The 67,914-nt window shown below is 32.7% G+C and overlaps 7 protein-coding genes and 1 long non-coding RNA gene across 18 annotated transcripts; 3 read left to right on the plus strand and 5 right to left on the minus strand.

Moving 5' to 3' along the window:
• Window positions 1-4,001: 4,001 nt before the first annotated feature.
• Window positions 4,002-7,485, plus strand: LOC118054663 (putative receptor-like protein kinase At1g80870). Of its 2 annotated transcripts, none has more exons than XM_035066315.2 (2): window positions 4,002-6,516; window positions 6,867-7,485. In XM_035066315.2, exon 1 carries the CDS (start codon window positions 4,264-4,266, stop codon window positions 6,415-6,417), a length of 2,154 nt encoding a protein of 717 aa, XP_034922206.1. In that variant the 5' UTR covers window positions 4,002-4,263; the 3' UTR covers window positions 6,418-6,516; window positions 6,867-7,485. The 2 variants fall into 2 exon arrangements, with proteins under 2 accessions (XP_034922206.1, XP_034922205.1); XM_035066314.2 differs by lacking the exon at window positions 6,867-7,485 and adding an exon at window positions 6,624-6,724.
• An 11,609-nt stretch (window positions 7,486-19,094) lies between these two features.
• LOC118054665 (pleiotropic drug resistance protein 1) lies at window positions 19,095-26,247 on the plus strand. Its single transcript, XM_035066318.2, has 24 exons — window positions 19,095-19,571; window positions 19,716-19,836; window positions 19,941-20,029; window positions 20,126-20,210; window positions 20,315-20,474; window positions 20,595-20,671; window positions 20,919-20,972; window positions 21,066-21,156; window positions 21,263-21,564; window positions 21,692-21,973; window positions 22,078-22,394; window positions 22,504-22,664; window positions 22,764-22,867; window positions 22,948-23,104; window positions 23,199-23,312; window positions 23,398-23,504; window positions 23,597-23,929; window positions 24,106-24,396; window positions 24,485-24,568; window positions 24,672-24,805; window positions 24,928-25,155; window positions 25,285-25,456; window positions 25,542-25,796; window positions 25,885-26,247. Exons 1-24 carry the CDS (start codon window positions 19,249-19,251, stop codon window positions 26,140-26,142), a joined length of 4,299 nt encoding a protein of 1,432 aa, XP_034922209.1. The 5' UTR covers window positions 19,095-19,248; the 3' UTR covers window positions 26,143-26,247.
• A 1,700-nt stretch (window positions 26,248-27,947) lies between these two features.
• On the minus strand, window positions 27,948-28,817 carry LOC118054666 (early nodulin-like protein 19). Its single transcript, XM_035066319.2, has 2 exons — window positions 28,554-28,817; window positions 27,948-28,413 (listed from the first exon to the last, which is right to left on the minus strand). Exons 1-2 carry the CDS (start codon window positions 28,720-28,722, stop codon window positions 28,067-28,069), a joined length of 516 nt encoding a protein of 171 aa, XP_034922210.1. The 5' UTR covers window positions 28,723-28,817; the 3' UTR covers window positions 27,948-28,066.
• A 1,811-nt stretch (window positions 28,818-30,628) lies between these two features.
• LOC118054667 (uncharacterized) lies at window positions 30,629-33,721 on the minus strand. Of its 3 annotated transcripts, XR_012169303.1 has the most exons (7): window positions 33,598-33,721; window positions 33,178-33,270; window positions 32,389-32,474; window positions 32,199-32,263; window positions 32,012-32,094; window positions 31,276-31,428; window positions 30,629-31,088 (listed from the first exon to the last, which is right to left on the minus strand). XR_012169303.1 is itself a non-coding variant. In XM_073407804.1 (6 exons), the coding sequence occupies exons 2-6, from the start codon at window positions 33,256-33,258 to the stop codon at window positions 30,996-30,998; spliced, it is 408 nt and encodes a 135-aa protein (XP_073263905.1). In that variant the 5' UTR covers window positions 33,259-33,270; window positions 33,598-33,721; the 3' UTR covers window positions 30,629-30,995. The 3 variants fall into 3 exon arrangements, 2 of the variants coding, with proteins under 2 accessions (XP_073263905.1, XP_073263906.1); XM_073407804.1 differs by lacking the exon at window positions 31,276-31,428; XM_073407805.1 differs by lacking the exon at window positions 31,276-31,428 and having other exon boundaries at window positions 33,607-33,657.
• An 80-nt stretch (window positions 33,722-33,801) lies between these two features.
• On the plus strand, window positions 33,802-36,642 carry LOC140955334 (uncharacterized). The gene is made up of 2 exons (XR_012169304.1): window positions 33,802-34,002; window positions 36,274-36,642. It is a non-coding gene; the product is annotated as an uncharacterized lncRNA (long non-coding RNA).
• Window positions 36,643-38,629: 1,987 nt separating this feature from the next.
• Window positions 38,630-47,189, minus strand: LOC118054668 (magnesium transporter MRS2-1). 8 transcript variants are annotated; one of them, XM_073408074.1, is made up of 9 exons: window positions 44,147-44,305; window positions 43,843-43,905; window positions 43,688-43,736; window positions 42,335-42,941; window positions 40,596-40,724; window positions 40,176-40,511; window positions 40,040-40,087; window positions 39,337-39,601; window positions 38,630-39,242 (listed from the first exon to the last, which is right to left on the minus strand). In XM_073408074.1, exons 4-8 carry the CDS (start codon window positions 42,920-42,922, stop codon window positions 39,371-39,373), a joined length of 1,332 nt encoding a protein of 443 aa, XP_073264175.1. In that variant the 5' UTR covers window positions 42,923-42,941; window positions 43,688-43,736; window positions 43,843-43,905; window positions 44,147-44,305; the 3' UTR covers window positions 38,630-39,242; window positions 39,337-39,370. The 8 variants fall into 8 exon arrangements, with proteins under 8 accessions (XP_073264175.1, XP_073264177.1, XP_034922223.1 ...); XM_073408076.1 differs by having other exon boundaries at window positions 42,335-43,550; XM_035066332.2 differs by adding an exon at window positions 43,462-43,550 and having other exon boundaries at window positions 43,843-44,303.
• On the minus strand, window positions 45,812-47,826 carry LOC118054669 (chaperone protein dnaJ 8, chloroplastic). The gene is made up of 3 exons (XM_035066339.2): window positions 47,322-47,826; window positions 47,121-47,189; window positions 45,812-46,229 (listed from the first exon to the last, which is right to left on the minus strand). Exons 1-3 carry the CDS (start codon window positions 47,571-47,573, stop codon window positions 46,035-46,037), a joined length of 516 nt encoding a protein of 171 aa, XP_034922230.1. The 5' UTR covers window positions 47,574-47,826; the 3' UTR covers window positions 45,812-46,034.
• Window positions 47,827-54,208: 6,382 nt separating this feature from the next.
• Window positions 54,209-62,534, minus strand: LOC118054670 (probable protein phosphatase 2C 60). Its single transcript, XM_035066340.2, has 11 exons — window positions 62,343-62,534; window positions 61,879-62,001; window positions 60,973-61,036; window positions 59,892-60,000; window positions 59,196-59,349; window positions 58,289-58,414; window positions 56,146-56,269; window positions 55,961-56,037; window positions 55,613-55,665; window positions 54,859-54,913; window positions 54,209-54,778 (listed from the first exon to the last, which is right to left on the minus strand). The coding sequence occupies exons 2-11, from the start codon at window positions 61,993-61,995 to the stop codon at window positions 54,578-54,580; spliced, it is 1,080 nt and encodes a 359-aa protein (XP_034922231.1). The 5' UTR covers window positions 61,996-62,001; window positions 62,343-62,534; the 3' UTR covers window positions 54,209-54,577.
• Window positions 62,535-67,914: the final 5,380 nt, after the last annotated feature.

Genomic DNA, 67,914 nt, shown 5'->3' on the forward strand with positions numbered 1-67,914 from the left:
ATAAATATTAAAAATAATTGATTCATGATTTTTCTTTGTTTTTTGTATTAAAACTTGCCTTTACTATCAAAATCAGTTTTTATTTGAAAAAGATGCTTCTAATAGAAAACATATTTTCGTCAAGAAAAATACACGAATAAGACAATGGAGTTTTTCTCTATTAAAAATATATATCCTTTTCCTCTTTAATTCAAGTTATTAGCATTTTTATGAATATCTTTGTTAATTAACATTAGCTTGTATTCAATAAATCATGCATATTGTTAATAAAAATAACGCATATTATTATCAAAACAAGAAAAATTACATGAAGGAAAAAACAACTTTCACTTAAAATTACATTTTTTCCACAAAATACTATCATAATTTTTTTAATTAATTTCTCTAAGATACCTGGAGACTCTCAATTATATAATTATGTACATTTTAGTTCTAAAGGCAAATGAATTAAACAATATTTTTTTGAAAAAATAGAATTGATAAGCATACAAGAGCTTACGAGCGTCGAAGTTTTAAACTCCCATCACAAGTAAAAAAAAAAGTCACATAATTATTATATAGAAATTTATATTAATTAGCATAGATTAACTTATATTGATCAATGACAAGGATTAACCTCTTATTTTGAAGATAGAGAAACAAAATGATAAGAAAAATCATAATGACAACAAAACTGGCAAACTTTTATTAGTTGCTGAAGAATATTAAACTAATTATATTCACATAAAAAACTTAAAAAAAATTATTAGCTCTTCAACTGTTTACGTGAACAGCATTGACTACGTAAAAACTCCAACTCTCTGGTCTCTGCAAGCTCTTACTACTGTTTCTTGGCATTTTCCTATGTATGTACACACGCACGCACGCACACGCAGGCAAGCACGCACGCACGCACATGCAGAGCAGGACATGCAAGAAGCAACAAGAACTTGAAAACAGAGAAAAATACAAAGACATCAATGGAGTTAAGGAAAGAAAAGAGCATCCAATGTGTCAACTTCCTGTTGGTGGACAGACCCCACAATCCACTACCTTGCATGTTCTCTTGCTCACTGCTGCTCAGACGCAAACTCTGTGTGCAGGAGAGCCATTATCACAACAGCAACATTCCACCCTCCATAACCTTGCCAATATCGTCTTCCTCATCTCCTCTTTCTTTTTCTTTTTCCTTGCTGAAACAAATATTCATAATCGCCAACAAAAATATCCTTGTTGCTTTTCTATAATTAATATAACTTTCTCTTGTTCGTATATAAACGCAATAAGCTATGATTTTTCTTTTTTTATATATATATATGTTTTATAAGCTATCATTTCAAGTTTTACAAACTTTAAAGACATTAAAAGCTTATCTTGTAATAAATTTCAGGATCCATAAAATTAATTAAAATATACTTTAACTAGTTCAAACATCCATTTTAATAAAAAAAAAAAAAATTCTTTTTATCCATGTTGGAGTCTTGCAAAAATATCCTTGTTGCCCGTAAGATTAATGATTTTCACGCTGAAAAAAAATATGATCAAGGTAGTGACATAGCACCACCCACCAATCTAATCCAAAAGCAAAACAAAGCTTGCCTAACTAGACAATGGAGACAATGGAGATGGAATAATAATGATGAGCAATATTTGGCCCCATGTTAACTTGCAAGGATGAACGAACGTAAGGTGATGTTTTTCATTCTGGTTCAGGATCATGGCTCCTCTGAAACCTTACTAAGCATACGTATAGCAAGGTATCCTCTCTGTGTGTGTATACATACGTATAGCAAGGTATCCTCTGTGTGTGTGTATACATACGTATAGTGTACACATACACACACACAGAGGATACCTTTCTATACGTATGTATATTCTGTTGTTGTTAATTTGCTGCTAGTTGAAGTAATTTGGATAATCTCAAACAGTTTAGGATAATTACCTTCCCACGACTTCAGTTTGGTGCAGCCGTTCAACTTCCTTACAAAGAGATCATAATTAAAGTTGACGGAGGCAATTTGCTGAGGAAACAAGCTATCGGGACATTTCATGGCCAAATGCACGTCAATTTATGCGAGGCAACGTGCATGAATCCTAACTTTAATTTGAACCTTGGTACTGTTATTTTAACATGTTTAGAATTTTAATTTTAATACTATTTATTGCTATTACTATTATTATTATTATTTACCAACCACATCGACTCGAAATTCAAAGATTGACCCCATGATTCCAAACTTTGTGCTTTGTTCGAGTATGATAGCTATGATAACACGTTCCTTTTCTTTTCTTTTCTTTCTTTTTTTTATATAGAAAAAGGAACGTTAAAAGAAGAACAAAAAAGGTTAATCATTTTCACTCACACGTAGTGAAATTAATCCGTTAATTGGAATTAATGGGAAAGTATCAGTTAAATGCGATAACGAGGTTAGTAAAACACAAAAGGTTGCTTTTTATATGGAATTTCAATCTTAAAAAAAAATACAATTATTTATTCCAATTTAGTTGAGCTTAATTATGCACTATCCAATGCAGACGGGCATCTATATAAAAAAAAATATTCTTGTAAGTTCTTAGATTTAAACGTAAAATAAAAACATATTTTCATCTCTATGTTTGTGTCTACAGGTCTTCTCATCCACTAGATTTCAAATTTTATTGATTGGGATCATTTGATTAATATTTTGTCAATTTTGATGCCTAAAACACCGAAAGTAAATCAAACTTATATTAAGAAATTGTTGGTTTGATGGTAAGTTGTTTTTTTTAAATTATTTTTAAAATTTTTTTGTGTTTTTTTATTATTAGAAAAAATTAATCAATGAAAAACACTTTCTAGTCAAAGAAAAATCTAACTTGGTTTTCAGAAAAGTGTTTTCTTTTATTTTGGGCAAAAAATATTTTCTGAAAGTTGTGAAAATTTTAAAAATATTATATTATTTAATGATTATATCAAATTTGATCCTCAAACTTTTGATTGTTATTTATATTTTAAAAAAAATATATTTTTTTTTAATTTCATCTCTTAAAATTTTATTTTTATATTAGTTATGGTCCTCATTTTTATAATTTTTATTTGCTTTTCTCTTATAATTTTTAATTAAATTTTTTTATCTGTTAAATTTAATTCTCATTCTTTTGATTATTACTTATTTTATTTGAAATAATTTATGAAATGGTTATTATTATTATTTTAATTTCTTCATCTTTCAATTTTTTTATTTGTTAGATTTGATATATATTATTTTAATTATTATTTATTTTATTTGAGATAATTATAAAATTATATATTTTTTTAATTTTTCTCATTCAACTTTTAAATTTGTAAGATTTGTTCCTTATTATTTTAATAAATTTTAAAAAAAATCATTAATAAGTTATTTTTCAGCTTATTTTCCATGACATAACCAAATATTAAAAAAATATTTTTTAATTTATTTTCTGTTATTTTATTAAATATCAAAAAATAATTCACTTTATAAAAATTTATTTTCATAAAATTTACTTTTCAAAAAAAAAAAAAACTTTTAGTAAATCAAAAGGTCCCAAAGAACTGTAAATGAAAGCTAAAAATGCAAAAAGTAAAATGGGCCTCCCGATCTTGAAAAAAAAAATAAAAAAACTAAAAAAATATTAGATAAAATTCGCTTTTCAAACCCATTCGAATACACGCTGAAACGCAATGTGAATTCAGTCTCTGAACTTGATATCTTAACTACCAAGGTCCAAGAGCATAGCACCACATCCACATGCCTAATGCACGCTCCTCCATGCAGCGCGTGGGAGAAGAATTGCTCATTCCTGTCACTGTAATCTAGGTGCCTCCATTTTCTTTATCTTTTCCCTCCTGCTCAGGGCTTTGTCTGCTCAAACTTCCTCTCTAGTCAAAAGCATCTTGGGGCCCTCCATGCACTATCTTTTTCCCAATGGTTAATTTCCTAATCACTTATTATTTAAAAAAGGAAAATGATCAGTCAATAACAGTATCACTAGGATTAACAATTAAGAATCTATTATCATTGTCAAGGACTCGAGTTCATCACTGTAAACAACATTATCATTTCACTTTGATTATCCAACTGTAAAGCAACTTAGAACATTGGATACAGTTTGCAACAAAAACTGCAAAAAAAAATAAAAATGAATCCAAGAATTCAACACCATCCCCACCCCAAGAAGAAAAGGAAAAGAATATCCCATCCAACACATTTTCTTTCCTCACCAAATCTTGAGATCAGACTAGCTTGCTAACACTTCAAACCCCGAATTCTAAACTACCGAACCATGCCTTCAAGACCCTTGTCTCCAAGTTTTGACCATCCTAGACCCAGTTTCTTAACCAAAACCAGGATCTTGTTCTTGACACTCACAATCTCAGCCTCTGTGGTTTTGATTCTTACCATTCTTTACTTTGTTTACCATCTTTGGTGCACCCTTGTCAATCGTTCAAGAACCATCCCTTTTGACTCTAGTGCTCCCTTAAAGCTTCAAAGATTTTCATACAAGGAGTTAAAGATTGCCACTAATGATTTTGATGATGCGAATATTATTGGCAAGGGTGGTTCTGCTACTGTCTTTAGAGGCATTGCAAGGGATGGCAAGTTATATGCTATTAAGAGACTCGATGCTCTTTCTTTACAATCAGAGAGAGAGTTTCAGAATGAGTTGCAGATTCTCGGTGGTTTAAGATCACCTTTCTTGGTTATTCTTTTGGGGTACTGTGTAGAAAAGAATAAGCGCTTACTTGTTTACGAGTATGTGCCAAATAAAAGTTTGCAAGAATTGCTGTTTGGAGATGGTCATTTGAGTCTCTGCTGGGAGAGAAGGTTTAATATCATTCTTGATGTTGCAAAAGCACTTGAGTTTTTGCACCTTGGATGTGACCCTCCAGTGATTCATGGGGATGTTAAGCCAAGCAATGTTTTGCTTGATTTTGATATGAGAGCAAAGATTTCAGATTTTGGGTTATCAAGGATTAAGGTGGAGGGGGAGTTTGGAGTGGATTTGTTTAGTCAAGATTTTGGAAAGAGTCAAGAGCTATGGAAGAGTCAAGAGCTTTCAGGGAATTTGACTCCAGAAACACCAGCAATTGGTACCCCTGTGGAGAGTTGTCACGAGGTAGACTTTGCTCTTGCTTTACAAGCTTCTTCTTCGTCAAAAAACAGTAGAACATGTTATAATGTTAAGGCTTTGAACTTGAATTCTTTGAATTATAACGCCAATATTGCGGGTGAGAGTGATGTCAAGGTAGGGAATGGGAAGGGGAAGGAGGTTTCAAGTGTTGATATTGGCGGGGATGATTGGAATTGTAGATTTGTGCCGTATGATGACGAGTTTTGTAGTAATGATCATAGTAAGGAGTTGAATTGTAATAGCTTCTCCGTTGTTGACGATTCAGCTAGTAGTAAACAATGGGGAAAGGATTGGTGGTGGAGACAGGATGGGAGTGGTGAATTGTGCAGTAAAGATTATGTTATGGAGTGGATAGGGAGCCAAATCTGCCCCTCAACAAATCCAGACTGGGAAGATGAAAAGAAAAGTACTCCTGAAAGAACAGAAATGCGTCGTTCTGTCGCATTAGATAAATTAGCTGATGCAAATGATCCTCCACGATTAAAAGATTTCAAGTTTGAAAATCTTGTTAGAGGATTCGAGAAGAAAGAATCTAGAGGCAGGAAAAACCGTCGGAAGAAAAATAGGAAGATGCAGGAGTGGTGGAAAGAAGAGCACCTGGATGAGATTAACAAGAAGGGTAGTAAGCTGAAGAATCTTGAAACAAAGTGGAGAAAAGGGTTTAAAATCCCACATTTTGATCTCGGTCGCAGGTTTCGTTTCCACAGGCGAAAGAAATTGGGAGAACAGAACCAAAATGAGACCGATCAAAATGGGGAGTTCAGTTTCAGAAGGGGATGGAAGAAAAATAACTTCCAATCTGCTGGAAGTGATATGTGGAGTGGGGATCTTTTCAGTCGTGAGTTAAGCAGCACAACAAGCATGAGAGGCACTCTCTGTTATGTTGCTCCAGAATATGGTGGGTGTGGATACTTGATGGAGAAGGCTGATATATACAGCCTAGGGGTTCTAATCCTCGTGATTGTCTCCGGTAGGAGGCCATTACATGTTCTTGCTTCACCAATGAAGCTTGAAAAGGCAAATTTAATAAGTTGGTGCAGGCAGTTAGCTCAAACTGGGAACATCTTAGAACTTGTAGATGAGAGAATGAAGGATGAACACAATAAGGAGCAGGCAAGCTTGTGTATAAACTTGGCTCTGACATGCTTGCAGAGGATGCCTGAATTGAGGCCAGATATTGGAGAGATAGTGAAGATTCTGAAAGGGGAGATGGATCTACCGCATCTTCCTTTCGAATTTTCTCCCTCCCCACCTTCCAAATTGTTCAGTAGGTCAAGGAGAAAACAAAAATCTAATGCAGAGTAGGTTCAGTACATATTCTTTGTTTTCTTCCATTGATCATGTTTTTACTGAGTGGTACATAGGATGGGAGCTGTAATCTGAGAACACATTATGGATGTGAAGGTATTTTCTTAATTCGAGTCTACAATGCTATATGTACATCAGAATCTCAGATGAGTGGATTTTGCTTTCCTTGTCTCTAATTGGATATGCAAATGTTTCTGGCTCAGGTTAATGTTTCTATCTTTCTTAGGCATCATATGTTCATCAGATCTGATAACACATTGTGTTCTTAGTAGCTGATCAATCTAGTTCGAGCATTTAACTACCATTTTTTTCTCTTCTTGTCTCCATGAGCCTATGAAAGCTGCATGTTTTGGCTGGTCAACTTGCGTGTAATAATTAATAGGTAAGAAATTATGCCTGAAACAAACAAATCTGACAGCCAAGTTGCTTACCTGTTTTTCACACAGGCGAAACTAAAGCAAGAACAAGAAGGGACCCTTTTCAAAACCCAGCTTGAATACGCTTGTGCATTAGTGGATATCATCTACCTTTGAAACACATAATTATGAGTGTTGGTCCACAACAAAATATGATTATAACCAAGGGAATTCAGGCTCACCATCCCTAGAACTCTGTGGCAGCTACTGGAGATGATTGCTCCTTTAATTTCGGTGGTCTTTGTTGACTCGTGAGGAGCCAGACATGTCATGATCATGGATTAATAAAGCTAAGAAATCATCAACTACTTTTGCTTGCTGTGTTATTGTTGTTTTGTTCCTTTTAAGAGGGAAAGAGCTCGGTTCCATGACAAGGGCATATCACATGGCCTGCAGGCTGCTGCTATATGAGGCAGAGGAATACAAGGCCACTAAAGTAGTTCATGTAATAAAAGAACAAGGCCGGTGAAGCAGTTCATGCAATAAAAGAAAACAGAAGCAGATCTCCAATACGATATCGTATTGTTCCGTCTCATCCCTTCTTATAACAACAGTTTGTTCACCATGTTGCTCTCCATTTGGAATCCAACGCAACGAATAACATGGTTAAGGTTTTTTAATCCTTAAAATTTCAGAGCTCTCAAATGTGAAAAAAAGAAAAAAGAAAGAAAAGAGAGAGAAATTAGGATTTGTTCTAAATTAATAATCAAAATTGAAAGCCCATTTGTTGTTAAGTGAGTTTGCTTCAGCTCAGCCCATTATAACATGTGCTTTTATCCTCCTTCCTTTCCTTAGGCTTCAAGATATTCAAATTAAAAAAAATGGCAAAACCCTATAAAATCTAGTAATATTTTTAATTTATTTTTTTTCTAAATAAAGTTTTTTTTAAAAAAGCTAAATTTTAATTTTTCAATTTTTATTATGATGTATTGCTTTTTTTTTTTAAGAATATTTTTTTTATATTCTAAGTTTAAATAATTCATTTGGCATCATTTCCTTATATAAATTGAATTTGAGAATTTGATTTTATCTAATTTTTAAAATTTAAGTACCTCAAACTTTATTTTAGAAGATTGTTTAAGGAAGGCGGAGGATGTTGGAAGCAGAGGTGAGTAAAAAAATAAAAATATTGATTAAATTGAGAAAATTAAAAAAATAATAATTAAAAAAATCAAACCATAAAAAAAAATGATTAAAATTTAAAAAAACACCGATCAGTTCGGTTTATTTTTTGTTTTTTAATATTGAAACTGAAAAAACCGATTTAAACCCAAATAACCAAGCCAAACTGGTTTTATCTTAAAAACTGAATTGAAACCGGTTGCAATTATCATTGAATACCTACAACCCGGAAGGAATTTGATGCTTGAACCTGCCTCGATCGGGTTTCGGTATTCATTTGATACTAAAATATTAAAAGTAGGGAAATTTTCTGTTGGCTCCGGGATTCATTCTTGGATTTGGTATGAATAAATGATCCTTCAATAGTACATTATTCAATTATCAAACATAAATTAATTTGAGAGTTTAGATACTGTTGTTCATAATATTGATGTAATTTGATATTATTGAGATAAAATTCATATTGTCTGTCATTTGATCCCATAGCCTTCCGTCAGATATGAACATATTTGATAAAAGTTTCCATGTTATATAATCCATCCCTGCCAGGTTTAAAAGCAAACATCATAGCAGACTTGGCTTGCCTGCACTTTGTGAAAAAAAAAAAAAAAAAAAAAAAAAAAAAAACAGGAGAAATTATGCCTGTTGCAAGCCTAACAAACACGCAAACAACTTTTTACTACATAATTAAGTAAACTTTGTCGGCATATATCCAAAATCATAATGTTATGGAAGATACTTGTCAGAAAATTGCAAAGAAAATCAGAAACCAGTAGTCACAATCAACAACGAAAGCTATGTGAACTTCCTAGTCTAATCGACTCTTTCTCCCCATCTTCACAACGCGAAACGGAGGTGGCGCTGCCTCTACTGCACCAGCAGTCACAGTCAACAGAGATTGAACTATCTACATTTGTTTCTCCTCTCCACTCCATCATCTCTTTGAATTTCATGAGATTTTTAGATGATTTATAGAAATCAAGATTCTTAGATGAATTATCTTCCACATTTTAGACCAGTAATTTCATTCTATAGGGCGTGACAATCATAAGTTCCCCTTTCTTTGTAAATGCCTGCAATGGCTCTGGGGATAACTTCATGCTGTTCATCGATAGTTTGACGCAGACACTTGAGTCCACGATTCCTTCACCCCAAATACATTGCTTCATTTCCATAAACATAAATGTACCTAAACCATATATATAGGATCAAAGGTTTCCTCTCAAGCCAGCCAAAGAAAAAGAACCAGTACTTAAGCATTTTTCCGTAGGTTTTGGCCCATTCTTGAACTTATCTTTCCGATCAACACATCATAGTGATCTAGGGTAAGCATCGAAACATGAATCTGTTAATGGAAGCATTGACCTTCCAGGAAAAGAAAAGGAGAGAAGCAATGGAAGGTACCTCCAGGTACACTGAGGATGGCTAGCTGCCCTACACGGAGAATCTGGATTGGAAGTGCAGAGGGCTGCATACTCCATGAACGAACAGATTGGTCAGTAGTCAAGTAACTGTGGTTCCAAAAATCATCTGCGTGGGAATAGATTCAGTGATTCAAGAAAGCGTCCCCATAAGCGAATTGAATATGATTTTTAGATCCACACTGTAACCAAGTCCTGACATGTATTTCAGTATAGGCAGCTCATAACAGAAATTGCGAGAAAGCAAGATGGTGCAGAGGGGAAAGATTCACAAAAACATCGAGCATTCATTGCTTCAACAACATCAAACTATTCAAAAAGTGCTTACAGTTGACATATGTTCATATGTTAACATGAATCTTTATGCTCTTGACATTTAAAACCTTTGTTTGTACTAAAGATTCCAGCTTTATTCACCGCTCGATCTACATAGATTAAACAACTTGCTCTCTTCTCCGATCGAAAACCAGATACTGCATCATAACTTCTAAGTTAATCACTGATTTGTGCTTTTTTCAAGTAAGAATGAGATTGTAAGATGAAAGCTCACTATGATAAGAAAATAAATCCACAAGAGGATTAGAAACATAGAGCAAAGTAACCCAGCCCATACACAGATGGTAGATGACGAAGTCCAAGAATCAGCAAGCCTAACCTAGGCCACTTCTCCCATCAAGATAAGTGGACTTTCATCCATCTAATAACTAGAATAATAAAAGCCTGAGATTAATTTTTTTTATTATTGTTATTTAAAGTTTGAGTTTTATGATTTTTAATACGATGATTATTAGAGGTTTATATAATTATTAATTTTAAAATTTGTAAAATTAGTCAAGATATATGTAAGCTGACCCGAATATTTATGTTAATAGCTAAAAAAAAAAAAAAGTGGAGCTCGTTAGGTAAAATTCTCCATCAAGCAGCACTAGCTACCACTTTGCACTCATCTAATTGTCTTATATGCAAGCGCACCACCACTTTAGCAGCAACATCAAAGAATTAGACTCATAAGTTCCTTGAGCTTGTGTATGAATTTTTTAAAAAAACAAATATAGTAAATTATTTTGAGTATCTGGGTTTTGAACACGATTATCCTTTAGCGCTTTTGTAATTCACTGAGAACTCACACAATGAATTTACCAAATTGTTTTTAGAAGAGATAAACACAAAGACTGGTTTTAGAGGTATTTTAAACTTTTATACGGGATATGTTTTTTCCTCTTGATTGCAAAGTGTGAAGCTCTAAATACCATTGGAATCAGATTCTTTGTTTGGTTTGGGAGAGGTTTTTTTTTTTGTTTTTTTTAAAGCATAATAAAATTACTAAAATATTTTTAGATTTTAAAACAAATGGTATTGTCTTTAGGGGTATTAGTATTTTTTGCACTCTGTTTTTTTGTAAATTTCATGTGGGTTTAAAGGTATGTTCATATTTAAAAAAAAAAAACCACTATTGGCACGTGATAAAAACACGTCAATATGTGAAAGTTGTCTGCGTTATTTAGACGGAACATGACACCTTCTTCAGTATCCAAAAATACCCAACCATCATTTCAGGCGAAGCGTCACAAGGCAGTGCTTTATCCTAACTGGCACGTGTTGTCATAAGTAACGACGGCAACTGGATTTCTTTTTCTCCACCCTTTTTGCTCTCTCCTCTACCCATTCAAAGTTCAAAAGTGTCCTAACCTTTTGTATTATTTAAATTGTGGTCCTCAAATTTTTTATTGTTTGGTATTTGCTTTAAATTCTTTTTATTTTTTTTTCAATTTAATCATTTATCATTTTATTTTATTTTTATTTTATGTTAGATTTGGTCATCTTTCTTTTAATTTATATTTATTTTTCTTTCCACCCTTATTCTAATTGATTTTCTTTTCAATTTCATACATGATTTTTGTTTTAATTTGATCCCTATTTTTTTCATTATAATTTCTTTTGGTTTCATTTATTTTCATAATTGAATTTTTTAGATTCATTCCTCATTTTTTATTTTATTTTATTTTAATATTAAATTTAATCCTTATTTTTTCAATCTTAGTTTTTAAACCCGGCCTAAGGGTTAACCCCAAGCAAGTATTGGGTCATAGATCGAATGGGTTGGTTGAGGTTACCTAGATCAACTTAGCCTAAAAAAATATTCAACGAGTTTTAAAAATATAAATTTACAAAAAAGTTGCGTCCTTATTTTTTAATCATGGTTTTTAAACCCATTACGGAGGTCGACTCCAAGCAAGTCCCGGGTTACAAGTCGGGTGGGTTGGTCACGGTTACCTAGGCAACTAATTTTTTTTATTTTACAAATATGTAAAAAAAAAAATTAACATTATTTTGGTCAAAATTTTACAAAAAAAAAAATTCAATGGGTTTTAAGACGGGTTTTAAAAAAATTAACAAAGAAATTAACAAAGAAATTAAATCCTTATTTTTTTTATCATAGTTTTTAGACTCGGCCCGGGGGTTGACCCCAAGCAACTCCTGGGTCACAGGTTGAGTAAATTGACTAGGATTACCCAAATCGACTGCTTTTTTTTTTTTTTTATTCTGGAAGAATGTCAAAATTATATTTTTTTTATAAAGATTTAACAAATAAAATCAACGAGTTTTGACAAAATTTAACAAAAAATTTTAGTCCTTATTTCTTTTATCATGATTTTTAATTAAAAAATTTTCTTTGTTTCATCCCCTAGCATTTAGTTCATTGAGTATTTTGCTTCGTTATTTTTTCAGGTTCGCCTTTTATAATGTGGTACCGGTCTCATAAGCAAGGTTACGAGTTTAAAAGGTTAGCTTTAGTGAACTTTTATTATTTAGTGTATTTTTTAAAAATTCTATTTTCCAACATTTAGTTGTTTATGAATTAGCCTTTGTTATTTTTTTTACTTTTTTTAGGTTATCTCGATCTCATGTCTCGAGTTGTAAATTTAATAGGTTTACCTAGGTTGTCTCGGGTCTTTCTCTATTATCACTTCTTTTTTTTCATATTTTAGATGTCAACTTTTTATTAATTCAGTTTATTTAATGTAATTTTTTTTTAAGTATTATTAGATTAGCTGAGATTATTAAACCCAATCGACTCAATTATCAAATTCTCTAAAAAAAATTTAAATGTCAAGTTTTGCATGTAGTTTTTTTTTTTTATGTTCAGAAAAAAAATGTCTCACCCATGATGAGCCATCTATAAAGTATATATACATAAAGAGTCACCATGGAACTAACTCGTTGGGTCAAAATGTAGTTGAGATGGAAAGTGAAAATGTGGATTTTTGTTTAACTCGTAGGGTCAAAATGTAGTTGAGTTGGTGAGTGAAAAGGTTGATTTTGTCTCTTGTTTGTGACAAACGGTTAAGGTACGGGAAAAACAGGGAAAACGGGTTCTTAATTAAGAGTCTTGGATCTATCATATAATTGCAGTGATTCTTGGATTTATTTGTGTGAAAACTACTCAAGGTTTTCATTTTCATTAGCTTCTCTCTTCAGTCACAAGAGGTTTGCTGTGAAGGAAGAAAGAGAGGATTGAGATTCGTAACTGGCCCCCGTTGGGAGATGCGCGGCGACGTGTCCAGGGGGCATTTCGTTTTTTACATTTTTTTTTTTTTTAACGTGGATGTCCGGGCCAGTTTGCGCGCACCTCGACTAATTTCACGGATCCTGAAGTTAACGACCATGTAAGCCTCTAGTGGACATTATATGAGCAACCCAGGGCTTGAACCTGAGACTACAAAGAGAACAAACCTCTTGATCCCAAGTTTTTTACCGCATTTTTATATAACCTTAGGTGTGTATATATATAAAAGGGATTCTATAGCGTTGCAGTTTTTTATATATATAAGAGTTACTGGTGGTATTAAAGGGGGTGTTCAGGAATTTAAAAGATATATTAAAATAATATTTTTTAATATTAACACATCAAAATAATATAAAAATATAAAAAATATATATTATTTTAAAATACAAAAATACTTTAAAATACAAAATCAAACAAAATTAGAGTTAAAACTTGAGATTAGGGAGGGAACAAATCCCAGATCCGAGGTTTATTTAATTGATTTGTAGGGAGACCACCTCTTAGAGTTGGTGTGGTTAAATATCACTTTCACTTAGAACGGATTCAATTATATAATTTTTTTGCTGAATAATTTTTTAATTAAGATTATGTTATTCAACTTAACCCATATTTTAACAAAATTCTATGGTATCATCATTTTTGTTGTTAATGGTGTAGTTATATATATATATATATATATATATATATATATATATATATATATATATATATATAAAGACAGAATATCTTAAGTCAACTTTAATGCACCAGACTAAGTTGATGTGGTTAAATATCACTTCACTCGAAACGGATTCATTTATATAATTTTTTATGCTAACTAATCTTCTAATCGGACAATGATATAACAACATAACATATAAATCCAATTAATTGCCAGACCAATGTCATAAGAGCGTTACCTTTCCATTACATTATGACTTATGGTCTGCATAAAAGGTGGAGGCGGCTGGGATTTTAATAAGATCATAATTCTTTTTTTTATTGTTATTGATTTATTTATTTACTTGCTTTAATTTGTTTATGAGGAAGAACATGGTGATTACCTACTGCTAAAAAAAAACCCAGAAGACAAAATAAATGGTATTTGGAATTATATTTATTATTATTATTATTATTATTAGAGACAAACAAAAGCATTCTAGCCATCTAATAGGTGGTCTAATAATAAAAGCTTAAGATAAAAAGATTTGCTCTCCTATGTTTTTAGACTCGAGCTCTATGATTGGGGGTATAACTAAGGAGAGGCAGGCAGGGGTTCGGGCCCCTACAAAATATTTTAAATATTTTTATTTTTAGTGTTTAAATATAGGATAATATAATATATTTTTATTTTAAATAGATAAGTTTTCTAATAATAAATTATATCTTGAGTTTTGGCCCTTTCTATTATATAATTTCAATTTCGTCCCTGCCAGTGGTTGCTAATATGATGGTCACTGAAGGCTTACATGATCATTAACTCCAGGATCTATGAAATTAATCAAGGTATGCGTAAGCTATCCGAACACTTACATTAAAAAAAAAAAAAAAAAACCAACAACAACAACAGAAGCATTCCATTGCATAAAATGAAACATAGAAAACATTTATGGCCCTGATGAAAGGTCTCGATAAGGAAAAGGCCGATGCTTTCTGAACCCATTTGAGAAAATATCAATTCAAAGAAGTAATTAAAAGAGATTTAATTTTCTGAGTAATTTGGATTATAGTTTTAACTCCAAGTCTCGCTGGATGCGAGGATTCGATGAAAATAAAATCCATACTCGTCGTAAATTTTACGTTGACCATTGTTCTTCATATTATCATTATAGCCATCAAAAAAGCAATTTCATTTGAAGTTCTCAAGCTGAAAATCATATATCATCAGTGATGGTTGATCACCTTGATTAAAAATAGCTGATGTAACTGCTGACGCTTTTGTACCAGGAACAAAAAAATTAAAAACAAAAAAGAAGCTGAAAAATAAAAGGGGCATCATGGCATGGTCAAAGGTCATCATTTGCCGACTAGGTGCATGCATTGAATTGAATTGTTTAATCCAGATTAATTTGCAATAATGTTGTTGCATCCAGGCATGATCAGAGGTCTAGATGAATTAAATTGTTTAATCTAGATTAATTTGTAATAATATTGTTGAATTTGCATGATAAAAAGCGGAGATGATGAATTGAATTATGTAATCTAAATTAATTTACAATAATGTTGTTGAATTCGCATGATAAAAAGACGAGGTAGTGGATTGAGTTGATTAATTAAGTCGAGATGATAAATTGAGTTGTTTAATCCAGATTAATTTATAATAATATTGTTGAGTCCTGATCATGACATGATAAAAAAACAGGATAATGAATTGAATTGTTTAATCCAGATTAATTTGCATTAATGTTGTTGGATCCTATCATGGCATGATAAAAAGTTAAGATGTTTAAATATTTTTTATGTGTTTATTTTGGAATGTGATACGGTTATTTTTTAAAGTATTTATTATTTAGAAATATATTAAAATAATATTTTTTATTTTTTAAAAATTATTTTTGATATTAGAACATTAAAATAATATGAAAATATTAAAAATATATTAATTTTAAAAATATATTTTTTAAAAAATATATTTTTAAAATGTAAAAACAGATAAAGAAATTGACACTAATATTTATTTATTTTTAACTTTGCTTCAGAGTCAAGGCGATGATCTCACTAATATTGTCACCACACCGAATGCTCTCAACTTACAGAGGTGATGGCATCAATGACGGTATCCTTAAGTAACGGTGTTTAAACAATGAAGTGTAATGCGCTGGCAAGGCACAGATATTAAAAAAAAAAAAAAATTCGTTGCTTAAAAATAAAATATTTGTTGAATCCTGATGATGGCATGATAAAAAGTCGAGATGATGAATTGAACTGTTTAATCTAGATTAATTTGCAATAATATTGTTTTAATATTTTTTATTCATTAAATTTTTTTTAAAAAAATCCACACCGTGGATTGGATGTCTTGCTGGATTTTTATATATTACTTCGATGATAACTTGAAATTCACACTAATATTTATTTATTTTAAGATATATTTCTTAAAAAATGAACAAATATTATACTTATAGTACTTGTCTACAGGGACGGAGCCAAAAAAATTTCTTGTTATGGGTTAAGATATAAATACACATAATTTGTTTTTAAGATTAATTATTCACTCAAATATATAAATTTATCAAGCTAACAATAAAGTTTTAATTTAAATATATGATACAAAATATATATAAAAATAAAATTTAAAATACATAAAATTCAAAATAAAAATAAAAATAAAATTTCTAACCTGATTATTAAATTTTTAGTACTAGTGCGTTTGCATCCGTTCATTTACTCCACTAGTAATTTTAAACTTTTTACTAAATTATTTGCACAAATTTATAATATTATCATCTTGAATTGTGTCTATAATTTTGGCCCTTATTTCCACCTCTTAACAACTTTAACTATCTTTGCAGCAACAAAAGTATTAAACATTGACCTTTTTTAGCCCATCATCAATCATAACATGGTTATCAACTCTCGACATAACTAATTTTATAGTGTCACTTTTACAATTATAAATAAAATTTTATATCTCATCCAAATATTTTATATTCTCAATCCATTCACCAGACCCAGCTTCACCATTCTTTTCAGCACATTAATTCCTCATAAAATTATTGACTTTAACATGATTTATATTACTAACCAAATCAAGGTTTTTTTATGGGAATATTTATGAGAAAATTGAATCAAGACCTGTTAAAGTATTAAAAGATTAAACATATTCAAACTATTAAATTTTTAGGGTGTGGTCTATTGCAATGAATATGAACATTGAATTCAAAATGAAAAGTTAAAGTTTGTAAATTCTTATATGATGGTTTTATATTTTTGCGTCTCTATATATAAATTATTTTTTAAAATCTAAGTTAAAATTATATATTATTAAAAAGTGAAAAGCTAAAATCTAAATTTACTTGAAAAACATGCGAACCAACTAGAGGTAGGTGTGCTGTAAAAAAACAAAGGTAAAGCGTGCGACTACTTAATTATTTTTTTCAGGTGACAACCTTATTGTTATTGTTGTTTAGGTTTCCTTACACTTTGCTATAAGAAAAGTGAGAACCAATTAACTTTTTAGATTTGCTGCAAGAATTATTATTATTAGTAAGGCAGGCCACAACCCAATAAAGCCTTTTAAAAGGCTCCGTTCTTACTTGTGTTTATTTATTTATTTTTTAAATTTTAAAATAATTTAATAAAATTTTCTTAATTATATATTTTTTTAAAAATTCACTGATAATACAAACGATTTTAGAATAGTAAATGACACTTACAACTTTTTAAACCGTATTGATTTTACATGAGTTTTCAACTGTGTTGTTTTCCTATCATCATTTTTTTTTTTACTTTTCTGTTTTTTTAAGAAATAAAACCCTTTTTTTATATATATAATCTGATGTGTTTAGTGTTGATGAATTAGCAGCCTGCATTAATCATATGTTATACAATTACATTTTGACTCGCCTCCCTCATATGCGGTCGCGAGGGGACCGTGCAATTGATCATCGGAGATCGGACCGTGTATGGTCAACTTTGCCTCAGAGTCAACGCGATGATCTCACTGATATTGTCACAAGACCGAATGCTCTCAACTTACAGAGATGACGGCATCAATGACGGCATCCTTAAGTAACGGTGTTTAAACAATGAAGTATACTGTGCAGGCATGGCAGATATAAAAAAATAAAATAATCGTTGCTTAAAAACTGAAAATTCCCAAAAATGTCAAAGTCAAATATTTTTTCTTTTTCTGGAAGGAGTACAAAGTTACAAGGACAAGAAGAAGCAGCCGCAAGGGGTACTTTTTGTTTCATTAAATAGTGATTCAGATTGTATTAGAAGTTATTTTTTATTTTAAAATATATTAAAATAATATATTTTTTAAAATTTATTTTTGATATAAGCATTTTAAAACAATTTAAAAAAATTAATATGAAGCAAAAAAAATTTAAAATCTTGAAAAGTATTTTTTAATCTCAAAATCAAATACACTCTAATGTTTTTTTTAATAAAATATTTGTTTTCAAAAACATTAAACTGATATTTTTTTAGTATTTTTTAGATAATTTTGATTTACTTATATTTAAAATTAAAAATATATATTTATTTTGAAAAATAAAAGAAAGTCAAAGTTTTTTTTCGAATCTGTCTAGGAATGCAGTAATTTTTATTTTTAATAAATTTTAAAAAATATATTTGTTTTGAAAAGATTAAGTTAATATTTTTTTTATAATTTTAATATCAAAACCAAAAAATAATTACCTTAATATATCTTCAAATAACATTTACTGTTAAAAAAACACTTTACATCAAATCCATAACTTTTTACATACCGTGTGGTTATTTCAAGTACAGTAACGGGGAGCCAAGTATGACCTATTTGACTTTGAAACTTGAGCTCGGACAATTTCTTTTTTTGTGCGTGACTCTCTTCGATTTTTCCTTATATATATATATATATATATATATAAAACAAGATAATATTATTATTTGTTGGGGAAAACATGCAGATATTCTTAAGAATCTATCCATTGAATGACACAGCAATTATGGAGTCAAAATTACTATACATGAGCTGCCAATATCATTGGAGTGTATAAATCGTGTTGAGCTCAAAAAATAATTATTAATACTTATTTTAATATAAACATTAAGAAAAGAGAGAAACAAGAAAAAAAATAAAAATAAAAAAATTCTTAAAACCATGTAAAAATATTCTTATTACTTTTAAATTGTATAAATATGATTATTTTTTTATCATTTATTTTTTAAAAAGTAAATTCATAGAGTAAGAGCACTATAAGATTTTCCTTGTCGAGAAGTTTTTATGCATTCTATTTTTTTTCTATATAAGTTTTCTTTTTTGGCATCATATTCTAAATTAAAAAAAAAAAAAAGTGTTCTCGTTCTACAAAATTGATGCTTGTAGATTCAAATGCATATCATATTATTTTAATATATTAAAAAAAAAAAAACCTTAAAAAACCATTCAGACAGGCGGCCAATAATGTGGAAAGCCATAATGTTAATATCAGCATAAATAGGGGCATCTCCTCGCATCCAGCGTTTCAAGGAACTCCCCTTCTCATTTTGAACACCTTTTCAACTCAGTACCACACAAAGTATCATCAGTAGTTCTCTTTGGAACGAGTTTTAGAAAGAGACGCCAAAAGAAGTTTAGTTAATTTAGGCTCGAAGAAGCTCTTCTGATCTTTCAGCAATGGAAGGTGCAGATGATATTTATAGAGCATGTAGTTTACAACGAGGTGGCTCTTCTTTGTGGACAAACAATGTTTCAGATGCTTTCTCAAAATCTTCAAGAGATGAAGATGATGAAGAAGCTCTAAAATGGGCTGCTATTGAGAGACTACCTACTTTCAATCGCTTACAAAAAGGTTTGTTGGCTACATCAAAAGGTGCCAATGAAATCTACATTCAAAATCTTGGGATTCATGAAAGAAAGGGATTGCTCGAGAGGTTGATCGATGTTTCTGAAGAAGATAACGAGCAGTTCTTGAAAAAACTCAAGAGCCGCATTGAAAGGTAAGCTTTTGGCTATGTATATATGTTTCCAAAGTCAAAAGCACCATTAGTTACAGAAGGGCATGGGAACCCCGTTTTGGCTTCATATTAATGTTCTTGATATATTAACAGTGATAATTTTTTTACTGTTTCTTGATATTTTAGAGTTGGAATTGATCTCCCCACAATTGAAGTTCGATTCGAGCATCTAAATATTAAAGCAGAAGCTCATGAAGGAAGCAGAGCATTGCCATCGATGATTAACTTCTGTGTTGATTTTGTAGAGGTAGGCTTCTGCAGAAGTTGGTCATATGTTGTTATGGAAATATGATTCTATTTAGTTTCAATTAAATCATTCTTGTATCTCACATTTTTCTTTCAACTTTGAAGGGTTTATTCAACTATCTTCACATCATTCCGAGTAAAAAGAAACAAGTTTCCATCCTTGAGGATGTTAGTGGAATCATCAAACCATCAAGGTGAGACGAGCTAGAATTGAAACCGATATTGTATAGAGTTTATTAGTTCTAAATTTATAATTTTTCTCATTATTTACTCTGACATGCTGGTTGCAGAATGACACTGCTTTTGGGTCCTCCAAGTTCTGGAAAGACAACTCTTTTGTTGGCTTTGGCCGGAAAGCTCGATCCTAATCTAAAGGTGGTGATTGATGATTTTATTTTAATTTACATCTTTCGTAGTTGAATGTTTTCCCTTATGTCTCTTCCTCATCCTCTCATTTTGGGATAATTTTTCTTATGCAGTTCTCCGGTAGGGTGACATACAACGGTCATGGGATGAATGAGTTTGTACCCCAGAGATCAGCTGCCTATATAAGTCAGTATGATACCCATTTAGGAGAGATGACTGTTAGGGAAACTTTGGCCTTTGCTGCAAGATGCCAAGGGGTTGGACACCGTTATGGTTAGTTTAATAACTAATTTTCCTTCCATTCTTTTGATATCAACTTCATAATATGCCATGGAGATTGATACCCTTATCTTTGTATGACGACTAATCATTTGAGTTCTTCGCAATCTGCAGAGATGTTGGCAGAGTTATCAAGAAGAGAGAAAGAGGCAAGCATCAAGCCTGATCCTGATATTGATGTCTTCATGAAGGTGAGAGAAGCTATCATAATGAGCAATAGTCAAGTATGGTGTAAAGTACAAAAAAAAAAAACTCTGTTCTGAGAAAAACGAGCATCACGCCACTATTGAAATGGCTTTGCAAGGAATCTTGAGACTAAACCATGAACATGGCATTTTTTTTAGTCAAGTGCCATTGTAGCACTCTAAGAAAATTGCCATTGATAGTAAGTTGTGTTTTAAGGCAATTGATTTTGGTTTTCTGTCTTCTGTGGTGTAGGCTATAGCAACAGAAGGTCAGAAGACAAGTGTGATGACAGATTATATAATAAAGGTAATAGCACAATGCACCTCAGTTCAATAGACATTCAGCAAGTTAATACAAACCATTTCAAAGCATTAATGCCTTCTTTTATTAAATTCACAGATTTTAGGACTAGAAGTCTGTGCAGATATTATGGTAGGAAGTGAAATGGTAAGGGGGATCTCTGGAGGACAAAGGAAGCGTGTTACAACTGGTAAGAACCATCTTTAATTCATTTTCAATTCCAAAATATCATTTTGATTTCCATTAGCCATCTCATCAATTTAAGTTGTTGAAACTCTCCAATGATCAAATTGTAGGTGAGATGCTGGTTGGCCCAGCAAAGGCTTTGTTTATGGACGAGATTTCGACTGGATTGGACAGCTCAACAACTTTCCAGATCGTGAATTCCTTGAAACATACCATTCACATTCTCAATGGAACTGCTGTCATTTCACTCCTCCAGCCTGCACCAGAGACATACGATCTCTTTGATGACATTATTCTCCTATCTGATGGCCATATTGTGTACCAGGGTCCCCGCGAACATGTGCTTCAATTTTTTGAATCTATGGGCTTCAAGTGTCCCGAAAGAAAAGGAGTGGCTGATTTCTTGCAAGAAGTAAGCAATGAAACGGTGGTCTTGTGCGTCTCGTTTATTATGCCAGTACATAAATGGATGTTACTTCAGCCTTGCATTTCGTTGAGAAGGATGTCATTAACAGATGATGAAAAATAATTCATTGCAGATAACATCAAGGAAAGATCAGCAGCAGTATTGGATGCACAAAGATGAGCCTTACAGTTTTGTCACAGTTAAGGAATTTGCTGAAGCTTTTCAGTCTTTCCACGTCGGATGTAGAATTGGAGATGCTCTTTCAACTCCATTTGAAAAGTCCCAGAGTCATCCGGCTGCTTTGAAAACTAGAAAGTATGGCACTGGAAAAATGGAGCTGCTCAAGGCTTGCTTCTTCAGAGAATGGCTTCTTATGAAAAGGAACTCATTTGTCTACTTCTTCAAGCTCGCTCAAGTGAGTTCTGTCAGCTGACTTTCTTCTGGTTTTTTCTTCAAAAAGCTTGTCCATTCGATTGTGATTTTTTTATTTTTTGTTTTCACCTTTTCTTCCTATACCAGCTTACATTGATGGCAATAATTACGATGACACTCTTTTTTCGGACTGAAATGCACAAGAACTCAGTATCTGAGGGAGGAGTTTATTCGGGTGCTTTGTTCTACTCCTTGGCTTTGATGATGTTTATCGGTATGCCAGAGATTTCCATGACCATAGGAAGCCTTCCTGTGTTTTACAAGCAAAGGGACCTCCTATTCTATCCTTCATGGGCATTCTCTCTTCCCTCATGGATCCTTAGAATTCCTGTCACACTCATACAGACCACTATTTGGCTGGCCCTCACATATTATGTAATCGGATATGATCCTAATGTTGGAAGGTAACACAAGTTATAAACAGAAGAAAAAAAATCTAGGCACATTTTCTAAGAAATTATAAAGAAATTTATTCTGTTTCAGCTGATGCAAAGTGCTGTATCTTTTCTGCAGGTTGTTCAAACAGTATCTTCTGCTTGTTACTATGAGCCAGATGGCTTCTGCACTATTCCGTTTTATTGGTGGACTAGGAAGAACCATGATTATTGCTAACACCTTCGGGTCATTTGCACTGCTCATACTGTTCGCGTTGGGTGGCTTTGTCTTGTCTCATGGTATGGCAACTTACTTTGGTTGTCTTGGAGTTTGATCTATTTATCAAGATTAGTCCCTATAATTATAATGTGCTTAATATTTTCTGTTCAATGCCACAGGTGACATAAAGAAATGGTGGATATGGGGTTACTGGATTTCACCACTGATGTATGGACAGAATGCAATGGTAGTTAATGAGTTCCTTGGGAAGAGCTGGAGTCATGTAATTCACTGAACTAGCCATTTCTATATTCATGAATTAACATCTGAACAATCAACTGATAATGTACTTTTACTCCGAAGGTTCTCCCAAACTCAATCGAACCACTGGGAATCGAAGTTTTGAAATCGCGTGGATTCGCTACGGATGCATATTGGTATTGGATAGGAGTAGGTGCATTGGGGGGATTCACAATACTATTCAACGTTTGCTACACTCTGGCTCTTGCTTTCCTGAACCGTGGGTACCTTTACCCTATCCAATTCATTGTTTCTTTTCAAGTATTTACTAAGTGAGGCTAAAGTTTTAATGTACTGCAAATAATATTGTGCAGCATTTCGGAAGTCTCAGGCTGTTATATCCAAGGATTCTGAAAGCATTAAACCAGGAGTAACTGGAGGAGCTATTCAATTATCGAACCATGGAAGTAGGCACCAAAATGATACAGGTAATAACTGAACTAATGTGTGTTCAGTGGTAATGAAATTTGTTCTATGTTTTCTTGCTGCTAATTGAATTTTAACAACATCCAGAGATCATCTCTGAGGCTAACAATCAGAAGCAAAAAGGAATGATTCTACCATTTGAACCTTTTTCCATCACCTTTGATGAGATCAAGTACTCGGTTGACATGCCACAAGTAAGATTAGTTCGGTAACAGAGAGACAAATTGATTTTTGGAAATACTGTCCTGAAGTAAGTCTAATCTTATTTTCAATCTGCACTTTGCAGGAAATGAAAAACCAAGGCATTCTCGAAGATAAATTGGAGCTTTTGAAGGGAGTGAGCGGTGCTTTTAGGCCAGGTGTTCTTACAGCTCTAATGGGTGTCAGTGGTGCTGGTAAAACCACCCTGATGGATGTTCTGGCTGGTAGGAAAACTGGGGGATATATTGAGGGAAACATCACAATTTCTGGCCATCCCAAGAAACAAGAAACTTTTGCTAGAATTTCAGGATATTGCGAGCAAAATGACATCCATTCTCCACACGTTACAGTTTATGAATCCCTGCTCTACTCAGGCTGGCTTCGTCTACCTCCTGAAGTGGATGCTGAAACCAGAAAGGTATGCTTTCCATAACTCATATCTGTGCTAGGCTTCTATTTTTCATGTTTCTGCTAAAGAGATTTTGTGGTCATTAGTTTGAGATAACATCAGCTCCATGGACTAGAATTTAGACATCCATTAGCACCAAACCTTGAAAAGCTGTGTTAATTTCTCCAATCAAAATTGCTTTGCAGATGTTCATTGAGGAAGTCATGGAGCTTGTGGAGCTGAATCCCTTGAGGCAAGCATTAGTTGGACTGCCTGGTGTAAGTGGCCTGTCTACTGAGCAAAGGAAGCGGCTGACTATTGCAGTTGAGCTGGTGGCGAACCCTTCTATTATATTTATGGACGAGCCTACTTCAGGTTTGGATGCAAGAGCTGCAGCAATTGTCATGAGAACGGTTAGGAACACTGTGGACACGGGAAGAACAGTTGTGTGCACCATCCATCAGCCAAGCATCGACATATTTGAATCTTTTGATGAGGTTAGAAATGTTAGCAGGACATTAGAGTTGCTCCTTTGTTGTCAGTTCTTCTCTACATAACAGTGACACACTTGACATGACATTGCAGCTATTTCTAATGAAACGCGGAGGGTATGAGATATATGTTGGGCCATTGGGTCGACATTCTTGCCAGTTGATCAAGTATTTTGAGGTGTGAAATGATGGTTTACCAAATAATACAAGCGCTATATATATATATTTGAATCTTCATCTATATTACCTTCTTGCTAATTTACACAAATTTCTTTGTCTAGGGAATTGAGGGAGTTGAGAAGATTAGAGATGGTTATAACCCAGCAACTTGGATGTTGGAAGTTACCTCTTTAGGACATGAAGCAGCATCGGGGATAGATTTTGCTTCTATATATAAAAATTCAGAGCTATACAGGTAAATTCACTTCTTATCTACTTGGGTACCAGGTAAAACAGAAAATCATGCATTACCATACCAATCTCTTTGACTCTTGAATTAGCAATTAAATTTCTCCGATGTGTGGCCGTATCTTTCAGGAGAAACAAAGCACGTATTCAGGAATTAAGCACCCCTGCTCCTGGATCAAAGGACCTCTTCTTTCCTACACAGTACTCGCAGTTGTTTTTGGTCCAATGCTTGGCTTGTTTATGGAAGCAACATTGGTCATATTGGCGTAATCCTTCCTATACTGCCGTAAGACTTCTCTTTACAACCGCCATAGCCTTGATTTTTGGTTCAATGTTCTGGAACATCGGCTCGCAAACGTAAGTTACATCTTCAATTCAACCAAGCTTCATTCCTGAACTATTGCTACAGGGCTACTTAGAACGATAGAAAAGTCCAGACTCTTCCAAGTTTGTCTGCCTTCTAAATTAGTTCGTCTTAAATTACAGGAAAAAGAAACAAGATCTTTTTAATGCCATGGGTTCCATGTATGCTGCAATTATCTTCCTCGGAATCCAAAATTCATCCTCTGTGCAGCCAGTTGTGGCTGTTGAAAGAACTGTATTCTACAGGGAGAAAGCTGCTGGAATGTATTCATCCATGCCCTATGCCTTGGCACAGGTACAAACTTTCCCACAGCACAAATACGAACTTCAATTTTATGAAATCTAAACAGAGACTAAGTTTCTTTCCATTTTTGTTACAGATCCTGATTGAGCTTCCATATATTTTCACTCAATCTGTGGTATATGGTCTAATAGTCTATGCTATGATTGGATTTGAATGGACTGCTGCTAAGTTCTTTTGGTATCTGTTCTTCATGTTCTTCACACTGTTATACTTCACCTTCTATGGCATGATGACTGTTGCTGCAACACCAAACCAACACGTTGCATCCATAGTTTCCTCCGCATTCTATTCAGTGTGGAATCTCTTTTCAGGATTTATAATCCCAAGACCTGTAAGTGATTTCTACTCAACTTCTTACTGCATTCTAGCAGCACGAGGACTAATTTTTCTTTATCTATGTCTTCTTTGGCTCTAAACAGCGGATTCCTGTATGGTGGAGATGGTATGCTTGGATATGTCCAGTTTCATGGACTTTGTATGGATTAGTTTCTTCACAGTTTGGAGATGTAAAGGAAAATCTTGATACAGGGGAAACAGTCGAAGATTTTGTCAGGAACTATTTCGGTTTCAAACATGAACTTTTAGGAGTTGCCGCAGCAGCAGTTTTTGGATTTGCCACAATATTCGGACTTACCTTTATCATGTCCATTAAGTTTTTCAATTTCCAGAGGCGATAAGTTATCTCCAAAATTATTTCTAGTTCAGCTATCAAAAGTTCTCTGTATAGTTTTTTGTACTATAGGGTTATATCCCCATTATAATCAGATAAGAATTTAAGGCCCTATTTGTTTACTAGAAAGTAGTTTCCTTTTAAAAAGTGAATTCTGGAAAAAGTGAATTCTGATACTTGGTAGTGTAATGGAAAATAAGTTAGAAAACATTTTCCAGTGTCTGGTTATGTCATGGAAAATAACTTATTAATATTTTATTTTTCTAAAGTTTATTAAAATATTGAGGAACAAATTTTACAAATTAAAAAGTTGAATGAGAATGAAATTGAAAAAAAAATATAATTTTATAAATTATCTCAAATAAAATAAATAATAATCAAAATAATAGAGATCAAATCTAAAAAATTAAAAAAAAAATGAAAGATGAAGAAATTAAAATAATAATAATCAACATTTCATAAATTATTTCAAATAAAATAAGTAACAATCAAAAGAATGAGGATCAAATTTGATAGACAAAAAATTTCAATAAAAAAATGATAAGGAAAAAGCAAATAACAATTATAAAAATAAAGATCAAAGTTAATATAAAAATAAAATTTTAAGAGATGAAATTGAAAAATAAATATTCAAAACAAAATATGTATAACAATCAAAAATTTGAGGATAAAATTTGATATAATCAGCAAATAATGACATATCTAAATTTTTCACAACTTCCAGAAAGTATTTTCCCTCCAAATTTTTTAGAAAAACACTTTCCTAAAAACCAACTCAAATTTTCCTTTTACTGAAAAGTGTTTTCCATTGAAAGTTTGGAAAACACAAGAAAGTTTGGAAAGTGATTTCCCGGAAATCACTTTCTGAAAAACAAACACAGCTAAAGGGAAAACACTTTCCTGAAAAACAAGTCAAATTTTTCTTTAATTAAAATTGACTAGAAAGTGTTTTCTGTTGACCAACTTTTTTAATGACAAACAAACACAGGAAAGTTTGGAAAATGATTTCCCGGAAACTACTTTCCGGGAAACAAACATGGCCTTAAGAGAAGAAACATGTCCAGCTACCACCTGCACACACACATGTAAATATATACATATACAAACCAATACTTGATAAAAGTGAAGATATTCAAATCATTTTGAGAGTGTTAATTCAGAATTCCATTCTCAATCTCATTTTTTAGAGGTAGACCAACTTAAAATGTTGTTGCAGAACCATCTGACTGAACACAGCTATGTTCTGAATGGTATGATCTATAAAAGGAAAATCAATTTTAATATTGGTTAATTTACAACAGAGAATCACATAGGAAATTTGGTTAAATTAAATTAAAAAAACAGAAACTGAAAAATAGAATTACAGATCAACTCAAGCCAGTAGAGCTTATAAGTTATAGCAACCGGACATTTCTAATATCCCGTAGTAGGATGTTTCCATCATGTGTATATGTATAGTACTTTTGAATAACACAAACTCAAGCTTGAGTTTGGCAATAACAAGTCTTCAGGGCAGATGAATTTTGTTGTTGCTTACGAAACAAGGCATGTAATGAATTCATGTTGTGATGTGTCTTGAACAAATAGAAGTTGTCTGGTTCTTTTGCTGCACCTACTTATATCTTAGTAGCTCACCTTTTGATGATCAGTCACATGACCACATCTGTGACTTGGGTTGAAAACTCCTTTGTTTAGCTAAGTTTCTCTACTTCTTCCTATAAATAGAATGCAATGAGTTATTTTGCAGAGGTAGCAGAGCTTCCATATATATATTAGAGAGAACTTTTCGATGATGCCTCAAGTTGTTCTCAGTCAAGAACAAAAGATAACTAAAATTGATTAAATTTCATAAAAAATTGATCAAATAGAGGGAAACAGAATTACTACAGTTCCACCAAGCTTCGACCGACAAATTAAATCACTAACTACTACTAGATCCAACCAGATCCAAACCAAATTGAAGCAAATGCCAAGACGAAAGCCCTTAAGCCCACCAATCCCTTATGGAAAACCACCGGAGCTGCAGAACCTGAGGGTGTCGAATTAGCAGCAATGCTACCAGATGGTGGCGGCGGCAAAGGGTGAACAAGGATAGTAACCTTCATGCCATTGAAACACTGCCCATTGCCACAAATGAAGTAGTATCTCTTGGTCTCGTTAAGAGGTATGAAATCTTTGCCACTAGTCCAGTTGCCTAGGGCTCCTTCTGTAATACAGTTGTCATAACCAGTCTGGTTCACTTCGAAGACATTGTACTGTGTCTTTTGGTACCTAAAAGCTACATTAACAAAAAGAAAGTGAGCACTTCAACTATAAATGAGAACTAGGTCTTCATCTTCTAGCCAAACTTAAATGGATCGAGTAGAAACACACACTTGACGCATATATAGAGTTAAGGAGAGGAAAGGGGGGGCTTACAGATAAGGTCACCGACATAGAAGGTTTGGTTGTTTGCCCAGAGAGTGTAGTTGATACTAGGGTTCCAGCCTTTGTTAGCACCGACGATGTGGTCAGTAGCGGTGGTGGCAGTGGCAGAGAAGAGGATGAAGAAGCATAAGAAGATGAGCTGAGCTGAGCTGGACACCATTGTGCAGTCCCTTGTGATAGTTGCTGCTGCTTTCTTGCTTTCTCTTTTTCAGAAAAAAGCGAGTGAGGATGATGGAGCCCACTCTATAATTGATTGGGGCATTCCTCCCTTCTAAAATATGAGAAAATCTTGCTGTCATATTTTTGAAATCTAATCCGGTTTGGTAGGAGTCGAAATCTAACTGACTTGAGGTTGAAATTCGGTTAGATTAAAGAAAATAATAACAAAAAAAAAAAAATTGATGTAACTCGGTTGATTTAACAGGTAAATTTATTAATTTAGTTGATTTGACAAGATTCAGTCAAAAACCCGATTGCAATCTATTAATTTTTTTTTTTACTAAAACAATATCATTTTGATTATAAAAAAGAATTGACTCAAACGACCTGATGATTCAGTCAAAACCCGGGTCTTAGACTGACCGGCCACCAAGCCGAGTCTCAAAATTATGTTTTTTATTTGTAAATGCTTAAAAAAATAATTATTTTTTATACTTTAAAATTATTTTAACATACTAACATTAAAAATTATTTTTTAAAAAAAAATTTAATAAAAAATAACAACGCCTTATTTTAAAACATCCAATTGTGTAGGCATCACATGACTGTTTGCATTATCACACTCAATAATCATATGCTTCCATTTTAGTTTGTCCTGCCTCTGTTTTTCTGTCTTTATATGAAATAATAAGTAAATAATAATAATAGTAGTAGTAGTAATGTGCAGCAGGAAAAATGTTGAGTTGTTCAATTCCATGTATTAATTAAAGAAAATCTACATGATTAGGGTTAGATTTTTAGTTAAAACGAATAAAAAATTGACCAATATAACTAAATTAACCTTGTGAAATTTTAATAATATAATTGACTTGGTCAAATTAACACTAAAAAAAGTTAAAGAAATAAAATAAACAATAAGGTGACAACTTTATTTTAATAAAAATGATACAATAAACCATGCCCTTCTCCAAATCAATTATGGGTCTAACAACTATATAAGTGTCTATGCCTCTATGGGAATGTATGTCTTTAATTATTATTATTATTTTTTTATTTCCTTCCTTAGGGTAAGGTGGAGTTCATCGGGAAATGAGACGGCCCACGGTGGCCTAGCAGCCAGCAAGCACATGATGAATGCAGAGACTAGAGAGAGGCCAAAATTCATCCGCACACTCCATGGTTGCTTGTAAGTTGTACCCATCCACACACTGCTTTTCTTGCCACCCAAATAAAAGAAAAAAGTAGTAGCTGCTTTTAAAATAATTAACCACCACAACTACAAGCATCTAATGCTAATAAGTTATGTTTTTAAATTTATAGCTACCGAGGGATGACCTAGGACCTTTGTAAATATAGTTTAATTAATTAAATTCTGAGTTTATTTTTTTAAAATTATCAATTTAAATATTATAAATTTTAGAATTACTAAAAACTCGTTAATTTCATGGTTTCAGAGAATTAATCAAAGTGTATATAAACTAACTCAAATACCCACCACTATCAAAAGAGAGAGAAAAAAAAAAAAGAAAAAGATAACACTCACTTTGATTTCATGAAGAGGCCGGCCATGGTCATACATGTGGTAACATGAAAATTGGATGCCAGAGTTAGGGAGATGTGAAAGCAAACTGCTGGGAAAGCTTAAACTGAAGCAGAAAACTTTTGATTTTGTGTTTTTTTAACCTGAAAATAACTATTTTACCACTCATCATAATCTTTCATCCTTTTTTTCTGCATCCTTTCCTACTACCAAATTCACCTTCATTTTCCCTCTCCCAATCAAGATAGTGCCTGAATATCTTATCATAAAAAAGACAAACCATTGAGAAAACATCCACCCCACTTAAGAATAGAGTGGTAGATGGGTCCTTTTATTTGTGAGGGAGGGAGCAAAATAAAAATAAAAATAAAAATAAAAATGAAGCTTCATTTAATACCACCATGAAAGCCAATCCTGGAATCGACATGGACAAATACATCATTTGATTTTATAAAAAAATAAATCATTTGATCGCTGTCTTGACTGCTAATATTGAGATTTTGAGCGACAAGTTGAACAAAAATCATCAAGAAGATTTGGCTACTACTTGTGTTTCATGCACTCATCGAGTCACGTTAAGCAAATTGCACAATCAATAATCTTTTACCATCACGAATAAAACTCGAGGGAAGTCTTTAAAACTACTCAAATGCCAAGACATGAAAAGGGTCGATGTAAGGTTAACTCCGTTCCATCAGCCCTATAGCTTTCATACAGTATATAAACAACCACCTCTATAGGTATTTTCTTGCAAGAGCCCGAACTTTGGTGTCAAAATGCGAAGATGTAATGCGGGAACCAGGCAAGTATAGGGGGTTGAGAAGAATCTGCAACAACCAACATTTTAGATTTTATCAAAACAAAGGAAAAAAAAAAAAAACAACATTTAGCATTTCAGTCACAAATGAATAAGAAGCACATGATTCTCAACTGGCTACCCTGATAAAAGAAATAAAAAATTTCCCAATTGAACACTATCTCCTTGGGAGAAAAAACCGTGAGCCCATACAGTACCACTATCTCCATGCTCACTTTGGCCAATATGAGACCATTGGCTCTACAAACACTACTTGCATTCATTTGTATCTACCAAACTATCAGCTCTGCTGCCACTTGTTGGGAGATCTGCACTATTTATCACACATTGGTCTATAGGCCTCCATCGGCCTACACATATGAGATATTTACATTATGAGTGAACACAACCTGCAACACAAGCATCTAAGCTGTTGGGTTATAAGGTCTATCATTGTATATCAGCCACTCACTCTCTTATTCTTAATTAAGGTGCGATTTTTTCATTAACTCACAAGTGCATATATTTCAACAGATTTTGCGGCATACAAGGTACAAAGTCACAGCAAATTGGGACAAGCATGACCAAGAATGAAAAATGCAGGAAAGATGTCAAATCAAATCTAAATTCCAACAAGATAAGGACTGCAGATTCTCTCATAAAATTGGAATAAAATGGGTTTGAGGTGCTTTTAGTAGACAGCGGCATCTTCTGGATCTTGTACCTCAATATGATTGTGAAATGCGTAAACTGCCCAGCTTTGTTTGTTAGTGGTTACTATCTCATAATACCATGAAACTTTGGCATAAACAGCTAAATAAGTATAATTTCTGAGCATATAGAAATATCCATAATCTTAACACAAAATAAAGACTTGAACAAATCAGCATCCATGTTGAACAGCAACATGTTGCATGTTAAAGTTCCAACCAGTAGAAGCAAGAAGTGGTTTACCTTTATATATAGCTCATGAACCTCCTGGAAAAAGCTCTTGATTCCATCATCATTGCGAGAGTCATGAAGTAGCATAAATCTTGTATGTAAGATAAGTCAAGGATAATATACACCAAAAGATAAGGCAATATACATAACATACACCACCTTTTGATGCTATAGCATACAAAATCACATATACAAAGGATATGACCAGCTGTAACATAAACTGACACCACCATATCATTAAACCTGTCAATTGCCTTCAAATACCTGTGAAAAGGATGCATTCAACAAAATTCTTATGAGGCACCATAAGTAATAAAAACCAGAGAGAGAGAGTGGTCATTGTAGAAATGCATTGATTGATTCAGATATATTTGCATGTTAGAAATTACATGGCGCTGGTGGTCCATGCAAGATCCTGAACAATATCCAAAGCTGCATGCAATATAAATTGATGCATCTGTGCAGCATCTTCCCTCTGTCATCAAGTAATGGGCTGAGTGTTAATCACAAGTAGCTTGTGAGGACATCAAAATACAACCAGAGAACATAGCTAAATAATAAAAAGATGACAAAAATGGAGTCTCCAAAACCTTAGAAAAGCTAACAACTCCACCATGAAAGAATGTAAGAAAAGATGTACTCCTACACCTATCACAAATTTGATATTAATGGTGCATGCATCACTAGCCTTTTCTTTTTCTTTCTCTTTCATTTCCCTCCTAGATGCTTCTATATGAAATTGAGAAGTCCATTTTATGACACAAATAGATCCTAGAAACTTTCCATAAGATCGTAGGCACAAAATTGTGCAAAATGCAGTAAAATATCTTCAAGTAGATCACTAATATCTAAATCAATGACGTCAAAGGTCCGATGAAAAAATTATTCCAAATCCCAGCGCCATTAGCTTTGAAGCAGAGGCAGTACCAAAAGAACTTTTGGATGTTCTCTCTTATGCAGCCCAATAAAAAAAAAAAAACAGCAACATTGGAAATATCAAAGAGATAACGAAACACAACAAAAACAAAACATAATTTCTATATCATGGCACATTGGAAATAATAATTAAAGCTAATAAAATCAATCACATACATTTCATTTCGCAGAATTTGAGTTTCCAATCAAACAAGCAATGAATAGATAAATAGAAAAGATAAAAGAAGAAAGGATGTTCATACTTTAGTAGCAGATCCAACTTCAGCTTCATATATAGGGATATCATTCCTGCTCACAATTATAAAACAAGCTGTGGTTGCCATCCTTCAATTATCCTATCAATCACAAACTCAAAATTCAATAACAACAAGTACATAATAATGCACCATTAAGTAACCAAGAAAAACAAAAAAATTTATCGTAACACAGTACACAAATCACTTTCGATAACTGTTAATTCAGCTCATATTTTCCAAAGACCAAAAAAGATTCAAGATTTAAAAAAATTTCAATATTTCTATTTGCTTTTCAATCTCCACGGCTTTCTTGAAACCAAACAGCAAAGAAGAATTTTGTAGAAATGATTCGAAAAAACACCAAGAAGTGAGTCTAAAATCAGACGGAAAGATCATAAAAGAGTGTGGAATGAATCAAAAGCATACCTTTTATACCTTGATTTCACTCGGGAAGTCTTGGCACCATAAAAGAAAAGAGCTTTCTTCTTCTCAAGTCTATTTTATGTTCTCGTCTCCTGATATTGAACGTGGGCCAAGCCCAAAAATTCTTTATGTATGACTAGGCCCAAATCTAAGAACTTGGCAAGCTGGAGCCTAACACTCAATAGTCAAATCAGCTAGGAGAGGAAACCTGGAGAGAGCGAGTTTGCTGAGGAAGTTAGCAAGTGAAGAAAATGGGAAGCGAGGCAAAAAGCAATGGTATTGCCAACAGTGAAGGATTCAAGTCAAGAGTAAATCGTTACTTGCATAGTGGAGACACAAAGCATGTCATGGCTGGCATGGTCATCATCACTCTTGTCTTTGGTGTCCCTTGGTTCCTCATGAACAGAGGTTGGTTTTCTTTTATTTTGATTCTCTACCATATATCTTTGCCTTTAAATCGATTGTGTTGCCTTGATATCTGTTTTGGATTGGTGGGTCAATGATGAAAAGGAAATTAGAAGTGAGAGGAAGCGGAAGTTAGAATATTTTTACAGTTTTCTTTACTGGAACGTTGCTATGTTGATGCTGCTTTGTGTTAATTTTTTGTTTGCTAAATGGGAAGTGCAAGGGAAGGGAAGGGAAGGGAAGGCAGGATATTTTCAAATTTTTAGATTTTTTTTTTCTTTTATTGATTGGGAAGATGATCTACGGTTGAGTTACAGAGAAGTATTGCTTTGTGTTCAAAAGTTAATTATTCAAAGTGCTGCTACTGTTGGATTTGATTTGTTTGGTTCCTAAGAGAATGTTTTCGAACAGGAAAATTTTTCGACTTTCCTGCTTCTTTCTCTTTGTGTTAAAAGTTTATATTTATGGGTTTGTTATTCTCTTCTCTTTCTTAGTTTCGTCCATAGCCATTTAGAAGCTATGATTTATTATGTTTGGACCGAAGGAATTGACTCAAATTGTCGGAGCAGAAGTGTTGTTGCTGAATTAAGTTGGGATCCTTGAGTATGCATTCTTAACTAGGGTTTTATGATGTAAAAAGAATTACTTAATCAGAGAAGCGGGCAAATGTTAGGAGGACAAGTGACTTCTATGGTAAGATGGCATAGTTATCTTGTCATTCCCATTGATATCAGCCTTTTTTGGTCCCTTTTGGGAATGAGGAGAGGTGGTCACTGTAAATTTCAATCCAGTTGCAATGTTTGGCCCAGATTGTGAGATAGATTAAAGCATTATGGATCTAAGGTCTTATACATGAAAGTAATACTTCTTGTTCTGGTTACTTGAGGGAGTAGTCCTTGTCATCTAGAGTTTTTTCCTCTTCTTTCTTCTTTCTTTGTTCATTTTTCATTAATTAGGCTCATGGAGAGTCCTGAGTTCCTTAATTAGAGATATCTTCCTTAGTTTTAGGAACTTGATTTTTGTAGATGTGTTCTTTCTGCATTTCTTTAGTCTTTTTTTCTTCTGCGGACATGAACATTGTCTATGCATGATCTCCTTTCGACCACATCGTGGACATTAATGCTGGCTTGGATAGCCTTATTTTGAACTGGTTTCCACCAACCAACTAGATCATCTCCAGAAATCATGTTAGCATTTTATTCACTCCTTGAAATTTTCATCTTTTGCTCTTCAAGATTACTTTTTCTTATTTATTTCAAGTTCAAGAGAAAATCAAACTTCTGCTGTAGGTTCAAGTGAGCAAACCAGTGATACTTTCAAATATGTTGTACCAAATGAGATCCTTTTCACATTTCAAACTGGATCAAAGAGGATGGAGACTTGGAGTTCAAAGAGTAATATCCTGTAATTTAAGCAAGAAAGGACTAAAAATGCTACAGTATGCTAGATGAGCTGCAGTTTGCCAAGATTCCATGATCGGAAGTAAACCAAGCAGGGCTTTTCCATCTTTTCTTTCGAGGTGACTGTTGAGAGTAATCTCAAAGGATGTAACTTTTAGGGCCTGTTTTTTTATTCGTTTCAAAAGCACTTAAAAAAAAATAGAAAATTTTTTATTTTTTTTCTTTGCTTCAAGTTAATTTTTTTATTTTTTTGGTATTTTCATATCATTTTGATGTTTTGATGTTAAAAATAATTTTTTTAAAATAAAAAAATTTATTGTAATGCATTTTCGAGCGAAAAACACTTTGAAAAGCAACTGCTACCACACTCTTAAACCTTCATGATGTTGAACTATGCAAATACCATCTCATGGTAAAAAAATGCTTTATTTGATACCACATCAATCCAGGTTCCTATTCTGGCATTGATGCAAATGCCTCCAGTTAGTGCCACTACTCCAAGGCACCTCCATACAAGCATTAATTGGCTGTATGTATAGATAGTATGCTGATTAGGTATCATTGAAAGATAGGTCAAACCTGTAGTTAGTAGTAAAATGAATGCAGTGAGATTCCTTGTGGTGCTGATTGCTGAGGTTTGTGCTGTGCTCATCTTGTGAATTTATGACTTTTTCATAGACACTTTCAGACTATTGTCGTGGTTATTTTTTTCTGCTTTAAATGAAACTGGGCTAATTGTGTAATGTTAGTCCATCAGGATTTTAACCGTTTGAGAAGAGGGTGTCATACTTGCACGTCAGTTTATCAATTTCATTGTTGTTTTGCCCGCAAAAATATCAGCTGCTATTAACTATGACAATCTTTTCTCCTATAGGAACAAAGCACTCGTCTCATCAAGATTACATGGAAAAGGCTGATAAAGCAAGGCGTGACAGACTTTCTTCAGGTTCTGCTGCTCCATGATTTTTGTGTGTGATCAGTTTGACAGTGGAAAGGGTTTTGGTGATTCACTTTTCATCTGCCTGCTTCGGCCATGGCTAAGCTTCAGGTTGAGGAGTGGGTCTGTATTTCATTTTGTAGGATGCGATGTGCAAATGTTTATGAGATGAAAACTTGAAATTTTTCTGAGTTGGCACATCCAAATAGAAGTACTACTTGGATTCTTGTTGGCTCATCTCCAAAACGATATCAGTAAGCTGGGTGGAAATAAGTTGCATCTACAGAAATGGCAACTCTTAACCAATCTCGAATTTGTTTTGTCAATTCTGAGGGACAACTAGGGATGCTGTGGGATGATCTAACAGTTCATGTTCTTTTTCATTTTACTTGCAAGAGGGGATGGATAAAAGATCCCATCATCTCGAATACTGCTCTAAAGAAGTTAACAGTTCTAAAATAGAGTAAGAGGACTTGTGCATTTGAGTGTTGATTACAGTTTAGCAACATCATGAACTTCAGATGAATTATGTAGGCTAAGTTGACAGGTTTTAGGAAAAATACTATTTTTTTTAGCTGTTCTATACGGCGGGTTAGATCATTGTTTTCATAACCTTATAAAAAATGTAAAAATGCTAGGAAGTCAAAAGTTCAATCAACCGTGGATGAAGAATTTTTGAAATATTGCAATTGTGGCACTGCGACTTTTAAAATAAAATAAAATAAATGTTAGCATATTGGATGGGATAGGGTATAAACATGCGAGACTTTTAATTGAAAGAGGAGCTTGTGGCAACACCATGTAATTCAAATGAAAGCAAATTAGAAACTCCAATTAAAATTAACCAAATTCTGAAATGCTTGAAATGAAAGAAAAAAAATTCAGTAAAAAAATGATTTTAGCAGACCTAGAACGGTGCCTCATGCTATGAAGCGACTTGGACTAATGTTTTTAAAGAAAAAAGAAAAATTCAAGACTCAAACAATTGATCTGATTAGATCCGTTAAGTCAAGTTATTTAATAATATAATTAAAAAATAAAAATGAATGATAAATCAAAAAACCCGAGATAACCCATATTAATTTTAAAAATCAGTGAAAAATCATATAGAAAAAAAAAAAGAAATCTAATCTTTAAATAAATCAAATGTTAAAAGATAAAACCAAAAAAATATAAATTTATAAAAGAGAAAAAAAAATAGATGATTTAATACCTTATACAATGTTTGCAGGTTTTTTTTTTTTTCTAACCTTAGAAAAAATATTAAAATGGATAGAGATGATAATATAATTAATGATATCAAGCACTTCATTTAATTTAATTAAAAACATTCTTTAAAAATAAGCTAAATCTATTAAAGAAAAAAAATATAAAAAGTCTCGAGATAATTCATGTTATCATCAAAAGCAATGAAAAATTTTATACAAAAAAAAGAAATTATAAAGCTCAATATTTAATTAAATCAAATGTTAAATAATAAAACTAAAAACCATGAGCTAAAAAGAAACAATAAATGGATTCGGACAATTCTTTTAAACCTAGGTTAATCTCTCAAATTCACAACCCATTAAATTTTAGATTTGAAATTAATCAATAAGCTCAATTTAAGGTTGAATGATGAAATAAAAATATTTTAAAAATTATCAAGATAAAAAAAATAGCAATTAAAAGAATGAGGATAAAATCTAATATGTAAATATAATGGAGGATGAAATTAGAAAAAAAAAATTCAAAAACCATCCAAAATAAAAATAAATAGCAATAAAAAAAATAAAGACTAAATTTAAAATGAAAAAAAATGGATGTAGGATGAAATTTAAAAAAATCAATTTATTAAATAAATTCAAATAAAAAAATAACAATTAAAAAAATAAAAACCAAATGTTATAAGAAAAAAACTTGAACGATTGTCGTGAAATATTGCAAGGATAAGCATAAAAATCAAGGGAAAAAAAAAAAAAAAACAATAGCCACCGAACCATCGAGAATTAAATCACACATATTGTATTAGTCCTTGCCGTTGCAAATCAAAAAACACTAAGGAAACTAATTTACCCGCCGTAAAACACCACACATGTCATCCTAAAATAAGAGAGTGGCACACTCGCTGGCGCATTCCTAGAACATGCCAGTATCTTTCCTTTTTTATTATTTGTTTATTAAGAAAATTACCAAATTATCCATGCAACCACTCAATAATTATAAATAAACCAATATAAAAATACCAACATGCCCAAAACTTTCTAACTCCAAGGACAACAAAATAGTTACATTGTGCGAGTCAAAACAGAAATTCCAAAAAAGCCCCTAACCATATTTAATTTTATTTGTACTTTTAAACATAACCAAGTAATTTAACTGTGAAAAAATTATAAAAAAACTAATACACCCACAAACAAATAACAAAAGAACCTCACAAAAATATCATTCCACCCTTATAAGACAGCCATGAGTGGTTTTTTAAGAAGTAATTCATAATTCTACTATTATAATCCATCCATGGTAGATCAATTACCAATGTATGGTAGTTTTCCCACAGGGTTACCACATGAAGAGGGTGTTTGGGAGTGTGGTAGCTGTTGCTTTTCAAATAGCTTTTCGTGCCGAAAAGCATGCCAATAATATTTTTTTATTTTTTAAAAATTATTTTTGATATCAGCACATCAAAACGATCTAGAAAGTACAAACCGAACTCAATTTTAGCAAAAAAAAAAAAAAAAAAAAAAGTTTGAATTTTTTCGAAAAGCAGGTCACACCTCAATCCCAAACAGCCCCGAAATATAGTAAGATTGTTATCAACAACCACCGATAAATATGAACTACCGAAAACGAAGGTCCCATATTTGCCTTCTCCATGACTTCTTGTGTCGATTTCCATTTGCTGGGAGTAAACATGAAAATATTATCTGAAGCAAATAACAGGGAATCAACTTTCCATTTTCTATTCTGCATTTCAACCATTAAGTAATAAATAAAAGTAGCAGCGATGGAAACACATACATTTCTTCATTTCTAATTGCATTTTCCTAACAGTCTATAGCTGCATAAGCCTTCTGTACTTGAAGAACCGCATGAACGCACAAAATATGATGACTCCAGTTACTCCAGTGATTAGGAGGACCCACTTAAATGCACTAGCATCATCAAACAATGGTATGGCAAAGTTCATGCCAAAGATACCTGCCACCACTCCAAAAATGGCGACAACAAATGTTGCTGTTGTGAGTAGAAGCTCAAATTGGATCAGTTGATTTCGGACATTATCCTGCAACCAAATACATCCCTTACTTTAAAAACTAGCGTCCACTTAATCAGCTCAAACAAAATTGAAAGAATTAAATGAATAGTTCCCAGAGAACATAATGCAAGATCTTTGTATCCTAGTTGACCATCCAAAAGGATCGGTCATGTAATTCGACTTCAGAAATCAGTATCATGGATAACCTGAACCTGCAATCCTATCCAATAAGAACAAGACACAATAAGGATCCAGAACTTCTGCAAGAACCGATGGCTACTAGTTCCTTTTGTGCATCAACAAGAAGTTGACAAATGTGCATTATCACTTAATGCTATGAAAATGATCCTGCTTGAAATATTCTAATACCAAAGTTCTAAAATGTTTGGTCCCTAACAACTGAGCTAAAGCAAAACACAATTAAATATTAAGAAGACTTGGGGTTGGGGGAGGAGGAAAATGTACCAGCTGAATGTTGATGAAATCCTCCGTGTCATCAATGTACTCCTTCAACTGAAAGAAGTGAATGTAAATGAATGAGGTTTAACATCCTATACAAGAAAAATGAAATGGAAATGAACATAATGGTTGCTGTTAGTACTGATGTCAACTTGTTCAGGGTGCTATCAATGACAACAAAGTACGCTTCTAGCAGCATCTCCAGCTCTTCTATATTCTCAGTAGCACTTTCAGTACTCTTCATACTCTCATGTCGGCTCCTTGCAATGCTCAGGCTTTTCTCAAGTTTTCGTGTATCAGGAAGTGATGAAACAGGAGAAACCGGAGCAGAAATAGATGTCCCACCATCATTTGACCTAAATCCCATCAAAGATTGATCACCATAGAATGATGATTCCATCCGACATTTCTTTTCAGTGAGAAACATTTCGGCCATATCTCCATCATCATCCATGAGCTGCTCAATCTCATCTCTTACCTAGATACAAGAGAATAAGAATAGGGGAAAAGATAACCAAGTTTTATTTGCAATAAAGGAAAAGCAAGTGATATTGGATTATACCTTCTGAACCCTCCGAGTCAAAGCAACAAGTCTGCTTTTTAACCGTCTTACACGTTCCAAGTTCAATGTACTGATCTTTGATGTCAGTTCATCTAGTAATGGGTATGCTTCAATTTCTAATTCTGCTGCCTTCAGAAAATTGCAATTTAAATAAGATTACTAACTTGCTCAAACATATGGAATCTTATCACAGAAACTGCAATAGGACAGACTATGTGATGCCTTAATATAGCAAAAGGCAGTAGTAGTACGACAGAAGGTAAGAGGACTGAATTTTGTATGAAACCCAAAAGAAGAAGAAAAGATAGCTCTAGATGGACATAAACGGAAACAAGACAGTAGTAGCCATCCCCAAACACTTCTCCAGGTCATTATGAGACATGATATCCTTTTCTAATATATAAACAGCTCACTTGTCTCTTTCACAAAGACAATCTGAGTTGCATTTTTAATGAAGAAAAGAATTGGTATAACCATCAAAAAGATAAAACCAGCAAGGCATACATGTTGTGATACATACAAATTGCAGAGGATCATGCAGTGTGGGTTGTTGCTTTTCTAGAATGTTTTACTAGTTTAAGTTTATCTGATCTTACAAACCCTGCGTACTTTACATTTAACCTCTCTGGAAATGAGTTGATACCATCACTAGAACAATAGAGTAAAAAGAATAAAGAAGCCAATAAGAAGACTGTTGGCCCAAATTTGATGACTTCCTGAACACAATTTAAGTTATATACAGAAGGATGAAATCTTGGTTTCATTAAGAGTTCTTAATCTTTGTTGAGTTGAGAAAGAGATCTTGAAATTTTTCCCCATGCCTTTAAAATAATTGTTTCCTTTAAAGCTAATAACGGAGAAATGGACTGAACCCCAATAACTTGAAACAGATTGGAAATAAGCACTTGATCCAAAAGAAAAATCTGTGAGATCACTGTGATCTAAAGAATAAAATGAGGATTCATTTACTCAGTCAGCGTAGATTGTCAATTATGCAAATAATAGTAATGCCTTTGGTTAAGCGAATGCTCGTAGCAAATAGTAGCAATAACCATGTGAAAAATTCATCATGGATAGAGGCATTGTGTTTGCATATGTGCAAAATGCACTGCCAATCTCATATTTAACAAGAGAAGAAAAATTAAGAGGAAAACATTTAGCCAGATATTTTATAGGAGATTTTCTCAAATGTTAGTTAATAGCGTGGAACACAGTAAAATGAATAAAGTTTCCCAGAATAACAAGCCAAATTGTGTGCAGAACGTACATAGATACACATCCATGTAAATGATCCATGAGTTTGTAGCGGAGAAAGATGTCGACAAGGAAATTACTGTCAGAAGGATTAGAAAATACACCCATGTCTTTCTGTTCCAAGAAGTGAAGATATCACAAGATTGATAGATACATATCTACACACAGCCAGACCTCACTTGAACTGCTCTAATTAATCTAGAATGCACATCTACATCATTCAAGTGTCAAGAAGGACATGAAAACAGCTATATGTAGAAACAAAATGAATTCAATAGTATTTATCAACTACTATGATATTTCATGCTACAGCATCTAATTCATTAAAATTATGGTTGGAAAGTTCGCTAGGATTAGGAAAAACAAGAAAATTAGGAATGCACAGCTTTAATAATACATCTGCAACAAACCATTCTTAATTTCTCTTGAATAACACCATTCTTTCAAATCAAGCATGTTACAGATTTAAAGTTCTTTTTACACACCTGAGAATCAAGGAATGTACAAGCAGATTCCAGAGCAACTTCGAGAGCCCTAAACTCAAAGGGCAAATAATCAGGGGATGTATTCCCAAATACACTGTCAAAATTCCTACTTCTCCTTCGATTCAATTCATCACCTTCTGACTGCCATACATCACCTACCCCTCGTGTTGTCAATCGTCTTTGTAGCTCCACTACATACTGCAACACGTAGCTGTCAAGGGAATTTAGGAGCAGAACCTCATCAGCCGTAATAATACACCGAATCTGCTCTAAGTTTGCAACTATAGCCTTCTCTCTACCAAGGATTGTTGAGGGGTAAACAAAAAGAGGATCAAGCAGTCGTAAATCACGAGCAGGTAGGTCACAACGACGCATCATTGTGAACTTGTCAACCTCAATAATTTGGGAATTTCCCGATGAATCAACACGAATCCATGATCGAAGGCCTTGGCCACGTTTTTTCAAACCCGGAACATCAACACCTTGGAAAGGTTGGCGTCCAGAGGCAGATGGTCGATAAGATGAATCTCTAAGGTTTATAGCTGATGCTGGTTTTGGAGGGAGCAGGCGTTCTTTAAGGTCCGCCATTAATAACAAGCCCTAAATGCTGGTACATTAGGCAAATGAAAGTGTGAGCATACTTATCACTATCCTTCTTTTTTTCCAGGATGCAAAAATAAAAGAGAACGCTTATGGCACTTGTTCTCGCCTACAAAGGCCCTTCTATTTGAAGTCATTCCATTAAGAAAGGCAAACTTTTATCATACCATGAGAGTTAAATTCGCATAAATTAAACCAAAAAAAGAAAAGAATGTCCATAACATTGAATGCACACTAAATATTTAGTCTCAGCACAACATCCTTAGCGAAGCACATTGTGCTACAAAATATAATTTTGCCCAGTGCAAGACCAGAGTAAGCCAAACCAGGTACCTATCTCCTGCCATAATTTGCATTAGATTCAAAAAATACTTCAGCATATTTACTTGCTAAATAGAAACAAATGAATTAATGCACCCAAGGTTTTACAGTTTCAGCAGCACGCAAACCGTCTCATACCAAATGCTATCAGAACTTGTTAACTGAAGAAATATCATTTTCCAAAAACGAGTCTTTCCTTCACATACACTGCGAAGGGCCTGGTTCTGTATAAATCTTGAATCTTTACTGAATTAGCATCTCCGTTATCGACACACAAAACCACCTCCAACAAACCCTAAATAATACCAAAGAGATATAATAAAACATACATATATAATCACAAAGAGGCAGCTTTATGAGAACCCTATTAGCCAAAATCAAGATTTCGACGCAAATCACACAGCTGCAGCTATATATGAAAACAATGGTTACCTCCAACGGAGAAATCAAACAGGAAATTGAATCACAGCCCTTGATTTCTCTGTTGATGTAGATAGAAAATCCATCAAGACAACAAAAAAATGGATTACACGCAATGGGGAAAAAAAAAAAAAAACGAGATTCTAAGAATCAGATAAGTTTACTACCTGACAGTGACTTGATGGGTTGTTGATTAGAAAGGCTGAAGTGGGTTTTCTTCAAGGCAAAGGCTTGATAGAGAAGGGAATCAAGCAGAAAATATTAATGTAATAATTAAGTGGAAAATTTATAATAGTTTAAGAACTTGATTACGTTAAAATATTTGGAACTAAAAACACGTTTCAAAGCTTAAACAATTCCACTGCTACAAACATGGATTTGTCTGTGAGCTGGCGGGGTATTGACTCGTGCAGGGCACCGTAGATTAGATTGCCTAGACGGTGATGGTTACTCAACTGGATAAATACTTACCAAGTTTTGCAATTGTATCTTCGAATCAACTCATCCTTGGAGAAGACTCATGTATGGGTTTTTCCTGACATCTTACTGCGAGTAAAAACATTACATTGGCATCCATTAACAGCAAGTGTTAGAAAATCCCTGTCCCTGATTATATGGGGCACAGCCTTATGTTTGGTTGAAATATTATCGATTTAAAAAATATATATATATTTTTTAAATTTTTTCCAAATTGTTTGACTGGAATTAATTTGTTATTATCCAAATCAGAAGATAATTTGAATCTCTTTTTATATTTTTTAAATTTTTTCCAAATTGTTTGACTGGAATTAATTTGTTATTATCCAAATCAGAAGATAATTTGAATCTCTTTTTACTAAATGTACTATATTGTTATCATGTCCTATGTCTTGGGCGGACGAGATTTGTTCTAGTGCTGTTATAAAATCTAGTTTTACAAGTTAATTTGATATCTTGTAGATTCAAAATTTAATTTAGATTAAGTTTTATGTTAAATTGAGTTGGAAGATGACATGAATAGAAATTGATTTGTGATGTAAATAACCTGATTAAAATCGAGCAGGTTAAATTTAATATTTTTAAAAAAAATTAAAATAACTATTTTAATTTTAAAAAAAAAAAATTAAAGTAATAAATTCATCGAGATGCAATTTATGATATAAACCTACCTTGAAGAATCTATAACTATGTTCTATAGTGTTGTGTGGAACGTTGTAAGCATGTTCGTGTCGGTAAATTCACAATGTGGTGTTACAGAGGTTGACATGTTTCTTACTTGTGTATCTACGTATATGCTTTTGCCATGCTAACATATCTGCCAATACGGTGATCAACACGTGGACTTTGTTGATTTTACATCATCAAGATTATGGACATGGACCAGGGCCGAGGAGGGCCCATTAACAAATTAGCCCATGAAATAGTCAGCTTTGTCGTCGTACCGAGCTCAAACTATTCGAGTTAAAATGAAGGATTTTTTAAAAAATAACAACCTATTGACCCGATGATTTAGTGAATTGGGTCCTTTATCAGGGCAGACCCGGGCCGGGGAGGGCCCATTAACATTTTCTAAGTAAGGCTACATACCTTTATTTATAGTCTGACAACATGGGCCTGTAAGTACTGACTGCTAAGCCCAAGAATTACAAGCCACAAAGAGGTTTTCATAGGAACTCAAAAATAATGCACCCAGGGGTCTGCCTTTGCCAGGCCCGCACCTCATCTCCAAACCAGAGCCAGACAATTTTAAACACACAAATATTTCTGTATTTGTCTGAAAGTTGAAAAATTATAATGCTCTAAAATATTGCTTATTGATAGAAGGAAAGATAATGACAACTTAACTAACTCAGGGGTCCATTTACGAATGGATCAACTCAAGTTTTGAATTTTTATTTTAAATCCCTGAAAATGATGTTATTTTGACGGGAAAAAAAATAAAAAACCAATATTTTTTCCACCAACCTTGCCCAGGCCAGGCTCAGCTGGTCACCAAGTTATGTCTAATAACACGGTGAATGAGGATGAACTTGTTTCAATTAGCAAAACCATAACATGTATATTATTCAGTATACTCTTCCATGTATATTGTTCCTCACTCCCATGAGCGACGGCAATAAGCATTAGCCAAAGAAGAAGAAGAAGAAGAAGACAAGCTATAAAAAGCTATAATTTATGGTGCTGCCTTCCATCAGGCATATGTAATGGATAGGCTCAGCAACTTTACATGGAAAAAAAAAAAGTGAAATTAGAAACAGTCCCCACATCTAATTATGTACAATAGACGCAACCGTTATAATTTTGGCCGGAAGATGGAGGGGGGCTTAATTTTAATTCACACATTAAAGCTTATCATTTACAGTTTTTTATTTTTATTCTCTTAAATGTAAGGATTAATATGAGATGAGTAGTCACGAATCCCAGCTCCTTCCCACCCCATCCATTCTTCCCACATATCCCAATCTGGGTCGTTCATTCCTCTCATAGGCTCATCAATTCCTTGATCCGATGGCTCATAAGACCTGTGCATCTGTGATGATTCATCTGGTTCTTCCCTCAAATTACTCATCACAATCTGCATTCCATTCCATACACACATAAGGTCAAGAGCATGGAAAAACTACACGAAAAATGCATCCCAGCAGCAACAGCACCATGACAGTGATGGCTCTGGGAGACAGGTTCTAGATATGAAAAGACATCAATGGGCCATCTTCAAAACCAATATGGCCTAAAGAATCATCCAAGAGCTTGCAACCTAAATTTTGCTCATGATTACCTCTATGATTTGGGTGATGTGGTGCTGTGTCCTATCGAAATAATTGGCTTTTTTTTGCCTGATACTATGGATTTGATCATGGAAGAAATTGATTCAGTCTTTTTAACGAGAAAAAATAATAATAATTCCCTTCCACACAAGACAAGAGCAATAACAATTGTATTCAATTGCAAAACCAATAAGATTTCTTCTTTATGAAAGCAACCAATAAATTTTAACTGGAAACATATGCTCCATGGAATCCTATACTTGAACGTGGTGTTCTTAAGTTCAATCTGTTCCAACAGTTGAATTGGAGTTTGATCGATCTAGCTTAATTTAGATCAAAACAAAACTTGATTTTTTTCCAAGAAAAAGTTACATAATATCAAAAAAAAAATTGAATTTTTTTTTAAATATCATGATTTTAGATTAGGTTATTGGCTGCATTGAATTTACAACTTTGATCATTGAATTCTGACCTTTTCAATTGTTTATCCTATTCTCAATTATTTAGCAAAGGCAGTCGTCTTGGCTTCAACACTTTCACCTCCTATCCTTTTATTTTCTATGATTTGAGAATAATATTCAACCTTTACCTAACCCTCCAATGAACCCCACCAAGAAAAGAAAAGGAAAGCACACAAGAAAACAAAAAAGTAATTTAAGAGAAAATTAAAAATGAAGGATGAGGAGATGACTGCGTACATCATAGGCTTCATTGATCAGACTAAACTGTACACCACAATTGCTTCCTCTGCATACATCTGGATGATACTGAAACATAACACAAAACAATCAACAACCAAAATCCCCTTAAGAAACCAACCAAGAACATAATAAAAAACAATTCAAGAATGGAAACCCACCAAGAAATTCAATAAAAAGAAAGAGAAAAATATATTGTACCTGCAGAGCAAGCTGTCTAAAAGCTTTCTTGACCTCAGACTCAGAAGCACCGGGTTGGATCTTAAGAGTCTTATAAGGGTCCATAACAGAAGAAGAAGATGAATAGGAAGAAGCACAAAAAATCCTGACTCTATCTCTCCCCATGTTATCTTTATTGTTCTTCTTCCTCCTGTTCTTGATTTGAAACCAAGAGCTCGAGGACACAGCACCCCCATTTCCTCCCATCATCCCAACAGCTGCTGCACTTGCCATTCTCTCAAGATCACCCACAGAGACAATACAAGAATCTCCCTTCAAAACCAAAAAGAAAACTATGGGCAGAGGTCGAATATTGTTTTGATTTGGGCAAACGCAAATTGTAGTAATGGATCTTGAAAGGGTTGCTATAAATAATGAATGTTTTGAATGAGGAGGGGGGCTGGTAATAAATAGTTATAATGGAGCAAAAATTGTGTTGTTAATAATATTAATACTAACAGTGGGGCCCTTATCCAAAGGGTCTGTTTTCTTTTGTTTTTGTGGAGTGGAGGAAGAGAAGAGGGTAGGAAGGGTGTTTTGTGCTTATCCTGGCCCTGCTCAGATCGGAACATGGCCTTTTTTCCTTTTTCTATTTAGGGTTTATTTAAACTGACATACTTTATTCTTCTTTCCCACGTTTCTTATGGTTTTAAATGCTAGTTTTATTGGGAGTATAGTTATAATTGTTTTTTTAAATATTTTTTATTTAAAATTATGTTAAAATAATTTTTTTTTATTTTTTTAAATTATTTTTTATATCTGCGCATTGAAATGATCTATAATCACAAAAAATATATTAATTTAAAAAAATAAAAAATTTTATTTTTTTTCAAAAATATTTTTGAAATGCAAAAGCAAAGAGAGTTACTATCTAGTTCTGTGTTTGTTATTGCATTTCACACAAGAGGGATTAGGAATATATTGTTTTTTATATTTTTATTATTATTATTATATGATAATATTAAAAATAATTTTTTAAAAATATATTATTTTAATATATTTTCAAGTAAATTTTATTTTTAAAAATAATTATTATTACATTCTCAAATATCTTCTTAATACTTGTTATTTTCATGATAGATCTATAACAGTTAAATAATCTGAATTTTTTAAAAGTTGAATTGTGGACCAATCTTGTAACTATATTTATATTTATAGATGTGAACTCAAATTCACTTTTTTTTTTCTTTAACTCTATATTTTTATATATTTCTTTATTACTAACATTAACACACTAAAATCATTAAAAACATTCCTTTCTTTTTTTTTTTCAAGCTAAAAATAATTTTCAAAACAGCTAAAGTTGATGAATTCTCTTGAGAGGGGGAGGGGTTACCAAGAAAGTTTCCTAAATCAAAACAGTCAGGGTTGGCAGGCCATTTAACATTAATGCCAGCTAAAACAGAGGAATATTAAATTTTAATTTACATCTCTCTCCATGTGTTTGAATTGATTACAGATCTGTTTTCCATTGAAACTTATAAAGGAAAATAAAAATAAAAAAACACAGGAGGGTGCATCTTATGTTTAATCAAAACGCAAAACTCAATAGAGATAAGTGACATTAGAATTTAAATTAAATAAATAAGTTTTTTTATTGTCGTTAACACTGCATTGAAGAAAATTATTCAATTACTAATTAATATATGTTTAAAATTTAAGATGATATATTTGAATCTAATTGCATTTTTATGTGACCTTCTACCTAATTTCTCCAGAGGGCTACAAGATAGCAGCTTCGTAGCAACATTGAGGAAAGTTTATTCAACTATTAATTAATTATATGCTTCATATTTAAGGTGATGACTTTGAATATAGTTTTAAAACATATAAGCTGGAGCACATTCAATAAATTTTCAATCCTGTACAGTGTCGGTCGCTTTCTTCCTCTGGTGCATGGACCAGGTAAGAAGTCAGAAACAAATGGAGTGCTGGGACCAAATTGCAAAAGAATATATTTTATCCAAGGTGATTGAATCGTTGTGAATTGGGTTGTCGACACGTGTGCGTCTTTCCTTGTGGTAAGAAAGAAAGACACAACAGTTCAGCAAATTGTGGATAGCATTTCTATCATTACCTCATGGGCTCAAGCTTTTTAACAGACTTAAAGCTGGATAATGTCATCTATTTTCTCTTTTTCTTTATTCTGATACTGCTATCCTTTCATCCTTTACCGGCTACAAAAAAGGTAAAGGTTATCCAGATTGTGTTTGAAAATATTAAAAGTAATTATTTTAAAAAAAAATTATTTAAAAATATATTTTTTAAATTTCTTTTAATTATATTTTATATTTTCATATCACAAAACACGATTTCAACCTCAAAAACAAACAGTCCAAACCTAGGCCATCCTATCTTATTATCCATATCAATAGTCACTTTGGCATTGGATGAAATTATATTTGAGCATGTTTTAAAAATATATTTCACTTAAAAATATATTAAATTGATATATTTTAGTATTTTTTATAGTTTTGATGAAATGATATAAAAAATTAAAAAAATATCATTTTAATATATGTTTAAATGAAAAAAAATTTAAAAAACACAAAAAAACATAAGTTATCATTCCCCAAATAGAAATTAAAGCTTGGTTCATATAAACTCATGTGGTTAATTTAATTTGATTTGAAATTATATTGTTTTAATTTTTTTATAAAAATTAAAATAATATTATTTTAATTTTTTAAAAAATATAAATTAGGTTTCGATCTAAACCACGAGATGATTTCTTAAATAAACTAGATTAACTCTTATCTAATTTAATTTAATTAAAAATCTAGTACATACATCCTTGTAGCTATATATATTGAGTTTAATAGCATTTACATAAAAGAGTTTCAAATTTGAAGATTTTCTCTTGTTCTTTTCTATATATGAGTGGATAAGAATATGAATGGGGCTTACATGGTGTTCAAAATCAAGAAATTTATGGTTTAGTAAATTCACCATGTGGGTATTGAAGGGATGGATGTAAACGAGTCTGCTAATTACAAAATCTTGTTTATGGGTCAATTTCAAGGTTGAAGATATCATAAAATCTTAGCTGTGCTGTAAATAAATCATATCAAATAATAGCAACTTGATATTTTTTAGCTCAATTAATCCAATAATAAACCATATATATATATATATAGAGATTAGATAAACTTGAGTTAATTTTAATTTTAAAAAATATTATTTTTAACTAAAAAATATTTTTTAAAAAACACTTTACGTTACCTAATAATTACATCAGCCATACCATATCAGGAGTGAGTAACGGTAATTTTCTCTCCTCTCCACTAATAGTCAACGAACCTCACATTTATTAATTAATTATATGTTTCAAGATTTAAGATGATAAGTTTGAATCTAATTGCATTTTTATGTCACCTTCTACCTAATTATACTATTTACAACACATAAACAATTGCACTGATATTGTTCCCAATTTCTAATTATACTACGATTTTGAGCTCTCAATTTTCTAAGATTCTATAAATCTTGATTAATAACGACGTGTAAGATAATTATGCTGGCTCATGTCACGTCCATACAAGCAAATGTATAGAAACATTAATTTTTGCAAACTTAATAATAGTTTTTCTGCCCTACTTTATATATATATATCAACCTTACCATCAATTATTTTTAAAAATTTAGCGATGAGATTAAGACTCCATTTGAGAGTGTGGTTTAAATGGAGATTGGTAAAATTTTATTTTTTGTTTAAAATTATTTTTTTATGTTTTTTTATTTTTTAATACATTAATATCAAAAATATATTTTTAAAAAATATATTATTTTAATATATTTTTAAATAAAAAATACTTAAAAAACAACCACAATTATATTTTTAAATACCCCTCAAACAAACTTGGATGATATTTTAAAAGTCTATCCTATTTGTTTTTAATGATTATTATATTAGTGTAGAAGAACAAGGCAGAGCACTTGACTTGTTACTGAAATGAATCAGTGCCTGCAATAACTATATATTTTTTGTTCTGTACAGTGTCGGTGGCTTTCCTTATGTGCATAATCCAGGTAGGAAGTTCGAAACAAATGAAATGCAAGGACCAGATTGAAAAAAAAAAAAACCATTACTAGACATACTAAAATGCCTAGGAATTTTACTGTAGCTCCACTGACCGATTTTCTCTTCTCCTTTCGGTCCTCAAATTTTTTAACTATTAATGACCAAACTACCGATCAATTTGTCAAAATATGTCAAGGACAGATAAATTTAAAAGAAAAGAAAGCAAAGTGTTAAAAAAAAAAAGAGAGAATTAACATGGCCAATCTAAAAATCTTGAGAAAAGTTCTTTTGAACCCTTATACTTTTAATTTGGTTTGAAAGTTTATTTTTGTTGCATTTTGGCATATAAGTTGAAGAAATGAGAGATAAAGTTATATGAAAATGACGAGAAGAGAGGAATTTGTTGGTTTGGCCTTCTTTATGATTATAAGAATCATCATTCTTAGTGTCAATAAGTTTTATTTTATAAAAAAATTTTGTTGTTGTGGTTTTGTCTCTAAACTTGCGCTAGAGAGGAGATATGGGCCCACAAATATATTTTGTTCGATATAGGCCCACAAAAATTTATCGTTGTGGCTTTTATGGTTCTCATGTTATTTAGAGGGCTTAATGGTGTTTTTGATTAAAAAGTGATTGTAAAATGAATTTTTAGATCCAAAAACCATATCTCCTAATTTTAGTTGACTCAATATAGTTGATTTAATATGACCCAACCGACTCGACAAATCCAAAGACAACCTAAATGATTGGTAAAAATATAATTTGACTAAAAAAAATTCAAGATAATATCTTTTTTTTAAAAAAAATTAAAACAACAACATATCGGTTTGACCCGGGTCGACCTAGGTTAACCTTCTAAATTTACGATCCAGATCATGAGACCATGATAACCTCAAATAAAACAAATCAAAATAAATCATGAAACTCAATTCTCAATAAACTTATTGTTGAATTATTGAAGTGTGAAAGAATCAATCTAAAAAAAAGACAATAAAATAATCTAAGTCTAGACAGATTAACTCGTAAAAGTAATGAATTGAGTGACGACACGAGATAAGAATTTATCCTTTTCTTGTTCTTTTCTATACATGAGAGGATAAGAATATTAATGGGGTTTACATGTGTGATACATCCATTAACTCAAAATTTAATTCAATGTTATCCATTAACGTAGGAGGTGGTGTTCAAAATCAAGAAATTTATGGTTTGGTAAATTCACCACGCGGGTTAAATACCAAGTCAAGAGAGCAAAAACATAAACATGTACGATGTCCTTGTTGTGACCATTTCTTTATGGGGAATAATAATATGTTTCATATGTCAATATTATTATTTTTTATTTTTTATTTTGAAGCACAGAGAATTCTCAACTCAAAGTGGATGATGAGTTAAATATTTGTATTTAATTTTATCACCTGCATTGCGATTAGAGCAAGTCCTGGTAAAGGAATAAGTCAAAAAACGTTAAATAGAAGGAGGGAAAAAACGTTCATGTACCAAAGCTAGCATGGTTTCAAGGGAAGGGTTAATTAATTATTAGGGTTTGGATCTAAAATCCTAAAGCCTAACCCCATGGAACCTTCAATGAAGATTTATTTCGATTCCTTCTTAGGGTTTGGGATGCAGACAAACAAGTTATTCTCATGGAAAGTTATGGTCATGCATGAACTGACAAAACAAGAAAGCAGGAATCCAAATCCAATATCTATCTACTGTTTGGATGGTGTGGCTGTGCTAATTTCTCATATGATGCTAATATCTGTGATATTTAAATGACATGAACTGATTAAGAAATACTCATTAACACTGTCCCATTCACTTGCTAGTGGCATATTCCTTGTTCGCAAAGACAAATTCAAGCAATCAAAAGGATAGTTATATATATATATATATTGAAAAGAGAAGAAGGAGAAGAACTCAACAATACAGATGAGATATTATGAGAGTAGAGGGACCATCATTCGATCCTATATTAAGAATGACTTGTAATTTTCTTGTTGTTTATCATTTTTTTGACTTACTATCATGATCTTATCATTAAAAGAGGTCTGTATCATAGGCTAGCTTTTAGTAGTATGTTTAACCACTCTCTTTGAACTTGTCATAATTTCTCCAATGATGATCATGATCCAGTAAATTACGATTTTTTTGAAGATTTTTATTTTATTTTTCTATATTATTTTGTTATCGTTCCTTTTTTCAATGATTACTCATAATTATATGCTGGAATCAACTCTCATGCATCAACAAATCTTCATCGGCTTTACGGTGGTTAGGAAGTTGAGAGTTTGAAGTGTGTTCAAGTCTTGCAACCTATGATTTAAGGTTTTCATTCTAAAGTAATCTTGAAGAAACCTGGCTAGCTGAGGCTCTTGATTTGCTTGCAAGAAGTTGCTGAACACTTGACTTCTCGGCACTTGCCTGGTTTCTAGCTTATTTGACTTCTGATTTGCCATGTTCCGAATTTCTATGGCCACCCTCAGAAGCAACCTAGGTATCCTACAGGTCTCGAAGGTTCCTTGAGCAATAAAAAAAGAACAGAGGGAGGGATGTGAAAAGCAAGGGAGGAAACTTTAACTTGCTTCACGCAACTCGAGGCCAAACTTCAACTGGGAAATAGAATCTTGTTGTCCAATAAAAAACAAGGTTTTGCTAGGCTTGATGCTGACCCTTTGTAACTGGAGATTGCTTTTGCTTTTAACTATCAAAGACCTTGATTGGGTTGTTTCTTCCTTGTCTATCACATTTGCAGCATCAGCAGCCATGAAAAGAACAGTGAAAAGAGTAATTGTGAAACAGAAACTAGCGCACCCCTACACAGTAGCTGGGCAGGAGTGGAGACCACAAATTCTGAAACAGATCTTTTCCTTTCCTTTTCAAGGTGAAGAAACCACAAAGCCAGTACAAACTCTCTTGAAAATGAAAATCTGGAATGTATCTATACAGAGATCAACTCACAACTGAGCCAGTCCACGTTCTCCATAGTTTTTGGTTCATTGGTTTGGATAATTGACCTTGTTAATTTTTTGTGCTCCATCCTGTGCATGGTATGCTCTTCCTATAAATAGAGCTAGAATTCTATAGAAAAAAAAGTGCAGAACTCAAAAAACAAGGTGAAAAAAAAATCAACGATCATTTTACTATCACAACGATTCAGCTCCTAATTGTTAAAGTTGTGGCCCATTGTTCCACTAACTCTTCTCTTTGGTCTCAGCCTTCACTTGTCCATATTACTTGTGTCAACCTGCATTGCTTGATGAGAAGATGGTGGCTGCTGCTCTGCAGAAGGATCAGATTTAACAGGTTTTTTGAATTGCACCAAGATCATGGTCATGTTGTCGCACCCCTCACCACCATTAGTATCGGGAGCCAAACACCTGTGAAAAACTCTTCCGCATATCACAGAAAGCTTAGTTTCCTGCATAGATTTGGACAGAAATATTGTAACCAGCATGTGTGCATATGTTCAAAATCTTAACTAAAGTCTACAGAACTTACAGTGTTTAACTGTTCACGCACATAGTCCACTAGCTGTTGACTTGACATGCAATCCCTATGGCATAAGTGGAATTAGCAAAAATAGCAAATTCCAAGATAAAACAAAATAGGGAGATTCAAATGACTCTCTTTAAGCTCTTCAGGAGTGATCAGTGGATGAAGAAGGAAAAAGGAAACAGAAACACAACCGAGTCCATGCACCACTTAGTTTCCAGTGTTTATGTTGCTAACTGAATGTGCTTCCTCTAACCCCTATGCCAATGGCAAATATCATTCTCTATGCAGAGCTAATACAAAAGCATTGCTTTCAGGTTACATAGCATCTTGGAGTGAGTAGCATACAAATACCAGTTGTGCTCTTTCAATAAAATTGGGTTATTTTAGACAGAAAAAAGAAAAGGCACACAGATACTTGAAAAACAGCAGTCTTCATATCATCTTAAAATTATACCTTTGTATCTAAATCTCATTATTATTAAACCAAATTGTCTAATTTCGAACAAAATTTGACACTAAATCCACTGCCATTCCAAAAGATCTTTGAGTTGGAAATTGATATTTTGTTAAGGTTCTCGATGTGCTTCTTATCTGAAATTGATATTTTGTTTTTGAGACTAGAATTCACAGTAGCATGTATATAAGTTCAAATAAGATTATCCATAGAGAATCTAAATTACATTTCATAAAGAAAGGAGAAATGGAGAAAATGGCGTTACCATACACATGCACTCTCTTAAGAAGGAAAGAAACTCACCAAATCCCATCACAGGCGAGAACAAGAAACTCATCATCATCACAGAGCTCAACCTATTCAAGTGCAATGGAAAATTATACAAGAAATCGATGAAAAAAATTGCATAATATTAACATAAACCAGTCATGTGATACTGGCCAAAGAATCTAGTATTCCTAGCCTACAGGTACATAATTCATCAATGGATAATCTACAAAATTTCCTTGGGTGTGTGTGTGAGGGGGGGGGGGGTATTCAAATTAAACATCTGTTGCCCATGTGAGGTCATTTAACCACAAGTGCGTGCTCACAGAAAAAACAAGAAAGAAAAAACCAAGGAGAAGGAAGATCGGCAGCAACACTACTTACAGTCCTTATGTCTGGATTGGCAGTTACAATTTGCTGCTCAGCAGGCAGTTTTTTGTTCTGCTTCAACTCTGCATCTCCTGCAACAAAGAGATTGAGAGCATAAGAAGTAATTGGCATTGAACAGGTAAATTTCCCCTTTGAAGCCTCCTTGTCTTGAAATCATGAGTGGAAAAAAATTCATGTACCAATTGCCCTAGACAGGTTTAAAGTTCCGTTAACACGTCCAACTACAATAAAGCCACCAGCATTCACAATCCTTTCTCTCTCAACCACAAGGTCAGGCTTGTGATCTTTAGACATGTCAAATGCCTGCAATAAAGGACTTGCATAAGACACTTCACGTATAAAATCTTGCAAAAGATATGCTAATCATTCATTATAGAAGCATAATTCCACAAAAGACCCATTCACTTATTGTCTTGCCAAATGATAAATGGACCTGGGTACAACAGTAGGAGGTGGATAAATATCTAGGCTCATAAGGTTAAAATATAAGGACGTATCTGCTAATATTGTTTGGGTACAGATTTAAATTCATCAATTCACTTGGGAAAAATAAAGTACTACAGGGGAAAGCTAAACTTCCTGTCTTCCTGTCTGTGAGTGGATGGTAGCAGGGTTCATAGCTTTTTAGACAACTAACCCTCTTCCTCACAACTAGTTTAAGGAAGAGGGTTGAAAACATCTTGGTCTTTCCCATTCTTCATTTAATAGCTGTACGAGGTGAGACTGTCACCACCAAGAGAAGGAAGCTTGACAATACGGATATTCCATGGCTACTTCATTCTTCTCCCATCAAGAGTTGAATATATAGTCAAGGGTGATGATGGAGCCATTCCATCAATTTATGGCACTCCATTAATGGCACCATCATTAACAGTGAGACAAATGGATTGTGGTATTGACTGCTGTGGAGTGCTGTTATTAACTGATGGAATGCCATCATCGCCACCGCTAAGTCAACTGCTTTGGATTTGTAAGATAATTTCACACTTAAGAGTTAAATCTGTGCAGTGCTACTTCTTGTGAATGGAACTACAGTAATCACAAATGACAAACCTGTTCATGAGTTACAACTTGCAACTTGCAACTTGAAAGAACTTTGTTACATAACAAAAGAAGCCTTTAGAGAAACAAGGATTTCTAAAGAGTGAATCATCATAGACAAAGAAAACTGTCCTCCTAGACAATGATCATCAAATTAACAGTCATTGACTTGACAAGCATAAATTTCATCACATTAACATTCCTTCACTCTTCTAAGAAAAAACAACAAGAATCAAACTGCATGAATTTGTGCTCTTTTTTTCTTTAAAGAAAGAGCCTTTCTTCAATTTATCCTATCCCCCCTTTTCAATTCCTTTTTCCAACTCATACTAGAAATCCAAAGTTGGATCATGGAAGCTTTCTTTTGTTAAGAAAAAAGAAGAAAAAACAGTGATGCCATTCAAAAAAGGGTGTAGAAACTGTTTTTTCCATTTTTGAGAGGATGAAAAGATATAAAGGTCCCTTTCAATAAGGTGAAAAGACAGGCTTTTTTTCCAAAAAGTGAAAACAGCAGAAAGCTATGCCATCCATTGATGCAGTCAACGACAAAGAATTTTAAAAATCATAGTTGTCCATTTCTATATATAAAATACAATTCTTGTCATTTTATCTTTGATCACGTATAATTTCATTGATTATTGTTCATTTTGCCAAATGCATTAGTTGCATCATAGCAAAGTAATCTGTTGTTTAAAAAGGTTTATATACCTGGTCTTTCATTATTTAAGGTTTAAGGGTGTTTTGGTTGAATAAAAATGTTGCGGGAACTAATATTTTTATTCAACCAAAACACCCTTAAACCTTAAATAATGAAAGACCAGGTATATAAACCTTTTTAAACAACAGATTACTTTGCTATGATGCAACTAATGCATTTGGCAAAATGAACAATAATCAATGAAATTATACATGATCAAAGATAAAATGACAAGAATTAGCCCAACCCTACAAGCACATGTTAGTTTCATCCAAGCTATGGAAATTGTAGCTCTCCTCTTCTTTTATCTGAGCAAATATATTCCTTTCTTCATGTGATCTCTAAATCACAATCACCAAGTCTTTCATAGATTCTATTCATGTATGTGGGGGTGCACTTTTGTTTCCACGATTAATACACACAGCCCATCACAGGGATGAAGCATCCATGCATGATGTACTGAACACCAAAATCATTTCAATTCATGGATTGGAAATAAATAAGAAACCATCAATTCCTTTTACCAAATACAGAGGGAGAAAAAGCAAGCTGAAAGCTTGTCAAAAAAGAGGGAACAGGAATACCTGACCCTTCCTGGATATAACACAACGAGAATCACCAGCATTTGCAACATAAAGTTGGTTGTTTCGAATAATTGCAACACACGCAGTGCTTCCAGAGGTTGGTCCATGAAAGCTAGAATGAGGCCCCTGATATTTGCAAAATAAGATTTACTTTTCCTATACATATGTACTTAAAATGTCATTAACATACTATTCCAAAACTAGTAACATTAACAACAGCCAGTATGCAAAAGTTATTGTAAGTCATTTGATAATAGATATTTAAGGATAAGAATTTATAAGATCAATGAAACAACATGAACACCTGTGCTAAATTTGGTTAATTATACAGCTAAATTAACATAAATTATCGAACTAGATTGTCATTTGAGAAGCAAATGTTCTATATCATACCAAAATCGCAAGAGCAACTTTCCATATCAGAATGGCCAAAGAAAGAAAACCACCATAAAAAACAAAGAAAAAGCTAGTTTAATTTGGAATAAATGGCCAATGAGCTCGTGGCTCAATCAGCACCCATTTGCCCCCTTCTCCCCCGGGGTCTTAGGCTTGAGTATTTCTTTTGTAGGAAAAGAAAATTTGAATAAGCTAAAGACAACAAGAAGAAACTGAATTAAGCAGTTTAGAATGCTCAGCGGTCTTAAGACTCTAAGCCTTCAACTCCATAAAAACTATGAAACTCAAGCCTAAATAAGCTCTCTGAACCAAAATGTGAGCAGAAACTCCCCAAAACAAATATCCTTCCACCAGGAATCAAGAAATTCCCAAACAGCAAAAACCCCTGCTGTTTCTTACACACTCCTGTTTTAATGTGACTATGCCAGTGAACTTCCCATATAACAAGGAAGCCTTATTGTGCCATTAGCAGCAACCAATTGAGAAAACATTATACAATATGATGGAGTACCTCCTCAGAAGGCCAATCATCCAAACTTCCATTAACTTGACCTCTTCTAGGCGACCATATCAATCCTTCTATCATACCAGAAACCTTTTCTATGTTATCACCCAAGCTGGCTAGTTCTCTCCATCCCCTCTGCCCACGCATCATCTCATCCATTCTGCATCAAGAGTTCATTTGGGGCACATATAACTTGTCATTACATGGGTTCCAAAGGATTAGAATTTTAAGTCAACTATGACAAAAACCAGTAACACTTATCTTACAAACTGACCAAAACAATTGCATACTATTGCATTCATCATCATCATGGCAGAAACGATTTGATATGGGTAAAATTTGTTCGCTCTTTGATAAAAATGATAAACTGATAACATATGAATGATCACCACTGTCAAATTAAGCCATTATATCAACGAGCAACTCAAATAAGCATTGGTACTGAAACAGTTGGGCTTGTTTATACAAGGGATTCTTTTCCTCCATTCTATTTCCTAAGGAGCCAAGCCTTCTATAACATTCTGTAATGATGAAGTAAGAAATCATACCAAAGAAAGTACTAACATATACATACAGTCCAAATATGAGTCCAGGCCACTGGATCTGATAATGTGTTACTCAAAGGCACAACCAAAATTAGCAACGGAATAGCTATGTACATCCATTTGTTAAACAAAGTACAGAGAAAACAAGTGAAACAACCTGAGGAAAGCTTTCTGTAAAGAAGTGCCTAAATCGCCAGACTGATAACTTTCCTGCCTGAGCACTTGCTCGTGAAGATATTTAGCACAGAATTTAGCCACTGCTTGACCTGCAAAAGCATAGAATTTGATAAGAATGACAAACTGCATTTGACGAACCTAGGAAATGATTACTAGCATTGCATCACACTACAATGATAATCATCACCATCACCAATAACTAAAATGATGAACCTTGCTCAACATGAAGGGTAAGTTGATGCATGCTTGAGAGCCACCAGCACGGGGATAATTGATTAAAAATAGACTCTAATGCTACCATTAGTTCCATCTTACCATCATCCATCTCATCTGATTCTTCTAAAGATTTTGAGCATGTTATAAATGTATCTTTACACTTCAAATTATTTGTTGCCAGCAGAAAACCCAGGAATTTACCTCTTGAATCATTCTTTGAAATTTTAATACAAATTCCGATTTCAATTGATCCACCAACCCCTAATCCCTTTCAATACATTCAAAGTATCAATCCTTGTTTATAAAGCCCTAGCTCACCACTTAGAGCTCGTTTGGTATTGTGGTAGCAATTGTTTTTCAAAGTGCTTTTCACTTGGAAATGCATTGAAATAATTTCTTTCATTTTTTAAAATTCATTTTTTATATCAGCACAACAAAACGATTTGAAAACACTAAAAAAAATTAATTTGAAGCAAAGAAAAGAATAAAAAAAAAACATCATTTAAAAAAAAAAACGTTTTTAAAACGCAAATACAAACAGGCTCTTAAGCATAGATCCTTCAAATCATACATAGTTTCCCCAACCAACCCCCTTTAAGAAATAAGAAAAAGAAATGCTAATATCTAATTCAACATCTACTATTTTTTAATGTCAAGAAAACAACTGTTGTAAAAATAATTGCAAAACTATTACAAAATACTAGCATCGGGAAAAGGAGATGACATATTATAAAATATAAGCATCTGGAAAAACAAATAAAACCATAAGGTTTGTACGAAATAGTAACAGATACTAGAAAATATATATTAATAAACATAAAATAAGCATTCAGGTAAATTCTGACCTCCATGGCCGTCATAAACACCAAAGAAAGATGTGGAAATGTCCAAATCTGGATAAGCTGCGTGCTGTCAAACACCTTACATAAGTTAGGATGCAACTAGTAACACACCAAAACATCAAGAAAATATAAGTTTACCAAATTGGATAAAAATTATTCTATAAAGCCAAATACATGCTTGAAAGGATCCGCATCTAATTCCCAAAGTTATGATATATGAGATGCAGATCTAATCCCCAATCTCTTAGCTATATTCTTTGAAATCAAGAACCCTATCTCCATTGTTTCATAAATTCATCTAAGGAATGCTAATGCTGCCAATATGTATCCGTGACTCTGTCCACTCTATTTGACTGAATAAGTTCAGGTGCCATTTATTTGTCAACGGCTCATAATTTTGTTGAATGTCCATTTTTATGTGTTGTAGACAGCATTCCCCACAAATGCATTCCCCGTCATGTACTTTTTTAAATAAGAGGGCCGAGCATTTCCTTCTGCAATGATACATTTTCCAGTTGTATTATCACACAAATTCAACATGTGTTGCCTTTCTACTTCATGACACTGAACTCTATCGAAATTCATACCAGTGTTTTCCAGTCTTAACACACTAAACATCGATAGAAAACTCAATAATTCACCGTGAATCATCTTTAATGAATCAGGCAAGTTCTAGACCTCACTACGTTCACAAAATTTTGTGGTTCGATTCGCACTTAAAATTGTGGCTATTTATGGGCAGACCACAGGGCATGGAAACATTAGATTCAATACCTTCCCTCTGGGTTCATTCCACATGACCAAACAGCAATGACAATACCAAAGTTAATCACTTTTAACATCAACATATAACCTAAACATTGAATTTTCTTTCACAAAGCCACCACACAAATCATAAAGAGTACTCACGGCATCTTCCATGGTTGTGCGCCAGCCTTGCATGGAGGACAAACCATATCGAAGTCTATCATTCTCACCATCTTGCGAAGCCTTGTCAGTTTTAGGGGAGCTCAAATATACCCCCATTTCTTGCTGAGAACAAAATCAAAAGCAATTAATCATAAAAAACCAACCATTTTTCTTGCATTCAAACCATCCATAACGCCTAAGCAAATCCCCGAATATTCAACCATGTCAACCCAAGCGACCCACAGATACCCCACCGCTCATAAACACTCGTACGTAAATAAATACGTATAAATACACACAACAGTACCCAGATAGAATCTCAATGAATAAGCAAGATCATGATATACTCGCAGGAAAACAGTTCCCGTAGAGTGACATACTTCACAGTTTCTTTTCTTTGTTTCCCTACATTTTCTTGGGAACCAAGCAGACTGAACAAAAAGAAACAGATAATTAACGAATACCTGAAAGAATTTGACAGAATGGAGTGGCAGAGAAACAGAGTAAACAGGGAAGAAACAATCATAAAAGGCTTTGTTTTGTTATGTAATGATTGATGCTCGCTTGTAAACTCTTATTACAGACAGATCAAGAGAGGTACGGATTGCCAGGTTTAAGTTTGTTTGTTGTGCTTCACTGGATCGCTGGCACGCGTCCTTAAATTGTATAATGGAAATAGTTCAGAACCCGCGTCCCTTTCGAGGTCATAGCTGGGTCATTTTTTAAAATATTTTTTATTTATAAAATATTAAAATAAAATTTTTTTTATTTTTTAAAAATTATTTTTAATAACTGCATATTAAAATAATTTAAAATTTAAAAATTTTAAAAAAAAATATTTTAAAAATATTTTTAAAACAAATAAAATCTCATATCTTATAAATTATTTTTTAATTATTGCTTCAGACCTCGTCCCATAATAATCCCATAATAAATAAGGAAGGATTAAGTTCATTGTAAAACTAAAATCTCATATTATTATCCTATAAATTTTTTAATTGATAAATATAAATATCTGTTTTAGCTAAAATATTAGCACTTGAATTTGATAACTAAAATGTTAGTTATAATTTCCATTTGTTTTTAGTATAATTAATTTTTTATCCAAAAATCTCTAGAATCTTATTAAGATTTCTAATCACTTTAAAACTAGATAATTACTCTTATTTTAATTTTATCTTTAATTCATCAAGATACTTCTTATTATAATTTCATTAATTTTATAAGGGCTTAGTGGTTAAATCAAGTTAGGTGGATTCACATTGGTTATTTTGGTTTTGAATTAGAATGCATTTCCTATGAAAGTGTATTAAGTTTGATAGGTCGAACTATCATTGATGGGAAAGGTTTTTTTTTTTTTAAAAAAAAAAAAACAAACATAAATTCAACTATATAAGATAAAAATTACATACACGTATCTAAACTGTGAACATCTTAGGAATTTATATATGACAAATAACTAAACACAAGTGTTTATGATTGGCCTCCTGATAATATAAAAAGATTAATAAAGATTTCTAATTACTTTAAAACTAGATGACGACTTTTATTTTAATTTTATCTTTAATTCATCAAGATGTTTCTTATTATTATTTCATTAATTTTATATAGATTTAGACCTTGTTTGAGAGTGTGGTTGTGGTTACTTTTTAAAATATTTTCTCGTTCCGCAATGCATCAAAATGATGTGTTTTTTTTTAAATAATTTTTGAGATTAGCGCATCAAAACGACCTAAAACATATATAAAAAAATTAATTTTTAACAAAAATAAATAATTTTTTATAAAACACAGTTTGCATTACATTCTCAAACAATGCCTTGGTGATTAAATCAAGTTGAGTGGATTCACATTAGTTATTTTGGTTTTGAATTAGGATGCATTTCCTATCATAGATGTTAAAGTATATTAAGTTTGATGGGTCAACCTATAATATGGATGCAGAAGTTTTTTTTTTTTGGCAAAAAACAAACATAAATTCAACTATATATGATAAAAATTACATATACGTACCTAAATTGAGAACATCTTATGAATTTATATATGACAAATAACCAAATACGAGCATGAGTGATTGACCTTCTAATAATATAAAAAAGTTAATAAAGATTTACCATGTTAAAACAATTAAAGAGATATTTTGTTGTATTTTTCTATAGCATCTGGTACTTTGAATTTAAATTTGCTACACCTACATACAATGACGCCTCTCCTAAAATTTGTTCAGGATCCACCATTGCCTACATGCATAACATTAACCAGGCAAAAAAAAAAAACATAATATTTTTCAATGAGTACGGATTCCAAAATCAATACCTGCCCTAATCTCTGGGCTTTTGGTGTGTGCCAAAGCCCGTGCAGGTGGGCCTGCCCAGAAGACAGAGGGATCCTCTCAAGCCTCAGCTTTGTGGTGTGGGGGCCCATGTATAGTACTGTTTCCATGGGCTCGTGCCTAGCAACTTTAGGGTCGTACTCTATTGGATTTGGTGATGCTTCTGGCTTCGGTGCTTTGTATCATTGTACGTTAAAAATTAGAGGGACAATTATTATAAATTACTTTAATAATTCTATCCACTGAACTCTAAAGTGGTTTTATTTTAGCGGGCTGTCCACTACTAGGTGAAACCATATTTTTAAACCCGAATACGTAGAGGACAGATCGGATTATCCGATTCAATCTATTTTTTAAATAAAAGCATAAAAAAGTCTTGATTAAATATAGAATTTTCAAAGTCAAATACATGGGCACGCATCTCAAGAAGCTTTTCTGTCGAAAGATTACACGAGCCCCTGTTTTCAAGTAACTTTCCTGTCAAAAGCTTGTCTCATTTCAAGGAGTTTTCTTTGTGGTTCGGCACTTTAAAAAAAATGAATAAAATAATATAGTACAGATAATATTTAGTAAAATAATATAATTCAAGAGTTGCAGATATTTTTATTTTCAATTAACATGTCATTTACAACTCAAAAATATATCGAAAGCATGATAATAACGTTACCAATATCATTAAAAAAATACAAACAAAACAAATTCAGCCATATAAAAAAATAGTTAAAAAAGTGATTGGAATAAGGCATGTGAGCTTTTCAACCATGTTAGAGTTTATTTACCTTTAAATGACTCGTGTGAAACACTCTAATTACTGTTCTTAATATTTTTTAGTGTTGTTAGATATGTTTTGTTAATATATTTCCAATGATACAAATGATTTCTTTATCAAAATTTGGATGTTTCTTCAAATTTTTTACTTTTTATTTTTCTCTCCCCTCTCTCCTTGTAAGTTATGACAAGAGAAAACAAAAAAACAAAAAAAAGATTCAAGAGACACGCCAAAACTTTAATAATAACATCACTAATACTGGTGGAAAGATTTTAACGAGATGAATTCAACAACATTAAAAAATGTTACAAATAATGACCAGAGTGTGCCACACGAGTCATTCAAAGGCAAATGAGGCATGAAATATTTGGACGGCCCGTGTGGTTCACTCTAGTCACCACTTGTGACCTTATTTAGTATTGTTATATTTATCTCATTGATATTTTCCTGATAATATTGTTAATGTTATTAAAGTTTTGGTGTATTTATAGCTTTTATTTTTCTCTTTCTACTCTCTTCTCTTTCTTTATTATAAATTATGTTGGTTTATTTTTATACTTCGAAAAGAGTTGAATATGACATTTATAACTCATAAAGTGATTCTTTAAAATATTTTATTTTTTAAAGTACTTTCTAGTTTTTTTAAAGTACTAAAATACACACAAAAAAAGAGAACTTGTTTTCCCGGTGTTAATTTCCTTCCCAACGTTTTTTTATTTTATTTTACAGGTAAGTTTGAATCTTTCACTTACCTTTTCACTTTCGGATACATTGATTTTTCTCTTTTTTCTTGACGTTGTATATTTCTCATCTTCGTGTTGATTCCTCTCCAAAAGAGATGAACAACATTGAATTAGTATTCGATCCGGGCAATATGAAAACCAGCTCTAGCTTCTTCTTTTTTGACAGCCCTTTTTGTTTAATCCGCTGATCTCCTCATCATCTGAGGAGTTGTGGCAGTTGTCGTTGTTGGTAGGGTTGGATTGACTGAGGCACCGTTTGGCAGTGAAGTTGTACCTGTGTTTTGCCTAAATTTGAAATTTGTTTTTTGTTAAAATTGAGTTCGGTATGTACTTTTTGGATCGTTTTGATGTGCTGATGTCAAAAATAATTTTTAAAAAATAAAAAAATATCATTGGCATGTATTTCGGCACGAAAAACTATTTGAAAAGCAACCGCTACTACACTACCGAACACACTATGAGAGTAACCGTAGTGGTGGTAACAAATTTGTGATTTCGAGAAGAATTCATAATTGTTCAATTTCGAGAGAAATTGTTCGACTTAGGATGTCCTCAAGCTACTGAGATGGGGATGAATTTCTATAAATACAGTGTAATAAAGTGATTTTTCATTTAATTTATATAGTTATTAAATAATATTTAATACTAATTTTTTAAAATAAAATATAATTAAAAATTTAAAAAAATATTTTTTATTTTATTAGGTTAGACCTAATTTAATATATTTTTAATATTAAACCCGATCAGTCGAGCTAGAATAATAAAGCTATGCTTCATTGTTCATTATGTAAAACCCATGAATAATAAAGCATAACTCCATTATTTATAGGTTTTTTTATCACACTAAGTAGCAACGAGTTACTTTTTATAATATATGATTGTTTCATATTTAATGGTGGATCCACAAATATAAAATTCTGATAAGAGTACTATCAAACAATAATAATTGTTTGATAAGAAACGGAGCCATTAATCACACATGACTTCCTGCTCTTGGGATTTAAAGTTAGAAATTTCACTGTCTTCTTGAGCCTTAATTCTCTTTTTTGTTCTGTTTTTTTTTGAATAAGCCCAAAAAATGTCATCAATGCAACCTGATCCTAGTCAGGTTAATAACGTGTTTGGTAATATAATAATGATTATTTTTTAAATAGTTTTTTTTTATGTTAAAATATATGTTAATGATTTTTTTTTATTTTTTAAAAATTATTTTTGACATCAGTACATCAAAATGATCCAAAAAATATAAACCACACTTAATTTTAACAAAAAATTCAAAATTCAAAATTTAATGAAATAAAAATTGAAACGCACAACACTACGTAAAGCATCTTAGAAAGAGCTCTGGTACGACCAAGCCACACAAGTCCACCTCCTACTGCCATGACCGAGCAAGCCTCCTTCGTCAAGATTCCATGTTTCACCAACCCTATAGTAGGACCCACTAGCTCGAAACTGGTAGTCTCGGAGTTTCTTGTTGCTCTGAAACAGTCACCAGTATTTATCTGTTGAACGGGCCCACGGCAGTCGACACCATTGTTGGTGATCGGCAAATATAAAGTTACGGAGTGGCCTTATCGCGTCCTGATTTGCAGCAGGTCACCGTCTCACCAACTTCCTACTGTGACTTCTATCTCCATCTGTTTGATGCATTATTGAAGTTTGAATTGAGTGGTGGGGAGGGGATTTTTATTGTTTTTCCATCGTCACATTTTATTAATGTTTGATTTTTTAAATGAAATTTATCGTGATATTCAAGATCTTTACCATTTAATTACAATCATATGGCAATAAAAAAATCAAGAACAAGAAGTGAAGTAGCATAATCAATCATATGGATTGGAGAAACAATGATACATATTATACTCTCAAGAACTTGAGAAATTCTTCTCTATACCAGCAAGTCAATTTTTTGGATTGTTCGGCCCACGAGGAAAATGATGTGCAGCGGCCTAATTCGGGTATCAACCATTGTTTGGGAGTCGGTAGATCTCTTTTTTACGTGTTTTAAAATGCAATTTATATAAAAAAATATTAAATTGATTTTTTTCTACTATTTCTCCATGATTTTAATATATTAATATTAAAAAAATTATTTCAATAAAATTTTAAATAAAAAATATCTTAGACTACAATAATAAACGGCCTCTGTAATTAAATGCCCCTGATCTTCAATTTGGGTGGCAAGTTAAT

The sequence above is a fragment of the Populus alba genome, chromosome 3, assembly GCF_005239225.2.
Source record: "Populus alba chromosome 3, ASM523922v2, whole genome shotgun sequence".
Classification (NCBI taxonomy): domain Eukaryota; kingdom Viridiplantae; phylum Streptophyta; class Magnoliopsida; order Malpighiales; family Salicaceae; genus Populus; species Populus alba.

Bases quoted from the DNA above. Each gene is read 5' to 3' on its own strand.
- LOC118054666 (XM_035066319.2), bottom strand. From the start codon at position 28,722: ATGGTGTCCAGCTCAGCTCAGCTCATCTTCTTATGCTTCTTCATCCTC. The intron at 28,414-28,553 runs GTAAGCCCCCCC...TTGTTAATGTAG, and splicing joins CTATGTCGGTGACCTTATCT to CTTTTAGGTACCAAAAGACA.
- LOC118054665 (XM_035066318.2), top strand. From the start codon at position 19,249: ATGGAAGGTGCAGATGATATTTATAGAGCATGTAGTTTACAACGAGGT. The intron at 20,211-20,314 runs GTGGTGATTGAT...TTTCTTATGCAG, and splicing joins AGCTCGATCCTAATCTAAAG to TTCTCCGGTAGGGTGACATA. The intron at 24,806-24,927 runs GTAAATTCACTT...CGTATCTTTCAG, and splicing joins AAAAATTCAGAGCTATACAG to GAGAAACAAAGCACGTATTC.
- LOC118054667 (XM_073407804.1), bottom strand. From the start codon at position 33,258: ATGGCAACCACAGCTTGTTTTATAATTGTGAGCAGGAATGATATCCCT. The intron at 32,264-32,388 runs GTAATTTCTAAC...TCCTTTTCACAG, and splicing joins GCATGGACCACCAGCGCCAT to GTATTTGAAGGCAATTGACA. The intron at 31,089-32,011 runs GTAAACCACTTC...TGGTTGTTGCAG, and splicing joins TTCATGAGCTATATATAAAG to ATTCTTCTCAACCCCCTATA.
- LOC118054670 (XM_035066340.2), bottom strand. From the start codon at position 61,995: ATGGGGGTATATTTGAGCTCCCCTAAAACTGACAAGGCTTCGCAAGAT. The intron at 55,666-55,960 runs GTAAGTAGTGTT...GCACTTGAATAG, and splicing joins CCAATCCAGACATAAGGACT to GTTGAGCTCTGTGATGATGA. The intron at 54,914-55,612 runs GTGAGTTTCTTT...CTTATGCCATAG, and splicing joins CTCGCCTGTGATGGGATTTG to GGATTGCATGTCAAGTCAAC.
- LOC118054668 (XM_073408079.1), bottom strand. From the start codon at position 42,922: ATGGCGGACCTTAAAGAACGCCTGCTCCCTCCAAAACCAGCATCAGCT. The intron at 40,725-42,334 runs GTGTGTAAAAAG...AATTTTCTGAAG, and splicing joins GTACATTCCTTGATTCTCAG to GCAGCAGAATTAGAAATTGA. The intron at 40,512-40,595 runs GTATAATCCAAT...TCTTGTATCTAG, and splicing joins TGACTCGGAGGGTTCAGAAG to GTAAGAGATGAGATTGAGCA.
- LOC118054669 (XM_035066339.2), bottom strand. From the start codon at position 47,573: ATGGCAAGTGCAGCAGCTGTTGGGATGATGGGAGGAAATGGGGGTGCT. The intron at 47,190-47,321 runs GTACAATATATT...GTTATGTTTCAG, and splicing joins TTAGACAGCTTGCTCTGCAG to TATCATCCAGATGTATGCAG. The intron at 46,230-47,120 runs GTACGCAGTCAT...AATGGAATGCAG, and splicing joins TGATCAATGAAGCCTATGAT to ATTGTGATGAGTAATTTGAG.
- LOC118054663 (XM_035066315.2), top strand. From the start codon at position 4,264: ATGCCTTCAAGACCCTTGTCTCCAAGTTTTGACCATCCTAGACCCAGT.